The 69,960-nt window shown below is 43.0% G+C and overlaps 5 protein-coding genes across 9 annotated transcripts; 1 reads left to right on the top strand and 4 right to left on the bottom strand.

Annotated features, from left to right (window-relative positions):
- Positions 1 to 2,632: 2,632 nt before the first annotated feature.
- On the bottom strand, positions 2,633 to 19,214 carry TBX19 (T-box transcription factor 19). Of its 2 annotated transcripts, none has more exons than XM_064143987.1 (8): positions 18,974 to 19,214; positions 12,401 to 12,665; positions 10,352 to 10,486; positions 9,484 to 9,545; positions 7,494 to 7,555; positions 6,524 to 6,712; positions 4,987 to 5,119; positions 2,633 to 4,225 (listed from the first exon to the last, which is right to left on the bottom strand). In XM_064143987.1, exons 1-8 carry the CDS (start codon positions 19,168 to 19,170, stop codon positions 3,991 to 3,993), a joined length of 1,278 nt encoding a protein of 425 aa, XP_064000057.1. In that variant the 5' UTR covers positions 19,171 to 19,214; the 3' UTR covers positions 2,633 to 3,990. The 2 variants fall into 2 exon arrangements, with proteins under 2 accessions (XP_064000057.1, XP_064000058.1); XM_064143988.1 differs by having other exon boundaries at positions 6,524 to 6,709.
- A 10,447-nt stretch (positions 19,215 to 29,661) lies between these two features.
- SFT2D2 (SFT2 domain containing 2) lies at positions 29,662 to 41,383 on the bottom strand. Its single transcript, XM_064143223.1, has 8 exons — positions 40,924 to 41,383; positions 40,095 to 40,181; positions 39,355 to 39,440; positions 38,253 to 38,334; positions 35,622 to 35,657; positions 35,453 to 35,511; positions 34,706 to 34,735; positions 29,662 to 34,056 (listed from the first exon to the last, which is right to left on the bottom strand). The coding sequence occupies exons 1-8, from the start codon at positions 40,984 to 40,986 to the stop codon at positions 34,017 to 34,019; spliced, it is 483 nt and encodes a 160-aa protein (XP_063999293.1). The 5' UTR covers positions 40,987 to 41,383; the 3' UTR covers positions 29,662 to 34,016.
- A 1,409-nt stretch (positions 41,384 to 42,792) lies between these two features.
- TIPRL (TOR signaling pathway regulator) lies at positions 42,793 to 56,628 on the bottom strand. Its single transcript, XM_064143222.1, has 7 exons — positions 56,370 to 56,628; positions 53,127 to 53,306; positions 51,473 to 51,572; positions 50,124 to 50,255; positions 48,652 to 48,747; positions 47,900 to 47,962; positions 42,793 to 45,738 (listed from the first exon to the last, which is right to left on the bottom strand). Exons 1-7 carry the CDS (start codon positions 56,468 to 56,470, stop codon positions 45,589 to 45,591), a joined length of 822 nt encoding a protein of 273 aa, XP_063999292.1. The 5' UTR covers positions 56,471 to 56,628; the 3' UTR covers positions 42,793 to 45,588.
- Positions 56,629 to 57,767: 1,139 nt separating this feature from the next.
- GPR161 (G protein-coupled receptor 161) lies at positions 57,768 to 69,175 on the top strand. Of its 4 annotated transcripts, none has more exons than XM_064143219.1 (8): positions 57,768 to 57,973; positions 58,772 to 58,861; positions 59,762 to 59,874; positions 59,972 to 60,383; positions 60,911 to 61,635; positions 63,158 to 63,262; positions 66,597 to 66,728; positions 68,630 to 69,175. In XM_064143219.1, exons 4-8 carry the CDS (start codon positions 60,016 to 60,018, stop codon positions 68,875 to 68,877), a joined length of 1,578 nt encoding a protein of 525 aa, XP_063999289.1. In that variant the 5' UTR covers positions 57,768 to 57,973; positions 58,772 to 58,861; positions 59,762 to 59,874; positions 59,972 to 60,015; the 3' UTR covers positions 68,878 to 69,175. The 4 variants fall into 4 exon arrangements, with proteins under 4 accessions (XP_063999289.1, XP_063999288.1, XP_063999291.1 ...); XM_064143218.1 differs by lacking the exon at positions 57,768 to 57,973 and adding an exon at positions 58,119 to 58,218; XM_064143221.1 differs by lacking the exons at positions 57,768 to 57,973; positions 59,762 to 59,874 and adding an exon at positions 58,119 to 58,218.
- On the bottom strand, positions 57,797 to 58,117 carry LOC135175608 (uncharacterized). The gene has a single exon (XM_064143940.1). It carries the CDS (start codon positions 58,115 to 58,117, stop codon positions 57,797 to 57,799), a length of 321 nt encoding a protein of 106 aa, XP_064000010.1.
- Positions 69,176 to 69,960: the final 785 nt, after the last annotated feature.

The raw sequence follows: 69,960 nt of genomic DNA, 5'->3' as shown, positions 1-69,960 counted from the left end.
TGCGTCTGGTGAGAGGTGAGGGCTGTAACAACCTGTCTTGGAAGGAGACCAAACTAGGATGGAGCAAAGCGCAAGAGGTTTGACTCCTTGGGACGGGGCCACCTAGGCAGCTGCACGCCACACACAGGTCAACAGGCAGCAGCCAACAGTGCAGGCTTAACATGGTTACCTAGGGATCTGTGGGCCACCCTCTGAAGGAAATACTTCTCCACAGTCATAGCCACAGGCACCTGGGAGAACACCTGCCCCAGTGCCAGGAAAATAAACCCCGAGGGAAGTGCCCAAGACAAAAGGCATCCACCCCAGACATGGGCTTGGGGCCCAGTGCCTGGGTAGCATGCTGACCCTGAAGACCTCAAAGGAGTGCTTTCAGTCTTGTTCAGGTATTTTGTTCCCACAAAATGAAGAAGTGGCTTTGTCAAAATAAATGTGTGTGTGTGTGTGTGTGTGTGTGTGTGTGTGCTTTCTTTTCTTGCTGCAACTTCAGGTACTGCTTATAGCAATCCATGAAATATTGCCTGAAATTATTGTACTGATTTTAGTGGCAAGCAGAAGTCTGATGGAGAACAAGTGTACTGTAGGTTCAAAACCAAAGTACCAAAATGTCAAGGTAGTGAGCATCCTTGAGGTATTTTTCTCTCTTCATGTTATTCATCCATGACCACATAGGATCATAGGATCACAGGATGTTAGAGGTTGGAAGGGACCCAAAGAGATCATCGAGTCCAACTCCCCTGCCAAAGTAGGACAATACTATCTAACACAGATCACAGAGGAACACATCCAGACAGGCCTTGAAAGTCTCCAGAGAAGGAGACTGCTAAAGGACTGCACATCTCCCAGCAAAACCCAATGGATCTTTGGCTGCTATACCCTGCTTTGCAGCATGCAGCCCCTTTAAAGCACAAATCACCTGCTGGCAGCCAAAATCTACTGCTTACCTTGGCAACTGTGCTTAAGTGTTTATATTGTTATGGGTTTTCACTGACCTTAATTTGTGTGGAAGAAACTGCAACCACTTGAAGCCAGCAGCAGCAAAGACTCAATTTGTTTCAAAGATCTCAGAAAATTTTTGCCTCATGTGATATGATTTGTGGCTGCTTTTACAGTCCTAAGAAAGAAAAAATACTTTGCCTGGTCATTTTGATCTCTTTTTTTTTTTCTTCTTTTTTTTTGATCCTTTCAACCTTCTGGTCCTATCATGAAAGCTAATTGTATTTCCTCCTAGATAGTTTATTTGTGAAATAAAAACACAGCTTATGTAACACCTAATCGCCCTTCTGTTAGTGGAATGCAGCATGTAGGAAAACTAAGAAATGATCCAACTCGTTAACCACTAAGGAAGCGTCGGTACATACAGAAGTCACCACTTGCCTGTTTCTTAGCTGTCTGATAGGATTCAGCATGTGGTGTGCCTGTGGGGAGCTGAACAGCCAGAAGAGGGTAGTATGAGTTAGTTAATAAACCTCGTCTGTAAAGCAGAGCTTTACATATCTGCCTGCAAGGCAGAGAAACAGAACGTTGAGAAACTCCTCCCCGAGCTTTTGAGAGAATGTAGAAAGGCAGATTTACAGTCAGAACTGACAACGATTCGATTGCTATCAGGCCACAGTGGTTTTTACACTCTATTAGCTCCTCTCTGACCAATGCCTCTATTAATAAAATGCACTTTCTGAGCAAACTCATTGCTTTGTTTTTAGGCGACAGCAGGACAAGTCAGTGCCACTGAGTGTATCTTAGCACAGTGTCTTGCCTGCAGCAAATCTGGAAGGCCAGATAGGGAAAGTCATGAAAATTCGTAACAGCAAGAGCACTTTAAAGGGATGGTTCAGGGCCAAGGTAGTAGAATATGAAACAGGAGCTTGCTGAGTTCACCAGACATGCACATTTGATGGTCTGAATGAAAATGTTCTTCTTGCTGCTTCCCCTAATATCTACCCATAACAAAATTTTGCTCCCAGACTTTGTATGCAATAGATAAGCATTCACAGAAGGCATGTCACTGTATCTGAAAGAAGCAGAAACACCTCTGTACAGACACCTGTTCACAGGAGGTATGTTCTTCCACACCTATATGCTGAGAAATTCCTCTCTGAGGGATATCTATCCAGCCTCTATCAATGCTCATTACTGTAAAGAGAAATTAATTGCTGCTGGTACTCAATTATAGAGACATGCCTACACGAGTTAGCTTGCAATGTCTAGTTTACCCCTACAAGAGATCAGCTGCTAGCACTCTTCTCTGAGAAGGTGACAGAGATTGTCTGAGGAGGCAGAGGAAGCAGCAGGTGTGTGAAGACAAGGAAGACTGAGGGACAACTGTTATTAACTACAACACGCTAGTGGTTAGGTTCAGGCCTCCCCTATGCTAGATGCTGTACACTCACAGAAGATAGAAAAAGCTGAAGCCTGAAAAAGGCAGTTGAAAGAGACAAAAGGTAATTGGGGAACCGTGTACAAAGACGTGCAATGCCATGCTGAAGAGCAGACAGCCAGTCACTAGGCAAGGAACAGAAAATTCTGTCAGACCTGCTTTAAACTGTGCAGAGCCTGTTTAGGTGAACAAGACTGTATGCATGTTGACACCTTGGAAAGGCAGTGAGGACATAATACATTGTGTATTCGTGTTTTATTTGTATCCTGTACCTGAAACAAAGTGCAAATGCAAGCTGAGTATTTTTTCTGCCGTTCTTTCCCCTCCACTCTTTCAAAATTAGCACATACTAAAAACATTGGAACTTTTCATTTCAAAGACTGTCACACCAGACTATAAACGCTAAACGAGATGCCCTTCACCTTGCTGCCACAATGGAGCCACTTTCTCAGCTTGTGTACACCCAGTACCCCTACAGCACACAAATAGAAAACAGGAGCTGGAGGAGACAGAGTATCGCATCCAAGTGGCATTAAGGTGCTAATGAAGGCACCTGCAGGGCTTGTTTTAAGTACTATGAACACATTCATGTGACAGACTCAGAAAGTCTTCAAAGCAGCACTGTCCCTTCAAATTACCAGCTGTGAACTTGCTCACAATTTCCCCTGATCTCTGCTTCTAGTTACAGAAAGGACTTCTAAAATGACGTGCAATATCCAACTGCCATGTCTGCTTCACCCAGTCTCATGTCTCTAACCATTTTTTATGTGATAAATCATCCAAACTAACTACAAAGATTCACTCTGAAAACAATTCTGACACATAAGTGTTACAGTAACAAGCAGTTCCCACATTTTTTGTCTTTGCGTTATGCATTTTAGCTTCTCTGGCACACAGGAGGTACATGAAGGGAAGTGATGTTTGATGAAGTTGGTTTTCTGCATACACATCCCTGCTCTAAGCTGCAATTCTTTCCCCCTGCACTCACCATTGGTGAGGTCACACTTTGAGTACTGTGTTCAGTTTTGGGCCCCTCATTACAAGAAGGACATTGAGATGCTGGAGTGTGCCCAGAGAACAACAACTAAGCTGGTGAAGGGCCTTGAATGCAAGTCTTATGAGGAACATGTGAGGGAACTGGGGATGTTTAGTCTTCAGAAGAGGAGGCTGATGGGAGACCTTATTTCCCTCTACAACTACCTCAAAGGAGACTGGAGCAAGGTGAGTGTCAGTCTCTTCTCACATGCAACAAGGGACAGGACAAGAGGAAATGGCCTCAAGTTGTGCCAAGGGAGGTTCAGGTTGGATGTTAGGAAAAATTTCTTCACAGAAAGGATTATCAAGCATTAGAACAGGCTGCCCAGGGAGGTTGTGGAATCACCATCCCTGGAGAGATTTGAAAGATGTCTGGATGTGGTGCTGAGGGACACAGTTTACTAATGATAGTGGCTTAACATTAATGATGGAATTGTGAGCTCTAGGTGAGTGGTTGGACTTAATGATCTCAGGAGTCTCTTCCAACCTCAATGGTTCTATGGTTCTGACTCTAGGGAACTGTTTTCCAACAACAGTGTCCGTCTTGTTTGGCTAAGCTTCCCTCCCGAGCAGCCTGTCCATTAAAAGGAGTGTGAAGATGTCCACGCAGAATCAGCTAGTCTGCCTAGAGCGGCTTCCCCTTGTGTTTCCATGCTGCTGGACACCATTCCCTGACGAGGCATTTGGACTGATGATGCAGTGGGCAAGGGCACATTACCCCTTAGAAACATGCTTGAAGTGCTGCTGTTCACCTCGCTTCCTGGGTTGGCAACATTGACGGCACTGTTGCTCACTGTCCACAGGCAAGGGTAGTGGCTGGGGAAAAAAAGCAGCACACATTGAATGTCACATTTCAAAGCATCTTCCCCAGCACAAGACTCACCACAGTAAAGCTGAGTGTGTTACCTGCTAAAAATTGAGTTACTAAACTAGTTCAGCTTTGCAGATATTAACCCATCAGAATTGGTGACCTTGTCAAGAGGCACGGACAGCCATGTGCAAAAACATGCAAGATTTCAAGAGTTAAAGATCTTTTTCTTTGTGAACACTTAAGAATTTTAAGGAATTGCAGCTAATTTTAGTGGAACCTAAATTAATGAAGAAATGTGTGCCTTTATTTTAGGAAAAGAAGGGGAAATAGTAATGAATCAACTCTCTAGGTTCAAATTCCAGCCATACCTAGAATTGTTTACTACTCTACTAACAATATCTTTGTAACTGAGCATGAATTAGATTGTTACATCCCTGTGCAGGAGAAGTATCCTCATTTTGTGAGAAGTATCTAGAGAAAAAATAATGTGGCTTTAAATTGCTCACAGATTGTAGATACTAGAGTTTTATGTGGCTGTTCCAAGATCCTGGTTTTCAGCAGTGCAGGGGGGAAACAAAGCTCACATCGATTTCAGAGCAGGAGGTAAGTAGCCTATTGGAACGATCTGCCCAGGAATCTCAATTTGAGCACTTAGGACCTGTTTCAAATCCTGGGCACCAGTTAAAGCTTGGAAGAAAGTGTGAATCACACTAAGGCAGTCCTACAAGCCTTACTCCTAACACTAGCAGTTTTCCCATAACCTTACCTGGGTCCAGGGCTGGCAGATCCCTTGGTGTGTGGCACTGAGAGCAAATTAGCATGTGGAGAGGAAGGCAAAGTCCAGCTGTCATGTCCTGAGAATACCTGAAGATTATTGCTGGAGCTTTCCAACAAATTAACTTTGTGGGGAGGGGTGGAAGAAGAAAGAAAAAAGCAACAAACAAATCCTCAGACAGTGTTGCAGAGATATTGTCCTAAGGCAGCAGAACACCAGTAGGCCTGAAGAAGCAATCTGATCAGGAGGTTCCTAATCATTGGTAAAAGGACAACATTCAAGTGGTTTAAGAGGGTAACAAGGTGCAATTGCAATTCCAGGTGTGATCTCTGAGAAGATACAGCACGGTACACAGAGGCTATGCGTTTTGCAAGTCTGACTAATAGTCCTTTTGTTAATGACAATTGCCATAAGGCTGGCAATGTTTTGATACAGATTTCCTTATAACCTGAGCTGAAATATTGCTGTTGAACAGGATGCTTTGCTGACTTATAATTAGCGAGCAGATTATCCTTATTCTTGTTTCTGGCCCATTTCTTCTGGTCAAGGCAGAGTCAATTTCTGGCACTCTGCACCCAGATCTAGAGGGTAAAAGGGACTCAGAAGACATTCTGGCAATGCCATATATCCTAAGGGCTGCTTTGAATAGGGAGGTGATTGTCCCCTTGTACTCAGCTTTGGTGAAGCCACATCGACTCCTGTGTTCAGTTTTGGGCACTGCAATACAAAAGAGACGTGGAGGTGCTGGAGTGCATCCAGTGGAGGGCAACAAAGCTGGTGAAGGGCCTAGAGAATAAATCTTATGAGGAGTGACTGAGGGAGCTGGAGCTGTTCAGTTTGAAAAAGAGGAGGCTGAAAGGAGACCTCATTGCTATCTACAACTACCTGGAAGGCTGTTGTGGAGAGGTTGGTGCTGGTCTCTTCTCACAGGTAATTTGAGACAGAACAAGGGGGAATGGCCTCAAGCTGACACTGGGTAGGTTTAGACTGGATATTAGGGAAAAGTTTTTCACAGAGAGAGTGGTCAGGCACTGGAATGGGCCGCCCAGGGAGGTGGTGGAGTCACCAACCCTGGATGTGTTTAAGGGTTATTTGAATGTGATGCTTGGGGATATGGTTTAAGGTGAACCTTGTAGAGTAGGGTTATAGGTTGGACTTGATGATCCTGAGGGTCTTTTCCAACATGAATTTTTCTATGATTCTGTGACTCAAGGGTGCATCACCACACAACATTAAAGGAAGGCTTGCAATGCTCTTCTTGTATAATTTGGAGCTGTATTTTAAGCAAGATTATTCATTCTCATTTATAATCAATAGTTGCAGTGCACCCATCTCTTTGTACTTCTTGTTTTGATGCCTTAAACATATGCTGTGCACACAGAGTTTAGTGCAGATTGTTACAGAGAGTTATCATGCCATTTCCTAGCCTCAGCTCTTGCTTGTTCTAATGCTCCTGCTAACCTTTAGCAAAAGTCAGGCAGACAGATGGTGTCTGCTTCATGGAAGCAAAGCAGCATTACAGCTGTACCTGTAGGTGAATGATTTCTCTGCACGTAGGAAGGTGGGTAGGGAGCAGCTCGATGCCCTCGCAGCGCTGAGTATCGCTCGCAGCTATGAGGAGTGTGTGGAGCTGGCAGAGGCAAAGGTCCAGCATACTGATAATTAGAGCTTCCAGATGTGCACATGGTATCTGGGTTGGAAATCAACCAGCCACCTACTTGGAGGGGAAAGAGAGAAGAAAACTACTATTGCATGAAACACAGGAGTACAATAAGGAAAGTAACCAGTCTTCTTGCAGAACCAGCTGTGCCTCAGAAACACTCAGCAGATTCCAAGATACTGGTTTCTGCAACAACCGAAAGACACACAAAAAAACCAACCCACCCCTAAAAAACAAGCAAGCAAACCCCACCAACCTTAAAAAAACCAAGACCTGAAAACAACTAACAGAAAAAGTCACAAATATAAAAGAACAAATGGAAGAAAACCTGACTATCATTAAAACAATAATTATCATTAAAATAACCATCAAACCCATGTAGCACCAGATCTGACAGCGCTAGGTAACACTCGGAGTCGATCTTTTAAAGGTCTTTTCCAATCAGAATGATTCTGTGATTCCCAATCCCTGATCCTCCCATTTTTTTCTACCTGTTCACCAATAAAAGGTCATTTTATAGGTTACAAAAACATTCACATTTAAAATATAGGAAAAGAAAGGGGGGAGAAAGCCCTAAAAACATCACATGCCACCTTGATTCTAGATTCCTTTTAATACTGAAAAAGGGGATCCCTCTGCAGAAACAGTAGCAGAAACTGTTGCTATTTCCTACTGAGAAGTTTCTTCAATCCTTTTTATTTTTTTTTAAGAGTTCCTTTTCCCTGAACACAGTTCAGGGCTCAATGAATGACTGACGTCAATCAGTTAAACAGGTCCCATGTTCTTAGCACCTATCACATCACGCAAAACTTCCAGCCAATGTGAATAAAAACCTTACAGTGAGAATATGTCATATGTTGACCTTCAGAGACTGTTTCTGGAGCATCCTTGGGATGATTTCTGAAAAGCAAAATACTTAGTGACAGAACTTCTCATTGAGAAATTACAGAAGAAAGTTAAAGGAGAACTATTTACTCTTAAAGGGGGGGAAAGTAAGCTAAAAATGAGGGAACTCCTTCCTTTACCATTTGTTAGGCCGAAGAATTTTCTGCAGTCTGCCATAATGGAAACAGAAACTTAGACTCCTACACTCATGTCAAATCTGAGGGGTGAACCCAGAATTCTAAATCGACCTGTGGGCACTGTTCCTGCTTGCACCAGCAACCCTCAGACTGGACACCCACTCAAAACAAGCAGGGGTCTGCTCAACTGCTCAGCCAGGCAAGCCAAAGGAGGCATTTCCCCACCATAGCTAGGAATCCTGACACTGAGACACAACAGTTTCTTAAGTGGTGAAAGGAATGGAACAAAATACAGATCCACCTGTAGGCATGTAGGACACTTGACATGTTAGAAAACATAGCAGGTCCAAACAAAATTTCCTAGCAAATGTGGCCTGGAATGCATCATTTGGATGCCTCACTGCATTAGCATGGATGATGGAAGTACAACTTTGAAAGACAAACCACAATTTGTTTCTGATGGAAGCATCTCCACCTTATATATTTAGCACCTACAGGTTCCTTCTAATAAACATGTCATAGATAATCAGACAGATTAAATAACAGCAGTGCAGTTACATTACAGTGACAGTGCAATTTCACTTTAGTTATGCTTTTTCAACATCCACAGTTAACTTTTATTCTCCCTAAGATATCAACTGGGTTGGAGGGCAGAAGGGCTCTGCAGCGGGACCTTGACCGCCTGGGCAGATGGGCAGAGTCCAATGGGATGGGGTTCAATAGCTCCAAGTGCAGGGTGCTGCACTTTGGCCACAACAACCCCATGCAGAGATACAGGCTGGGGTCGGAGTGGCTGGAGAGCAGCCAGACAGAGAGGGATCTGGGGGTGCTGATTGATACCCGCCTGAACATGAGCCAGCAGTGTGCCCAGGTGGCCAAGAGAGCCAGTGGCATCCTGGCCTGCATCAGGAATGGCGTGGTCAGCAGGAGCAGGGAGATCATTCTGCCCCTGTTCTCTGCACTGGTTAGACCACACCTTGAGTACTGTGTTCAGTTCTGGGCCCCCCAGTTTAGGAAGCACACTGAGATGCTTGAGCGTGTCCAGAGAAGGGCGACGAGGCTGGTGAGAGGCCTTTAGCACAGCCCTATGAGGAGAGGCTGAGGGAGCTGGGATTGTTTAGCCTGGAGAAGAGGAGGCTCAGGGGTGACCTTATTGCTGTCTACAACTACCTGAAGGGTGGTTGTGGCCAGGAGGAGGTTGCTCTCTTCTCTCAGGTGGCCAGCACCAGAACAAGAGGACACAGCCTCAGGCTGCGCCAGGGGAAATTTAGGCTTGAGGTGAGGAGAAAGTTCTTCACTGAGAGAGTCATTGGACACTGGAATGGGCTGCCCGGGGAGGTGGTGGAGTCGCCATCCCTGGAGCTGTTCAAGGCAGGATTGGACGTGGCACTTGGTGCCATGGTCTAGCCTTGAGCTCTGTGGTAAAGGGTTGGACTTGATGATCTATGAGGTCTCTTCCAACCTTGGTGATACTGTGATACCGTGATACTGTAACTTATGGGATTCACCATAAGTACCATGTAGTGAACATAAAGGGCATATAACTTCACTGGGGAAGTTCACATCATATCATTTCAGGCTTCTTGTGTAGACAGTGCTAATCCTAAAATTTCCAAGAGGATGTTCATCCACTTCAGACTTTATTGTAATAATTACCTAAAAAGTCTCCTCACTAATACCAGTGGAGTGATTCTGGAACCCATCAGAAACAAGACTGAGTTATATTATTTATCTTTCACATTGTGATGCCACAGTTTTAATTGTCAGTGTATCAAAACACTCCTGGAGAAAAAAAAAATAACTCACCTTTCTTTTGCATCCAGGAAGGCTTTTGCAAAGGGATTATACTTGATTTTGAGAGCTGTTATCTTGAGTTTGCAGAAAATAAGGCATGTTAGTGAAGGCCATTTGGAATAGAAACTCGATGAAACATCTTCCAGAGTAATCTGAATGGAACTGGCTTGGTTAGTCTAGCAAAATATATCCCCATACATGATGTTTTCAGGGTTGGTTAGGAGAGAGCTTTGCTCATTGCAGAGTGCTGTGTACTGCTCAGTGCTACAAGCAGAATACCAGTTGCCTAATGTAATAATCCAGTCTAGCAAATCCTGGGAGATAATGGACCTTTTCATAAGAATTTTGACACTGAACTTCCACCAGTTATGAATCAAATCTGCAGCAACACTAGCTAAGGGGACGTGGCACATGAGTTAGCAAATGTCACAATCCAAAGCATCCCTCAATAACAGTTTTGGGGTTGGGAAGAAATTTTCTCTTGGAATGTTGTGCTGCTCTCCAATTGTATGTATCATAAGGAACAGGTAGATGTAGAGTTATCACTCTAACTGTCAGTCATCCCTGAAGAAAGAAGTTGGACTTGACTGTAGAGAGTTTTTTAGTTAGAAAGGAATCAGGATGTCAGGACAGATGGACCAGTCTGGAATAGCCATGGCAGGATATTAAGCTACACTTGGCTTAGTACTGCAGCCAGACACTACATTAGACAGTGTTCTACTGCAGAAAGAAAACAGAGCATTAAACTGGATGGAGCATTACACTATGCAGGACCCACGTGGAAACAACGTTCAGTCTGTCCATGCTAACCTTGCAGCTAATAAGCTTTTAATATATCTCATCAATGATGACCAAGAACATCAATGTGGAATGCACTTACCTCTTCATTTTGATAGGCAGTCACAGCTATGAACTGTGTCTCAGGGAAGGAGCAGTTCATTACCATCCTGTGGGGACCTCCTACACGAACTATGTGTACCTGAGGCTCATATTTATGGAGGGAGTTCAACATTATCTGCAGAATGCAAAACAGAGAGACAGGTACCAATGCCAACCTGGTATCTCACAGCTGCTCTCTCACTTTGGCTCTATAACAGAGCAGATGTCACTGATGAACCCTCACCAGTCAGTGATTTCTGAGAGCAGGGCAGCTGCCTTCCTCTGTTCTTATGAACCACAAAGCCAAAAAAAAAAAAAAAAAAAAAAAAGAGAGACTCCACTAGACCTGGATTTAAAGCTTTTGTTACAGCATCAGTGAATATTTGAGTCAGCAGCTACCACATTCACACCATTACATTTCCACTGCAGTAATGGCTGTTGAAACAGCGAAGGGGCTCCTGTCCTGCTTCCCCTAGCTGAAAGATTCAGAATCATCCTCACAGAAATTAGGGCTAGGAGGAAGCTGAAGCTGTCAGTCATCTTTCTTGACAAAGTGAAGTGTATCTAAACAAGGCTTGGCAGATGTCTCTAATCTGGCATTAAAAGCTGTGAATAGCATTGATTCCACAATGCGCCTGCTTAAAGTTGGTTTTATTGCTTAATTCTCTCTACTGCCAGAAAAAGGTAATTACTTTTTTTTCAAAAAACTCACCAAAAACCAATACTTTGGCAAGTGCTGTGTGCTTGCCTATGTGTATATACATATATATGGAAGAATGCCACCAGTACCATAAAGCTCTTCTAGTCAGCTATTACTTTCTAATAACACCACAGAAAAGGAAGCTGAAACACAGAATTGGGATGTGGTTTACCTTATGACTACTGTCAAGATTTCAAAAGAAATCAAGGAGACCTTCAGTTGTTCATTATTTAGTGACTTCTGTTTTGTCTCTGTTTCTCATCTATCTTTTCCTCCTTTGCTTTCCACTTTTCCCCTCTCCACCACGTGTGTGTGTGTATATATATATATATATATATGTATGTATGTATTATGTTCCCTGTTTTTTCCCAAGTTCTCTTCAACCCTCCAAATTGATTTCCTGTAGATTTTTTACCCCCATGCACACTTATCTGTGGTCGTGGGTGCAAGACAAGATTCTGCAAATTCAAATCCCATTCTATGCTCCACTGTTAATCTTTTGTGGTGGCTTCAGGTGTGACTTAAGAAAAATCAGATCATCTTTATGTTCTCCAGTCTGCAATAAAAACTGAGATGATTTCCTACCTAGAGTGCTAGGCTGATGGAGGTACCTCACAAGCCTAATGAGAATAACAAATAGTGAATGTATAATATTTACATGAAAGAAATTGATTCTGGGCTGACAAGCATCATCCAATGTAGGAGTTTTGTACAAAACAAGCAACTGAACAGAAGGTCTTCTGCAACATTTTACCTTTAGATGCATCATCAAAAATAGAAGACAAAACAAAACTAATTTTCCTGTTTGCATTTCTAAGGGGTTCAAAGAGAAAGTCACTTATTTCTGGTACATGTGGTTTCTTTCCAAAGGCCAAAGCTGATTCAATAGAATATTGATAATTATCATGATGCAGAAGCAGACATAGTAATTATTTCATTTAGGAGCAGCCTTTTATTCTGCTATCTGACTCCTGCCAACATTCCACTTACACCAAACAGCATGGGGGAACACAACAAAAACCTAATACCCATGACCATTTTTTCCCCCTTCTCTGAAGTCCTATGTAAAAATCCCCAGCACACAAGACCAACTCTGAAAAGCCCCCTGATGATTAAGTAAACCACAGCACTCTGTCTCTCTTAACATCAAGAAGTCCATTAAAATCTGAAAGCGCCAATTAAGGCCTGTTTATTCCTGTTTACATTTGGCCTCCAGAGAATAATTGGCATCTGTGGGTGAAGAGGCCTGAAAGGGCCTCTATAATTACATAAATGCACCCTTGATATTTCTTGATTGGTAGGTGCTTGCAATTGAAGCCAAGAGGTGTATGGGGAAACATCAGACCATACCTGCCCACTCCCATTGAGCTTGTTGGTAAGTTTGACTTTGCTGAAGGAAATGGCAGCTTTCATCCAGTGGGCCCCGAAGTTGGGAGAGTCTGGGTGGATGTACACACAGCTGTGGTTTGGTGGCTCTGGTTTCCCAGCTGGCACCCATTCTCCGTTGACATACTTCCAGCGGTGGCCATCGGTCGGGGCAAAGTCCAGCAGGAAGGAATACATGGCGTTTGGGTCCAAGCCGGACACGCTGATCTTCAAAACAGGGAACATCCTCCTGGCCAGGAAACAAAACCAGGGAGACACCACTGGAAGCTGGTTTTGAAATACCCCTCCTCAGCATTTTATGAGCTCACAGATCAGGTCAAGGTAAAAACCATCCTCCACCCATTCCTCCATCTAGCTGGAGAGCTCTCTTAAAGCTTCATCCATTTTGCTTTTATTTTATTTCAGTCATTTGGGAAAACAAACAAACAAACCAACCAACCATGATATCTCTAAAGCAGAGCATGAAGGTCTTGATTATACCAAGAGTTAGGAACTGTGTATAGCATCAGCAGAAATCATAGAATATGGGCATGCTAAATACATCCTTACATAGAATCATAGAATCAACCAGGTTGGAAGATACCTCCAAGATCATCCAGTCCAACCTATCACCCAGCCCTGTCCAATCAACTAGACCATGGCACTATGACAATAAACAAGACAGAGTTGGAAATGCCTGAGAAGGTGGAGCTGAAGCACAGATCCATTGCATTAACTGTAGAATTCTATTATCAAGTCCGCTCCAGCGCTCCACCTGTGACTGTTCTATGATCCTATGACTCTAAGTGCATTTCTTTGGTGCTGAAATTCCCCTGACACATGCTCCTGTAGTTTGTCCAGTGACCAAATCCCACTTTGTCTGACTGTGGATATATTTTCTGACGTCATCTTGCAGTCTCCACCAATTAGGACATAATTCCAGGCAGGTACCCACCAGATTCCAGTTAGATTTATTGACTACATTACTCTACACAACAAGTTTTTCTCCCTTCTTTTGAAGGGATGGTCATATTCCATAATCTTTGTGAGCAAAGTCAATTACTTCTTTCTCACATTTCCTGTGGTTCTTGTGTTCATCCCAAGTATCTTCCACTTGCATAACAGTTTCCAAGTAGTGCTATTCTGAAAGCCCTCACAAGTCTGCTATACGTTCCTTGTCTAAAAACCCTTCTTGATGGTATCAGGGTTGTGTCAGGCTAGTCTGGCATTACCTTATTTTAATTAAATGCCTTTTAATTTCATTTTCCATTGTCTTCCATATTTTTCATTACTCTTTCATTCAAAAATACATCCTGAATTCTTAGTTCAGGATATATCTAAATGTCTGTTGTTCCCTGTCTTAAGGGCAAGTATTCACATACTGACCCATTAGTACATAAATCTCCAGTTTGAGAATTCTGGTTAAACTCCTTGCTGTTAGACTTTGCACTTGCCAGTTTTTCCAACAGTTTGGTCCTATCCTTCCATATTCTCTGACCTCAGCAGTTTGATCAAGTTCTTCTGCTGTTAGTTGCACCTTAGATCCAATGTTGTCCTTCGCTAAGCTCTAAATAGTCACAGACTCACAGATCACATTGATTTGGAAGGGAATCTCAAAGGTCATTTTGTCCAACTCCTACTAGATCAGCCTGCCCAGGGCCACATCAAATTTGATCTTGAATGTCTCCAAGGATGAGGCTGCAAACACATCTATCATTCAGCCTTCTATCATCTTCCAAGTGCATTTAAAACTGAAATTCTGCCTCTGTTGAGTTTTGGGAGAATGCTCCTTTTGTGCCTAGGAGTCCCATGCCAGCTTTTCTCAATCCCCTTGTCATTTTTTTCCTTTTGTAAAGGAGCTTTGCAGCAGCCCACAGCTACCCTTTCAGCAGTTTTCTGACTCTCCCAGTACCTGGGAACCATTACACAGCTTTGATTTGGCATCTTAGTGCTTGAAAGTCTAGAATTAGTTGGGCTCCAGCTGAAGCCATACTCCAGTGACATCCAGTTGCAGACTGGAAAGAAAGGATTTGAGAAATTTGAGATTTTTTTTCATCTAGTATAAGTACTTGGTGATAGATTGAACCATGATTTTTCAAACTAATTAGAAACTCAGCCATATATTTATATGCTACATTTAATGTGTCTTTCTGATCAGGATGCACCAGCTATCAAACTGGGATATGATAAAAAGCGTAGATGGGTTGTGCCCTGCACTTCCCAAAATCCCTGAAGTCAAAGTAACACACTTAGCTGAAATTGAATTGGAAAGAAAAATTCATCCACATGAAAACTTGATCTCACTGAATTTCTCAGAACTATTTCTACTACATACAGATGAATTCCTCTGCCCTCAGACTTTTCTCCCGTTCTACTTGCAGGGCTTGAATTTATCCCCAAAACACCTGTAGACTAATGACAGAATCATGGTTATTAAGGTTGCAAAAGACCTTCAAAATCATCAAGCCCAACCATAATCCAACTACCATGACCACTAAACTATGTCCACATCTACACCCTTCTTGAACACCTTTAGAGATGGTGACTCCACCACCTCCCTGGGCAGCCTGCTCCAAGAGTGCCTGAACACTCTTTCAGGAAAGAAAGTTTTGCTAATATTCAGTCTAAACCTCCCCTGAAGAGAATACATCACAAACACTCCTGTGTCATAGAGATCATAGCACTTCCCTGTGTTAATCTGCTTCACATACATTCAATCCTCACCTTGCTTGGATGAGAATACCTTCACTGTACAGATTTTAATGACAGAAAACTTAATATATCACTTGTTCTTCTGATTAAATGGTTTTACTGTTAAGATCACATTTTCCAGCCTTTTAGCAGGGCAAATGATGATCTCTTCAAGGCTGTTTTAGTCAGAACGTTTCGGTGATCAGGTAGGTCACATGTGACCTCCATTTCTGCAGTAGCAAAGCACTTCAGCCTCTTCAATTTATTTAGAGCAGATCTGCTACCAATTACTCCACAGTACAGAACTTGAGTGGGAAGATGTTTGCTATCAAACTTGAATGTGTAGTAACGAGTAAAGATGCTTTAGCACTTCAGCCTGCAAAGGACTTCTCTCCTCCTAGTCACATTAACCTGCATTAATGCATTGTGGACTCTCTCAAATGCAGAGAGGAACAGTGGCAGCTTCCTGCCTCCCAAAGTCCAAATTGTTAAGACAGTGCATAGCTACTGCAGTACAAACACTGAGATGGAAAACCTGCTCAGGCAGGAAACAGTGTTTGACATTGAAATTCCACCTGAATACAGTATAGTGTGAATGAGAGACCGATTCCCACCATATCAACTGGGATGTATTTTGTATACATTGGGATTTTTGTATACATTGAGATGTATTTTGTGATACGGCATGTGGTTTGCATTGACTGATGTCTACCCTGTTCTGAAAAGAAGTGTGACCAGCAGGACAAAGGAGGTGATTCCTCCACCCTCTACTCTGCTCTTGTAAGACCCCACCTGGAGTACTGTGTCCAGTTCTGGAGTCTCCAACAAAAGAAGGACATTAAACTATTGGTACAGGTCAAAGGAGATCTGTAAGATGATTAGAAGGTTGAAGCACTTCTCCTATGTGGACGGGCTATGAGAGTTGGGTCTGTTCAGCCTGGAGAAGAGAAGGCTCCAGAGTGACCTTATAGCAGCCTTCTAGTACCTGAAAAGGGTCTATAGGAAAGCTGGAAAAGGACTTTTTACAAGGATTTGTTGTGATAACAAGAGGGAATGGATTGAAGTTTGAGGAGGGTAGATTTAGATTGGGTGTTAGGCAGAAATTCTTTACAGTGAGGGTAGTGAGGAACTGGAACAGGTTGTCCAGGGAGATTGTGGATGCCCCCTCCCTGGAGGAGTTCAAGGCCAGGCTGGATGAGGCTTTCAGCAGTGTGGTCTAGCAGAAGGTTTCATGCCCATGGCAGACAGCTTGGAATAAGATGATCTTCAACATCACTTCCAACCCAAACCATTCCATGAGTCTATGAACACATCTATCTTCCCTGTGTACTTAGGCATATTGCTCCAGAAGGCGATTGTTGTAATGAAGTGCAACACAGCAAGGGAGATGTATCTGTGTATTAACAGTGAAGTTAGTTCATCTAATTATGACATTTTGGACTCTGGGTACCAATTGAAGATAACTGAGTCACAGCAGATAGAATTCTGCATGCTAGAATTTGACACTTGAGAAGCACTAACCAATCAGCCTTTCATTCTCTGTAGTTCTCTTGTATAAGGTTCTGATTGAATTTCTGAATCTTGCTGAACAGATTGTCAGCACAAACTGTCTCAGTTTCCACATGCAGAAGTTCAGACTGGCTCTTCTTCTCTGTCATAGAATACAGCTTTCAAAAGCATTCACACACCTTTCAGAAAGAATGACTTTAGTTCTAATTATTTAAACAGCAGCAGTATTAGATTAATATTCATTTTTATTCTATTGAGAATCCTTCTGCCCATAATTACTAAACAATTCAACCCAGAGAAAACATCAGCAAGGAAAGGAAACTTTCAAGTTTGTCTCCTTTTGAATAGCATGGAACTGTTCAGAGACATTTGCTGCAGGCCACTGCCTGCATTTCCTTCTTTTGGTGTGCCGATGTGTTTGTTACGGAATACACTTTGAGAAATGCAAGACATCCTCCTTCATAGTTCCTGATGCTACAGTGAGTTTTTGAAAGGATTTAGGGAGCTGTGTGTCATACTTTCATACTTTTTGTATTTTGAGATTGCTGTAGCTTGATCATAATTAAGATATTCCTGCCCCTGTTGAAATGTATGGAGTGCTCACTGGCTCTAGGAAAAACAGGATCAAGCTGATAAGGAGTGCTCTAAGTTAGAATAAACAAAAACAAGGCATCTTACAGAATGAAATGAAGAGTAACTGGACATATTCCAGTTATGAAAGACACCCTTAGCATCATAAAAAGACTTTTATCTGTGCACTCACCTAGACCTTTTAGAGAGGTTATTACCATGTGGTCAAGATCTATATTAGCTGAAAGAAACTGTAATGTGCAACTCTTTTTATGAATTTAATTAATTTGAGGCAAACCTGTTTCACCTCATTTTTGGTCACACTGCTAAGGAGTCCATTTAATCTACCATACACTAAATGAAAAATCCACTCAGAAGTTTGCTGTAGCCTAAGAGCAGTTTTAAAAGCAATTTAAATGAAGCAAAAGCAGCTTCTCAGTGTGCAGAGAACCTCAGCAGAAGATTTCTATCTCTGCAGGTTATTGGGAGGAATCAGAAAGGCAATTCCAACAAGAGCTGAAATTTGGGGAAGGCAGCTGTTCTCTTACCAAGAAAAGCTTGCTGAGCCAACATAATAGATTGTCTCTTGTACCAGCTTTCACCTCTGTCCCTTGTCAAGATACAGTCCCCGATACTATCACCCACAAATTTTGCTAAATCAAAGTTTGCAAAATTCATAAAAGTCACACTGCATGAGCAAATCTTCATCTCCATCTCTTAATTTCTCACTTCTCTGTGGATCTCCTGAGAGCTCGTGTTACAGAAATGCGTGCAAATTCAGGGGGATTTGTAGGGCATGGGGGGTGTGAGAGAGGGGTGGTGATAGTACATAAAATAAAAACCTTAGTGCCACTATACCAGCGAACCTGATTCCAGCACCTGCCTCTCTTTCATTAACTACAGCCTGCTGTCAGCCCAGTTCAGACTGGAACCTCTGTGGAAAGCTTTCTCCAAGCCAGTGTCTGATTCAGATTTAGTATCCTCCTGTGCAGGTTTTGCACTCTTTCCCCACACTTTTCTGTGTTCTCCAAATAGTGAGATATGTGATCCTTTTACATCACAATATTTTGTCTTTCTAAAACTGTGTGTGTTAATCAGTATTCTGCACTCGTTTCCTAGGGCATCAACAACAACTACAGAGCAGTACCACTGTGGGACCACACAATATGGGCTGCACACACATGCCACAAATGATAGTTTTATTGTACCTCTTTCTGGTACAGACTATTTGAACAAACTGTTAGTACTCAAGGACAGAAAGACAGGAACTGCAGCTGGGGATAAGAACACCAGTCTGCTTCTGTACAGTAATTTGAGGTGTACAGGTAAAGACTTTGCTAAAAAAGGCTGATGATTATTAGTTCAAGAAGTCCTGCAAAAGGATTTGAGATCTATTTCCCTTGCAAAAGTTCCCTTTTCATGCAACCATAAGTCAGTGAATGTATTTTTCCAGCGTGTTTCACAAACAGGAATAAAGGAAGGCTCTAGACAGCCTGATCTAGTGTAAAGTGTCCCTGCCCATGGCAGGGGGGTTAGAATTAGATGATCTTTGTGGTCTCTTCCAACCTTGACTGATTCTATGATTCTTTGATTCTATGATTCAGCAGTGACCAAAAAGAAGCAGGGACATCCCTTTCTAGTGTCAGAGGACTGCAAGTCTGTAGGCACAAAACTATGACAGTGCTCATTGCAGGTCTTTCAAGTCTGAATACACATTTTATTATTAAACCACTTAACTCCCCTAAGTTGTCATCTCACTTACCCCACAGTGCTGAGCAGATCACTCACCTGCCATTCTTGGTCACAATCATCTCATTAGTGACTTCCCTGAATCTCTGCCAGAGCGTCGCATCCTCTAGGACAACCTGGAGCTGCTTCTCCGTGGGGTCGCCTTTGTCTCTGCCAGCCCGGAGTTCGCTCTCCACCACGCTGAGCAGCCTGGAGACTGTGCAGTCACTGGGTTTTTTGCAGCCCAGGTCTGCCATGATGACTTGACAGCCAGAAACTTCAGGTAGCTGTTGAAAGACAAAAAATAAGGAGCTAAATAAAAAAATCAAGTCGGTTCCTTGGGCACCTTCTGACAGATGTGCTCTCCTCACTCTTGCTACTGCCTGTGTCTCTCCTCTGGAAGTCCCAATGGGCAGTGACACCAGCATGGGGAGGTTTACGCACACACTCAACACAAAAAGAGGACTATCTTCTAATTACCTGTCAGACGGTCAGGTGGGTGGCAGGCTGATGACTCAATTGGCTGCCTTGAAAGAAGAGTCCTCCATCCAAATTAGCATGCTTTTATCTTTTTTTTTCAACCTGAAGTGGGTCTAATTGTTCTGCTTGAGAACCAGGTTTCCATTAATGAAAATTGTTTCATTTCCAGACTGAAACAATGCATGGAAATTGCGTTCATGCTGATGCAGACTCTAACTGAAGGAGCTCCTAACAGTCAAGACAGTTACAAAGAGAAGGTAGTCTTAAAATGTTTCCACCAGGCATGTTGGATAAACACATTAACCCCGTTGCCCTATGTTCCTAAATCAAAATGTAATAGAAAGAGACCTTTCTGCACTGAGGTTTCAATGCAGAAGGAGAAGGTAGCACCCCTACACTCCACCATTGATGCCTGCTGTGTCTTTTCCTTAGTCTCACTGTCAGCACAAAGGGGCTGAACTTTCCTCTGGCTGCATTCCCAGGGATAACACTCAGGCACCTGGTTCTGAGCATTAACTGGCTGACACTGCTGACCTTCTTAAAGTCCACATCACACAAAAGTTTTCTCACAAACCTTAAAGTAGGCATTCCCTCTTGGCTCAGGCTGAGACCTTCTCTGACAAGCCTACTCCAACTGCACATAACTCACAAAAATGCTGCCATTTTATCAAGAAGTCCAACAACTGGAGTGCTGGGGCGAGGGCAGAGGAGGGCAACAAAGCTAATGAAGGGCCTGGAAAATAAGTCTTCTGAGTGACTGAAGGAGCTGAGGCTGTTTAGTTTGAAGAAGAGGAGGCTGAAGGGAGACCTCATTGCTGTCTACAGCTACCTGAAAGGATGTTGAGAGCCTGCTGCTGGTCTCTTCTCACAGGTAAATAGTGATAGAACAAGAGGGAATGGCCTCAAGCTGCAACTGAGTAGGTTGAGACTGGAGATTAGGAAACATTTTTTCACAGAAAGAGTGGTCAGGCACTGGAATGGGCTGCCCAGGATAGTGGTAGAGTCACCAACCCTGGATGAGTTTAAAAGTTGTTGGGATGTGGTACTTGAGGATATGGTTTAAAGGTGAACTTGGTAGAGTAGGGATATCAGTTGGACTTGATGATTCTGGGAGTCTTTTCCAAGGGGAATGTTTCTGTGGTTCTGTGAACTTCAACACTCAGCCAAGCGTAGGAGTTCCATGGACATTAGAGTGCCTAATTTCTCCTGATCATAGAATCATAGAATCAACCAGGTTGGAAGAGACCTCCAAGATCATCCAGTCCAACCTATCACCTAGCCCTATCCAGTCAACTAGACCATGGCACTAAGTGCCTCATCCAGGCTTTTCTTGAAGACCCCCAGGGACGGTGCCTCCACCACCTCCCTGGGCAGCCCATTCCAATGGGAAATCACTCTCTCTGTGAAGAACTTCTTCCTAATATCCAGCCTATACCTACCCTGGCACAACTTGAGACTGTGTCCCCTTGTTCTATTGCTGGTGTACCTAGTCCTGATAAAATCTCTGAAACTTCTGGTCTATTGGGCATGACATAGCCAACAGCTTGACTATGAAGACATACTGTTGAAAATAATTTTACAGAAAAGCAGTTTGTGGCTACTTACTGAGAACTTGCATTTGCTTATTTCAATAGCCTCTGTTGAACTCTTGTGCTTCTGCCTCTTTCTGAAAGATGAAATGACTTGGTGGATCATCGATGTGATTTACAAAGACAAGAAAGAGTCTGGCAAACTCTGTAAGACAGGATTTAAACTAAATTTGGACAAGGCTCAGCAGACCCTGCAGTTAAAAACTGGGAGATACCACCTACCTAAGAAGCAAGAGCCAGAGCTTCTTCAACTTGTGTTGCATGGCACCTTGTTTGGCAACCAGTCCTACCAATCCCTTAAGTCCTACATGCAGTAGGGCTGTAAGTCCTCGAAGCTGCACAGCTGCAGGTCTGCAGCAAAGTGATGTTCAGCAGAATCATAGAATCATAGAATCAACCAGGTTGGAAGAGACCTCCAAGATCATCCAGTCCAACCTAGCACCCAGCCCTATCCAGTCAACTAGATCATGGCACTAAGTGTCTCATCCAGTCTTTTCTTGAGAACCCTCAATTCCCAGTAATCTCAGTACCATTGGAAGGTGCAAGCCAAGCAGGTCTAGGGGTAATTCCAAAATGCCACTTTCAAACTTCACACTCTAACACATCTTCCCTCTCTTATCAGCCTTTACATCCTTTTAATTGTCAACTCATAATGAAATTACCTCCATGAGCCTGGTGAGTTACCCTAGAAGGTGTCAAACAGCAACTTCTGGTTAATATCCAGCCCATTTTCCCTTTCAAATGACTGAAGAATGTACTTCAAAATCTAGAGGGTGTCTAGGTACTTGGAAGCCTGCCACTTTGCATTTGGAAGAACAATTGCATCTCAGGTAGTACGTTTGTGTAATATGGAATATGTTTGCATTCTCCTTTTCTAATGCTGAAAGAGGAGAGAAGCCACAACTGTAGTTTTCCCTTGCAGGCAATCTAATGACATAGCAAATGCACAGGAAACTGTGCCAGTTCTTAGTTTCATTATATTACAAATGTAAATAAACACAGACATTAGAGCTGGAGGAAGCATTTTCTATTTCAATTCCATGACTTCAGTTTTTCAGACAACTCTAAGCCACATACGCCTGTGTTATCTTGGGTGTTTTGGTGTGGGTTTTTTTAGTGGAAGTTCTATTTCCACATGGTTTTGTTTTTTTAAGAACCAGCTGCTCAGAAATCAGGAGATTCAAAGTTGAGGCAAATGCAGGCAACAGCTCACAGAAGTAATAACATTTCAGTAATTGTACACAGTTGCACCTATAGAGAAATAACAAAGGAAGCAGCTTGAGCTTCAGAAGTACGAACTGCTCATCTCTGACACAGGGCTTCAAGTGGTGTGATAGTAGAGTCTCCAAAATATCCTATCAAATCTTCTTTCTCAAGATGCTTAGATCTTAAAGGAAATCAGAAGTGTGTACAACATGGCAATAGTTCAGACTGGAGGAAAGGTTTCAAAATGCAGAAGAAGGGAGGCTGTCTCACCAGTAGACACTGGTGAATTGCTGAAGGGCACGCTCAGCAAAAATGAATTTGAAATGGAGGCAGCCACAAAGCAAAGAAAGAGAGGTCCTGTCCTAAGGGCATTTCTTGCCCAAGCCACTCCAGGGACACAGGTAGAAAGGAGGAAGAATATATGGAAGGGATAACAGACCCATTCCAGTAATAGGCAAGGAAGCAAGTTTTTCACCAAGACTGGATGTTTTACAGCTAGTGTGCGTAAGGGAGAAACATAAAGGGATCTGCTTTGGAGTACCATGATAAAATTTTCATCCTGCTGATAATGAAATGCACTTTCAGACACTAAAAGTAACTTACACTTGGGCACTTATGGTTATTACTCACACAATGTGCCTGATGCTTGAAAGTCTTGTCTCCCAGAGGGGAAAAAAAACCCACCCACAAATCTAGTCTCTTAAAATACATTTCATACAGTTTGAATTTGAATTTTATAGCTGTATTGCCATAGCTCAGGATGACTGCAACCACATCTAAAATGAGAGCAGTTACTTGTGGCTGGCTAGTAGGAATAGCCCAACTGCTATCACCAGCGTGGGGAAGGGTGTTTCAGCTGTCAGATTTCAGACTACAAGCAACTGGTGGTGTGCATAGCAATATATGCAGGAGGCACAGCTCACCACTGACACATCTTTCCAACCTAGAAGAACTAGCCAAATAAACAACAGGCTTGTATGTGTACAAGCCATCAGCTGAATGTGCTTGGGCCTGAGATTTTACATGTCCAGACCCAAACAAATCACATCCCATGCATCAGGCTTTAGCACATTGTACACTGTGTTTGCTTCACGCAGCTGTCATGGGAGAGGGCTGCAGAGGAAACCAAACAGACAGATTCATAGTCAAAGTTGTTTGCTTGCTGTTAACTTTTCATTTTAACAAGTGTTAAGGGCAGAAATCTTTACTTTGGATATTTATCTTGCTTTAGGAGAAGAGACATCCTCTTATGTCCCTCTGTAGACCTAACTTTGAATACTTCCAAAGCATCCTTTCTCTCTCCTACTTTCTTGCAAGATTATTTTTTCCCAGTTTACAGATACTGAAAGTGAGGCACAAACAGATTAATGTCAGTGAATGTAAGTATTGCCAAGGCACAGAAAATAACCCATTCTCAGGCATCAGGGGCATTATTTCTCTTCCAACCTGGTTGATTCTATGATTTCTTGGGCTGGAGGTTGAATCTCCCTGAAGAAGAAGAGGCAGCTGCACTCTTAGAGAGTAACACAGATAAGAAGAGCCCTGGCAATTACTGCCACCGCAAGTGGGACAGAGCAGGGCCAAAGGACAGAAGTCTAATACCCTTCTTCCACTTGTTTAATTGAACAAGCAAATCAGTAGGGGCATTGGCAGGAGCAGAAGTGTCCTACAACCCCTGCAATGCTGTACACATTCCCTGAAACCCAGTCTGGAAAGCAGGGCACTACCAAGCTCTAATTTAATCCCATTGCTCCTCGTCCCATCACTGCAGGCCTTTGTACACAGTCCCTTCCTCTCTAGGCCTTGTAGGCCTTCTTCAGGTGTTGGAAGGCTGCTGTTAGGTCTCCCCAGAGCCTTCTCTACTCCAGGATGAACAACCCCAGTTCCCTCAGCCTGTCCTTGCAGGAAAGCTGGCAGCTCATGGTTTGGACAGATTCACTCTGTGCTGGATGGCAGAGCCCAGAGAGTGGTGGTGAATGGTGCCACATCCAGTTGGCAGCTGTCACTGGTGGTGTGCCCCAAGGATCAGTGCTGGGCCCAGTCCTGTTCAATATCTTTATTGATGATCTGGATGAGGGGATTGAGTCCAGCATCAGTAAGTTTGCAGATGACACCAAGCTAGGAGCAGGAGTTGATCTGTTGGAGGGTAGGAGAGCCCTGCAGAGGGACCTGGACAGGCTGGATGGGTGGGCAGAGGCCAATGGGATGAGATTTAACAAGGCCAAGTGCAGGGTTCTGCACTTTGGCCACAACAACCCCAAGCAGCACTACAGGCTGGGGACTGAGTGGGTGAGAGCAGCCAGGAGGAAAGGGACCTGGGGGTACTGATAGATAGTAAGCTGAAGATGAGCCAGCAGTGTGCCCAGGTGGCCAAGAGAGCCAATGGCATCCTGGCCTGCATCAGGAACAGTGTGGCCAGTAGGACAAGGGAGGTTATTCTGCCCCTGTACTCAGCACTGGTCAGGCCACACCTTGAGTGCTGTGTCCAGTTCTGGGCCCCTCAATTCAAGAGAGATGTTGAGGTGCTGGAACATGTCCAGAGAAGGGCAACAAAGCTGGTGAAAGGCCTGGAGCACAAACCCTATGAGGAGAGGCTGAGGGAGCTGCAGAAGAGGAGGCTCAGGGGTGACCTCATTGCTGTCTACAACTACCTGAAGGGAGGCTGTAGCTAGGTGGGGGTTGGGCTCTTCTGCCAGGCAACCAGCAACAGAACAAGGGGACACAGTCTCAAGTTGTGCTGGGGGAGGTCTAGGCTGGATGTTAGGAGGAAGTTCTTCCCAGAGAGAGTGATTGGCATTGGAATGGGCTGCCCAGGGAGGTGCTGGAGTCACTGTCCCTGAAGGTGTTCAAGAAAAGCCTGGATGAGGCACTTAGTGCCATGGTCTAGTTGACTGGATGGGGCTGGGTGATAGGTTGGACTGGATGATCTTGGAGGTCTCTTCCAACCTGGTTGATTCTATGATTCTATGATACTTCAGCCCTCTGATCATTTTCGTGGCCCTCCTCTGGGCCTGCTCCATCAGGTTCATGTCCTTCTTGTGCTGAGGGCACCAGAGCTGGCCACAGTACCCCAGGTGAGGGCTCACCACAGCAGGGGGAAGTGGCAGGATCGCCTCTCTCGATCCTGCAGAACTGACTGGAGTTTATTCATCGAGCTACTGCAGAAAAGGCAAAATGGTATTTTCCACTTTTTAATTAAACTTGTTCTAAAACCACCCTAGCCACCAGCTGGTGAGGTACAGCAGAAAGATTAAAAGAGAAAAAATGGGAAAAAAAGAGGGCAAAGAAAGAAAAAAGGTAATTAAAGAGGCCTTCTTTGCCTTGACATTGGATAGCTGGGTTTGGCCTTTAGGTGCCTCTTTCCAAATAAAAGGCAGCCCCTTGGTGATCAGATGAAATCACAGAGGACAAGACTCACTCTTTCCACCTCCAAAGCTTCCACTAAACCATTCAAACAAGTAACCTCCCTCTGAACATTCAGTCCCAACAACAGAGGGAAATGTAACCTCTATCACCATGAGACTCCCAGGAAATCGACACCTATCAACTACCAGAGAATAATTAAGAGAGGATAAAAAGACAGCTGCCTTCCCTCTGTTTTTTAATCACAGATCCATCCCCTCAAGAGATTGCTAGGTCAGAAGAGACTTAGAAAAGATTAGCCTTTTCATTAGTGTCAGGGGGGCGAGGGGAGAGTTGCAATCACTTACACCAGGTATGTTTTTGTCAGCAAGGCAAGCAGCTAGGTAGTGCCTCCTTGCCTGCTGTTATAATTGAGATTATAACTGAGATAAAGTCTGAGCCCAGAAAGCAAAGGAGGCTTTCCAGAGCAAAATACACAAGAAGAAATGTAAAACAATCTTGATGCAGTTAGGTTGGCAATAAATTTAAGTTAGTCTGTTTCAAATCATACTTTTCCCTAACTTGTTTCTCTGCTTGAATATCTTCAGAGCTGTCTCCAGGCACAGCAAAGCACCTAGAGCAAGAACTTAACATCCACATTGTTAAGATCAGAAAATAATAAAGGCTTTAAAAGAGTATTAATGAGCTTTCAAATTCCATTTACAACATCTCATTAAAAAAAACAATAGGTTTGGTGTTTATATTATCACAGTATCACAGTATCACCAAGGTTGGAAGAGACCTCATAGATCATCAAGCCCAACCCTTTACCACAGAGCTCAAGGCTAGACCATGGCACCAAGTGCCACATCCAACCCTGCCTTGAACAGCTCCAGGGACAGAGTGTGGAAACTAAACATGCACTTTTGACTTGGATGTGTAAGTCAAAGCTTTTTGGTTTTGATTTTGGGTGGTTTTGGTGTTGGGTTTTTTTTTTTGGTTAATGAAAAGAGTTAACAAGTTGCTCAACTGAAACATTTGATTCAAAGTAATGAGCTTGACGTCCTGTTAGACACAACTAGAAAACAGAGGAGTGCCTACCCATGATAAAATAGTTTCACTCCACGCATTTGGAATTGACAGCTGCACAGAACTGTGGTAAAATCACGACTGCCAGCTGATACTTTCAGTATACCATTTTTCCACTCCACCAGTGTTACTCTACAATTGCTTCTCCAGAGATTTTAAAGCACAGACTCACAGGAATAACCTCTCTCAAAGAGGCCACAAGGGAACCCAAGAAAAACTTAAAAGGGTTTAAAATGGGCTAACTTAAAATATCAGTCCCAAAGATTGGCAGCTTAGATATACTAATCTCTAATTAGTCAGCTTAGTTCAGAACAATGACAAAATGGAGGATTTTGTTCCCTTTAAGTCTCTCCAGCTCTTCATATCTGAGCAGTTATAAGCCTGTACCTCCACTCACACTGTAATCAAAACTGAGCTCAATTGCAAAGTTTCAAGTAAGAGAAGGAAATAAGCATCCACCTCAAACTTTGGACTTCTTGCATCCATGAAACACCCTCTCTTGCAAATCAGACATTGTAGAAGGAGAAGGGAAAGAGGCAGACATGATGAGTATAGCAGCCTTACAACTTTTGTCACAGAAGTTGGATGTGGTCCTGATGGCTCTGCCCCTGATGCTGTAGAACAACTGAGAAACCCTTTCAGAGTATTTCTAAGGAGCAAAGTCACCCATGGAATATGCTTTCCCAAGAGGGCCACTGATCATTCATTGTTTACAGAATTCAAATGAAGACTGGATTTTATTCATATTTTGTTAAGCACTCAGATATTATGACCTCAGCATGAGAGCAACGTGGCAAAGTTCAACAGATAGGTGTTATGCAGGAGTTTCAACTAGGCAAGCAAAATAGCTCTGAGCTACTAAACATGGAAAGGATTAACTACCCTTTTTAAACTTTGATTCATAGCTGACTTCATATCAAGTAAATAAGCCAAGCTCTCCTGACAGTCCTTTGGAAGCTCTAACCCTTAAATAAAAGATAAAATGCAAACCTCTAGGCTTCTATGTTGCAGGAAGATAGGTGGCTGCTTTGGAGTTTCCTGTAGGACAGAAATTTCAGTCTAGTCAGCTTTGAGACAGAGCTTGTTTAGAAGAATAAAACAAGTAACAAAAAATTGTTATAACAGACTCTCACAGCACAAAAATCTCACCCTTTAAAAAAAAGTACCTGCTTTGGTTTGTTCTGCCAGTCAGAAGAAAGTTTAATTCATAGTACATAGAATCGACCAGGTTGGAAGAGACCTCCAAGATCATCTAATCCAACCTAGCACCCAGCCCTATCCAGTCAACTAGACCATGGCACTAAGTGCCTCAGCCAGGCTTTGCTTGAACACCTCCAGGACGGTGACTCCACCACCTCCCTGGGCAGCCCATTCCAATGCCAATCACTCTCTCTAGGAAGAACTTCTTCCTAACATCCAGCCTAGACCTCCCCTGGCACAACTTGAAACTGTACAGCCCTGTTACACTGCCAACGAATATTAAAACCACAGCCAAGTGTTTGGATGCATGTTAGGCACAAACTCAAGGGGATGTGCTTTCTCAAAGTTCTGAAAGTAAAAAATCCCAAACTTATTGCCTTTAACTACTTTTAACATGCATTCATTAAGCCAGCAGCGTCCTCAGGTGGCCAAGAAGGCCAAAAGCATTCTGGCATGGATCAAGAATAGCATGGTCACCAGGAGTTAGGGAAGTGGTTGAGCACTGTATTCAGCTTTAGGCCCCTCACACCAAGAAGCACATTAAGGCACTAAATTGTATCCAGAGACAGGTACCAAAGCTGGTGAAGGGTCCAGAGAACAAATCTTTAGAGGGGCAGCTGAGGGAATTGGGGTTGTTTACTCTGGAGAAGAAGAGGCTGCAAGATCTCATTGCTATCTACAACTACCTGTAAAGAGGTTGGAATGAGGTGGGGGTTGGTCTCTTCTCCCTGTTATCAGGTGATAGAAAAGAGGAAATGGCCTGAAATTGCATCAGAGGAGGTTTAAAATGGGTTTTAAGAAAAAAAAATCCTTGCAAGGGTAGTCAGGCACTGGAACAGGCTGCCCAGGGAGGTCATGGGGTAACTGTTCCTGATGATGTTCAAGAAATGCATGGAGATTGCATTTCAGGATGTGGTTAATAGACATGATGGTCTTAGGTTGACAGTTGGATTCTGTGATCAAAACAATTCTATGATTCTCTAAATCACTGTCTTTTTATTTACACTACACATTGATGTACACTCCATTTATTCCATAAGGAGTCAGACTCAGGATGCTGCTGACTTTGATATTTGATGAAAGAACAGCACTATGAATTATTTGCTCTGTAGCTTGGTCTAAGCCAGTAGCTCACTGGCACATCTAAATGGACTCCTAAGGTAAGTAAGTAGTAAAAAATATCATCCCCACCCTAACAACTCTAGTTTTACCAGCAGCTGTCTAGGCACATGAGGACAGGCTACAAGAATTGGGGCTTTTCAGTCTGGAGAAGCAAAGGCTTTGAGGAGAAAGTGTAGTGGCCTTCCAGTATCTGAAGGGGGCCTACAAGAAAGCTGGGGAGGGACTATTTACAAGGTCTTGCAACGACAGGATGAAGAGGAATGGGATTAAACTGGCAGAGGGGAGATTTAAACTAGATGTTAGGAAGGAGTTCTTTACAGTGAGGGTGGTGGAACACTCGAACAGGTTGCCCAGGGAGGTTGTAGATAGTCCCTCCTTGGAGCTGTTCAAGGCCAGGTTGGATGAGGCCTTGAGTGACCTCATCTAGTGGGAGGTGTTCCTGCCTATGGCAGGGGGCTAGAACTAGATGATCTTAGAGGTCCCCTCCAAACTAAACCATTCTAGGATTCTATGTAGCTATGGCAAAAAGAATCTGGCAGAGCTGGATATATTGCGAGTGAAGCAGCTGCACAACAGTGGTGACACAAACTTCTCTCAGCAGTAACTGCTGTGTGCACAGCAAAAGAAGGGAGCACAGAAACAAACCAAGAAACCAACATGCAGCAATTACATCATCTGGAGAATCAGCATTATTAAAGATCATATTAACCATAACAGTAATTCACTTAATGCAATGATAATTTTATTGAAGGAAAAACACTCCCAGCATTTATGAATAAAGACTTTGCTTCATTACAGACAAAATATTACGGTAGGAAAAAAGATGTTTACCAAAGTAGAAATCAAGCAGTTTAAACACATAGAAAAGGCACAAGAGCAAACAGAACCAGTAAAGAATTTCCAAGAGTTTGGGTTTTATTTTACAAAACAATTCCAGAGCTGTTAAAAAAAAATGTTAGCACATTACAGTGAGGCACATGGTTTTAAGAAAAATAGACCATTTCTGTGCTCTGTCCTCCACGGTCAGCATTTGATATGGCTGTAAACATCAGTATTTAAGGCTTAAACATCCTCCTCCTCAGTTCTGAGAGTGTAAAACAGCAACGATGATCTTACTTTCAACAACATGATTAAGTACCAAAACTAAGCAATAACCATTTGTTGCCAGAAACTCTTTCAATCTCTTAGCACACAGGAGAATGAGATGAGATTCAAGAGCCCACACTGCTCCAGAAGGCAGCTCTAGAAGGACAGGATTTTCAGATTGCATGTCAGCAACGTGCTGCTACAAGCCTTCAAATGCACTGTGCACCAGCTGTGATACACTCACAGGTTACAACCAATTCACACCTCTCATTCTGCACCCAGATGGAAGTCACACATAGCAGAGTCTCTCCCTTTCCCCAGACTTGCATAGTAAAGTACTCACACATGAAGCCTAAGACTTTTTGTTTTTTAAAGAAACAGAATACCCATGATTTCTCAAATTTCAACTTGATGCCTGAATTTGTTCCTTGTTTTTTTTTTGTAGTAGCTCACGAACAATCTTATTACTGTAAATACTAAACAAGATGAAATTGCTGTAGAACCATCTCAGATAGTACCAGTACTCACAATGAAATTCATCACATTAACCACGGCAAAACTTCTGAAGTAATGGAGGGGGGAAATCCACATTTTAATGTATACAATCATTGTTCTCTGGAAACAGCTGGCTATCAGACTCCCCAATTCCATTTCTACCATATCCAGAAAGTTGGCTAATCCCAGATATGCACATTTCACATTAGAGCTGTATGCTAAGGCTGCTTGGTTAAGGTTATGTTATCAATGTACTGGAAAATGTAAAACAAGTGGCTAGGCAACTTGACCAATATCAAAAGTAGTCAAAAACCGTCTTGAAGAACATCAAATTCTACAGGGATGGCCATCCACTATCATTCAAGATTCTTAAGGAAAGTCAGCCTTAAGTGCTGTAGACAACTCAGCAAGGAAGGAGCTTTGTTATTTATAACACAAATGTTTGCAGTAGAGTGAATATAAACATTCCTGCCTTCAAGGACATTCAAAGAGAAAGCTAGAGAAGGCTTCAGAAATGCCACCTGCATAGCAGATAACCAAAGATGATGGTATCAAAATTTAACACAAAGTTGTTTTAATGGTAAAAAGGTATAACCTAATTCATATTGAAACTGGTCAAGAAGGAATATTCATACAGTAGTTTAATTTCTGATGATGTAAAAACTTATAAAGTAAAAAGCAGAAAAATCTTTTGCTGCCAAACTTGGCAATAACCTGAACACAAATACTTAGAAATGAGCAAGAATCTGAAGAGTTTTGTTCTGATAGAGTAACTTCAAATCAAAACTGCTTGTAGAGGAAGCAACAAACCCTGAGTATGCTTCCTGTATTGGCAAGAATATGGCAAGTCTCTTCTACTGCCTGACCTCCACAGAAAGAGAAAACACCAAAAGGCACTCTAGTGATCCTTATATTTTTGCCATCTCTCCTTGGGTTCCCTTTCTTTAAAGTTACAGTTGCTTAGCCTCCTGTGCTGTCAGACATTTGTTCTGCTTTCTTACTGGAAAAAAAGGCTGTGGAGCTGAATTACAGCATCAGTTCAAGTTTACCTGATATGTATGGGTTGCTTCCTAAATTTCCTACCTGTAAGTGGTCGTGCTCACAAGAGTCAACTAAAAGGGTCCAGCTAGTGAATATGCAACTTGAAAAGTTGGTATGCAGCATATCCAATTCCAGTGTTCTTCTAGAGGAACTGCTAGAGAGTCAGGGTGCCAGAATCCTGCACAATTGAATCAGGGAGTAAGCAAAAGGCTTTTACTTCTCCTAATGTGAAGTATTCAAGGAAAGAACCCCAAAAGTCAAATTTCATTATGTTGACTACTAATAAGCCTGGAACAATGGTCAGAGTTAACATAACTTTCCTGGACAGTAGAAGGAGAAACATGCTGTACTAGCAGCATTGTCCAGGGACAGCCAGAAAATACTGGAACGTAAAAGGCATCAGGGTTGCACTTCAGCTGCCCTTATACAAGGGAATTCTGTAAACATTATGAAAGACCTAGTAAGAGACTAATATGGATCCTTTGACAGATGTAAATTAGATTATGAACCTACTCCCTGATAAGATACACATCAGTTTAGATACTTGCCTTAGATCAGTCAGGGAAGAGAGGTATCAGTATTGTTTAATTCACACTCTCCCTTTGGCATTCAACTAATTCTTCCTTCAACAAAAGTAATGCTCAACCTAATTATTTCAACACTAACCTCCAAATCCTGAGCAGTGGGGAGCACTAAGACATAGCACTCAAACATCATCTTGTGTAACTGATTCGTCCCAGTAACAGTGGCATTTTCCATTCAACTGCCTTTGTAACAGTAACTCTACACAGCTGGAACGCAGAGAGAGCCTGGTAAAAGTGGCTTTTCACACTACCCTCAAAGGAGAGTATTTTTGAAGAGGATCCTACCAGCAAGATGGTACTGTGCTTTATAAATTATTAGAAGGACACTTAGGCTTAAGATTTTTGAATTAACTCAATTTCTAATAACCTTCTGGAAGCCACAGAATTATTTGGCTTTATTATTGCCAAACAGATCTAGGCTTTCCCTACATTACAATATTTGTAGTACAAGTTGGGTATATGCCTGCCATACAAACACAATGCTGTTAAATGACTAAACTCTTGGTAGAGGGAGGAAGAGAGGCTTCAGCTCTAAGTCCACTGGATAATAGACACTGACTCCAGCAAGACAGTTTGGCAATGGGAAAGGTGAAAATTAAACAGTATCCTGCACAGCAGAAGCAGGAATCTGTGCTCAGCTATTAAACAATGACCACTGCAATGTTGTGGGAGTAAATGATTATACATAGCCCAGAAGAGACTGTAGAGTGGCCTTGGAATTTGGAAACTGACTGCTCAGCATTTGTTCGAAGCTAGCAACTAGATTGCTACATGCTTTCTTTGCTAAAGAAGACAAGAGAACGCTTACTTTCTCCTTAAAGCTGATGAAGTTCACTAGCTCAAGAACTTCAAGAGAAATTAGTGATCCCACTTACAAAAAAAAAAAAAAAGAAAAGAAAAGAAAAAAAAAGGAGGTTTAATTTATTTACAAGTTCAGAAGAAAGTCTTCTCCCTGGCCCAGACTGCTTAAACAATAGCCTGCTTTCAGCTTATCAACACTTTGTCCCTCGAGTAAGAACATAAATAAATTCTCTCTGCTTACTTATGCCCTCAGCTTCACACTGCTCCTATGCTACAGCTAGGGGAGAAAAGAGGCACCTTGCTTCATGTGAACACTTCCACTTTCCTACCATGTATGTACTGCCACTAGGCAAAGACTTATTCAAGTTCCCGGCAACTGAATGATTGTGTTAACCTTATTTTGTCAAGTGCTTTTCCCAGAGGAGCAGGTTTTTGCAGATGAAAATGTCTCTTTTGCTTATTTTAAAAGAAACACCATCAATCTAAACTGAAAACTATAAACTTCAATAAAGATGTAAACATTTCACACTTAACTCCAAAACAGGGGTTTTTCATTTAACTCTTTTAGAAGGAAAAGAAAGAATATAAACATTCCCTTATCTAAGGCAAACAGTGCAAAGATTAAGTAACATAAGGCTATTTTAAAGACACCAACAAGTTGTCAGGAAGAAATCAGCCAGCAACTGACTTCTTTTTCCAGAAAAAGAAATCCTGGCATGGTCCCATCAGTCGAGGTCTCCGTTTTACAGATTTCTTGTATTGCTTTGTAACTTTTGCAAAACCAAACAAACAGGTGATTTTACACAAGAATTATCCTAACGGATGCTGGATCCCTGTCTACTTAATTCTTCAGACAGACTGAACTTCATTTCATCACAAGCACCCTTTCCTACAGACACCATTGCTTACGCAACCGAGCAATTGCATACACTGGATTTAACACAAGGGGCTTCTAGCAACAAGCTGAAAGGCACGTGTTTAAGACAGAATCAGGAGAACACATACACAGTGATCATTACACAGTTCTACTGAACTTCCAGGAACTTTGTGAAGCATACAGTATTCCTGTTAGGTCAGACAAACAGAAACACATTTCTTCACAGCATCCCTAGAGGCAGGAGAAAGAAAAAAAGAAAACAAAATGAGTCACCTCGGTCATGCTGCTTGATGAGACTCATTCCATGTTGCTGTCAGACTGACAATGAGGACTTTCAAGATCAGATGTATATTAATACATGTGCTGCCACAATTTGCACAGCTAGATGAATGTATTAGAGTCAAGTGGTCTTCTCAATGCCCACCTGGCCTAAGCGCAATGGACATGATCCCTCTAAGCCTGTTCTGAGGTGAGGAACTGAAGGAGGATGGGAGTGATGGAGCAAGATAGGCAACTGTGCGTGCTCAAACACAGAGCAGTGCTCATGGGGGAGAACAGGAAAAAAAGTACACAGGAGAACACTCTTGTCAAGTAGCATTTGGGGTCAATACTTAGGCATTCCAAAAGGAAATCTTGAGGAGTCTAGTGTGTGGTCAGCATGCATACCTATTTTTATAGGAAGCCCCCTCTGTTACAACTGTCTTCTCCCACCAGAGAAGACACTTAGCTTCATTTTCAGGTTGAACTGCATGTATTTCCTCCCCCTAAACACCAGCATGGAAAAACTTCTAAAGCCATACATTACAACACTTCTAGAAACTAATCTTCTCTATCCTTAAACTTCAAGATGCCAAAAAAGTGAAGGAATAAGGAAGCTTACCTTGCATATGGTATAAAGGAAATGCTGTACCTGAGAAAAAAAGATTTTAAAAAGTTATTCCTCACGTCTGATTTTATTAGACTCACAAACAAGTAGAGCCTCTTTGATGCTTTCAATGGGTAACTGTAACATAAACAACCAAAATGAAGCTCTGAGTTTGTGATCAACAGGAATCAGTACCCTCACAAATAATTTTAGCCCAGTCAGGCTGTGAAGCACATTGGTAAAATCAGGAAGCGTATTGTGGAAGCATTTTAAGTGATCCTCCTGCTTGAACCCAATATTCTTCAAGCAGGTTAAGTTTTGGGTAGATGTCTGCATCAGTTTCTGTACTACTCTGACATGACACACAGCCTATGTTAACTGAAAGAACAATTTCATTGGCATTTATGGGTCGTTTAACAAGACATACTCAGAAGAGCGTGAATGAGGTAATACCAAATAGGAAGCAGTAAATACAGGGGAAAAAAAGTAGGTTTTACTTCAGGTTCATAGAATTAAGCATGTTCAAAGGAATTTCCTCCAGAAATAGAGTGCTGAGTTCCATCTCCAAAGCTTCTGAGATGGTGTGAAAGATCAAGAATCGGAAGTCAGGTCCTCAGTGATGCACTGCTTTGCATCTTGTGGAACCATAAAGTAAAATACTTTGCTTCCCTCTAACTCAGGCAAAGTCAAAATCCACTCACAACTCAGCTATTGACATTAGATACAATAGCTGCTTGACTGTGTGGGGAAGAAATTACTTACCATGCCAAGGCAAAAAACTGCATGATGCAGAAAAGGAGGGCAAGTCCTTGCTTATGCCACTGAAGGAGGAAAGGGGAGGGAGGGGAAACACAGCAGGTGAGACAACAGTGTAAGAATCTTATTTTTAAAACATACTCGAGCTACATACACATATAGAACTCATACTCACCCAGAAAGCTGAACACAGTGTTAGTATGAGACACAGCTAGAAGAAAACAATTTCTATTAAACATAGAAACAACTCCAGTTTTTACAGATATTGCAACATCAAAGTGGGTTCCCTCACAGAGACAGAAACAGATTACATAATGTCATAGTTTCACCCTATTCAGTGTAACAGTTCCCTCCTTTTTCAAATTGCTCTTGCTATTACATTACTGACATGCATTAAAGTAATGAGCCTGCTATCTCCAGAAAATCACGGATCATTAAGGTTGGAAAAGACCTCTAAGATGACGAAGTCCAACCTTCTACCCAAAACCTCCATATCCTGAAGTTCCACGTCTACTTACCTTTTGAACACCTCCAGGGATGGTGAGTCCACTGACTCCCAGGGCAGCTTGTTCCATTGTCCCACCACTCTTTTAGTAAATTCATATCCAATCTAAACCTCCTCTGATGCAGCTTCAGGCCATTACCTCTTGTGCTATCTTTAGTTATTTGGGAGAAGAGGCCAACACTGATCCTTTCAGGAAGTTGTAGAGAGCAGTAAGATTTCTAAGCCTCCTCTTCTTCAGGCTAAACAATCCCAGCTCTTTCTGCATCTCCTCATAAGACATGCTCTTCAAACTCCTCATCAGCTTCACTGCCCTTCTCTGTACCCACTTCAGTACCTCTTTCTTATACTGCAAATCAAATTGATTTTATGGCTGCAAAAACATCAAGAGGAAGAGGTTCCTACAGTTCTTCTGCAACGTCAGCAGGCTCCAACTTCATTCCACACACTTCCTGGTGTCACAAGTTGGCACCACACTCCATTGTTGTGTGTAGGTAAGCCTTTTCCATTACAACTCTAGTTTTCCTGCATCTCTACATGCCACACTTACTGTTGACTCTCAAGGTTACTGTGGGACTGATGTTGTGTCGCTACTTAACTCTTACCAACTAAAGCTACAATATACTTTCAAGCACTTTCAGTTATCACTTACTAGCTCTCACGTTTAATAGCAAGTCCAGCACAGTCATCCAAACAGGGACTTCTTTCAGAGTCACACAGAGTTAGTCTTGAGGGACAGTCAGCCATTCTGGATCACTTTTTCTGTTTTAACTTCAGTTTTAACAGAAGCTTCCTTTTAGCGCAAGTTTTCATTTTCACTTTAAGACGCAGCAGCTCATTTAGCCAGGGCAGATGCTGACATTTATTCTTCCTCCATCAACATCTACCAGCCTCTTTACACACAGATACCATGTGCTACTACAGATTAGATGATGCATTTTTCTGCTTGAGTGAAAGAGTTCTGCATACTCAAGACAGTAACACGTGGATTGCCAAAGAAACAATACACTTGCCTCAACCATGATTATTAGCTATAGTTCTTTCATTAGTTTTAAAGGTGGTAATTTGTATATTGGCATCAACACCACATCATACATTTAATAACTGAGTTCATTCCAGTGAACAACATTTCAAACACTCTCCTGACTCCAGGCATCCTAAGTACATACAAAACAAACACACCACGCAGTAGGCTTCCTGCCTGCTGTTGATCTGGAATCATACACAGTCAATTTCTCAAGCTCCATAAGTTGCCTGCAGCCTCTGTGGATGTTTAAAGAGGAAGAACTGATGCCAACTGAATGCTCTGAAGACGTTCCCACTGAAATGAGGGCAGTTTCATACACGTTAGGTTTTTTTACTGTACGGGTGACAGAGCACTGGAACAGGCTGCCCAGAGACGTTGTGGAGTTACCTTCTCCAGAGAGCATCAAAACCTGCCTGGACATGGTCCTATGTGACCTGCCCTAAGTAGTCTGCTTTGCATGGTGGGTGGACTCAATGGTCTCAGGAGGCCTCTTCCAACCCCTACCATTCTATGATTCTGTTAAATCACCTTCCAAATTTTAAATTATCCAAGAGAAAAGGGGAAAGTAAGAGACACATGCACTTTAAAAAGCATCAGCAATTGTCACACATACACCCTCAGTAGACAGTTGGCCACAATTCCCATCTTCTGAAGATAAAAATAATTCCAAGGGCTGACTGCAGCTGAACACTGCATTTGCAGTTTCATTGTCACACAAGTCTCAAAACCTGAAACAATCAGCTACCTGAGAGGATTTCTGTATTTTTAATGCAAGATGACCAAGGCATAGGGATTTCTCTGTCGTCAGGAAATGATGATTTTATCAAGGTAGAAATACCTACAGAGCTCTTTAAAGCAAGTCAGACAGAATAAAAAAATACAGAATTATGCAAAATAAGATACCAAACAAGTTCTATAGCACAACCTTTTAAAGACTAGTTTCCCATCTTTCTTCTTTTACTCAAGATGAATGTTTGATGTTGTGACCTCAACACACCAAAAAGGCAGGCACGTGCACGGTTCACACAGGCTAACCACAGACCTTTAGTGCTCATTCAGTGTAACAACCTGGCTTCAGCTCAATCTCTCATAATGAGAAGGTGGTATTCTGGTGCTACATATACTTTTCCACAATAGCAGATGTGCAAGATAGTTGATGGAATAAAACCAACACACACAAACCAAGGAGCAACCCACCAGCATATATGAAAGGACTTAATAAAACTGAAATAGTTTACAGGTCAGCATAAGTTAAAACAGATTCCTTTGATACTTACTAGCATAACAGTGGTAGCAATTAAACGTGTGGGCTCAAACATCCTCTTCAGTTGTTTCATTGGTCCCATTAGAAAAAGAGTGCTGTGAAAAACAAAACAAAATTAATACAGCAGTAGAAAGGCAGAAGAGAAACTAGGCAAGATTCTTACTTAAGAAGAGTTCTTTTATTAAACTGTCTGCTGTACATAGCGTTTTGGTAATCATTGCTGCCTAACAAAAGAAATAGGATATACAATAAGACAAAATCCATCTCTGCTTTTTTTTAAGGTATTTATTTGATTATTTTATTCATGTTTGATCAGTAATAATTAACCTAAGCAGAGCAGAACTATCTAGCTATCTGCATACGACAAGGTCTGCTCCAATTAGATCACTCTTGACAGATGCTTTCTCAACCTGCTCTGCAGTAACACCAGGGCTCTGCACGGATTGCAAGGGTAATCCAGCTCAATTCCTCTACATAAAGGAATAGTTTCAGACTCTGATAGCTTACCAGATATGCAGCCCTCATGTAAAGCCCTAGTGATTGATACTGCACAAATTATACAGGGTGAAAGATTTATATAAGCTCACAGTTCTGCCTTATCAGTATACTGCCACATGAATATATTATGCCAATTTAACTTTTAGTGCTTTCTACCACCTTGTTGAGTTTCCTCAATCACAGAAGGCTGAGTTTGTCACAAAGTCAGCAAGGTTATGCCTCAGGAACCTAAAGGGCCAGGAAGGCTTATTTAACAGACAGACTGTCCCAAATATATTCACCAAAACATACATCAGCAAATGTTGAATGGCAAAGAATTATTGTTTTTATCTTGAGGGGGAAAAAGTACCAGCAAAAGCAAAGCAACTCTGCTCAAATCATGAGTTTGATTCTTCTTTACTGATGACTTACTTTTACCTCAATTGCACTGCTAATAACGATAATCAGATAAGCATTTTCTTTACCATTTCAAGGCACTGCTGGGGAAATGCTGCACTTTAAAATTCAGCAACACAAGAATGGTCTTTGTCAGCAAATCTTGACACACAAATGCAGCAACTATCATTCTGCTTGAGCTTCTCATCTTTATTATTGAACTCATAGATAAATATTTTTACCTCCCAATCGATGCAATATTCCCCAGGGTATAGAACACCGCGAAGAGTGTCAGCCCTTTCCTTGGTACCCACAGCAGACAGCTACCCTAAAAAGGAACATTTACCAAGAAGAAAGGAAAATTATAAATTAATATTGGTTTTAAATTGCAAAAGAAGTATATCCAAAAAGCGTCACAACACAAAAGAAGCCTTAGGAAAACCCTGAAACGCAAACTGCAGAATCAGACATATACAAAAGTTAATTGCATTCTCATTAAGACTTGGTGCACTAGACCTAGCTGGAATTGAGTGAGATGTCTCCCCAGAGACTCAAATAAATAAATACAAAAACACAGAATTGCCTGTTTGGAAAAGACCTTTAGATCATGGGGTCCAACCATAACCTAACATCTCCCTGTACACAACACTTGGACCACGTCTCTAAGCTCCTCATCCAAACACCTCCAGGGATAATGTCTCCACCACCTCCCTGTGCAGCCTGTTCCAGTGCCCAATGACTCTTTTAATGAAGAATTTTTTCCTAATACCCAAGGAAAATCTCCACTGGTTCAACTTGAGACCATTTATTCTTGTTTATCGGTTGTTACCTGGGAGGAGAGGCCAGTCCCCACCTCACTACAATCTCCTTTCAGGTAGTTGTAGAGAGTGGCAAGAGCACACAGCAAAGACACAACTATTTGGGCTCCTGAAACTCAAGTATCAGGGAGATCTGGCAAAAAAAAAGGGGGGGGGGGGCTTACCAAGACAGAGAACAAGCATCCTATTGCAAAACATGCAATGAAGCCTTTCAATCTGGTGCCCCAACTTAACGAAGTTGCTTCAATAACCTAGAAACGAGGGAAAAAATAAAGAGTGCAAGTTACTAGGTACCGATACAACCTCGGTAAACTTCCTCCGAGATGTTGAACTGTGCCGTCCTAGCTCAAAGGGAGCCTCGGCTTCTAAGCTCCCCCTCGGTCGCCCATGGGAAGGAAGCGCAGCCCTGTCGGGAGTGAGCCGGGCAGTGCCCGAGGACGGAGCGCTGCCGCCCGCCCACACCGGCGCCGGGAACGTTTTCCCTTTCGATATTCCACCGGCTCCCCAAGCATCTGGCCGAGAAGGGCGGCTATCTGTGCAGCCGGCTTGGTTCTCTGCCTACAACAAGTACGGGCAGGGGTAGATTCCTGTTTCCCCGCCTTATTTCAGAACTCTCTACTACGAGTCTGCATGTATCCAGCCGGCTCACTTGGGAGACGGAGTCATCCCCTCGCACAAAGCCCAGCAGCCAGAGCCCCGTTCCCAGGCAGCGCAACCCCTACTCCCGGAGCGAAACACAAGCATTCCTGGGTGCAAAACGGAAGGTTCAGAGACCGGCTCCGCCCTGACGGAGCCAGAGGCTCAACACCGGGCGGAGGCGGCACAGGCCGGTCCCGCCGACAACGGACCTTCGCCGCGGGACGGCCCCGGCTCTCCCTCCCTGCGTGCCTGACTCCCGCCGCCCGGGCCCCGGCGCGCAGCTCCCCTCACACACACACACACACACAGACACCCGCCCGACGGGCAGGCAGGTGCCGGAGAGCGGAGCGTTACCTCGGACAGGCCGCTTGGCTCCTCCGTGTCCTGGCCACTCAGCACCCGCTTGAGCTTGTCCATGCCTGCCTCGGCCGCAGCAGCCCTGCCCCACGCACAGCCGGACCGTCTTCCCCCTCCTCAGGCGCTCCCAGCTCCACCAAGCGCCGCGCCGCCGTAGACACCTGCTCTAGCCCGGTAAGGGAAGGGCGGCGGCGCAGAGGCTGCCGGGGGATGTAGTTCGCCGGGCTGGCCAAGCCCGCACCCGGCCGTGAGGGGCAGGCGCCTCCGGGTCTCTGCGAGCGGCGAAGGACCGGAGAGTCCTCCTCCACTTGCTGAGGCGGTGCCCCGCCGTCACGGGGGTCGGCCGAGAAGCACCGAGGGTCCGCAAATGGTGTCAGCTGGTACTGTGCGCCCTTCCCGGACACTTCAGCCCTCCTGTGACAGCTCTGCAGGGGCGGGTGCACTAACCTCAGCCTGCGAACCTTCCTGGTCAGGGAGATGAAGAGCGAGCAGCCTAGCACCGAATCCCAGGTTCATGTGGCAGACACACTATCTTCGCAGCAATTTATGCGTTTGATCTGGGTCGCTTATAAAGACAGCAGATGCTCCACTCTCCCTAGGAGTCAGGCGTTCCTTACTCTTCTAAACTGGCTCAATGCTTCCAAGACTTAATGTCATGGAAAAGAATCATAGAATGCATTGTGTTGGAAGGGACCCTCAGAGGTTATCCTGTCCAACTGCCCAGCAATGAGGAGGGACATCGAATCAAGAGAATTGTCAGAGTTGGATGGGACTGCAATGATCACCTAGTACCAACCTTCCTGCCATAAGGAGGAACACCTCACGGTAAATCAGGTTGCTTAGAGCCTCATCCAGCGTGGCCTTAAAAACTTCTAGGGATGGAACTTCCACCACCTCCCTGGGCAACCTGTTCCAGTATCTCACCATCCTTATAGTGAAGAACTTTTTCCTAACATCCAGTCTGAATCTACCCTCCTCTAGTTTGGATCCATTCCTAGTCCTATCACTACCTGACACCTTAAAATGTCCCTCAACAACTTTCTTGTAGGCACCCTTCAGATACTGGAAGGCCACAATAAGGTCTCCTTGGACTTTTCTCCAGACTGAACCCCAAATCTCTCAGCCTGTTCTCATAGGAGAGCCACTCCAGCTCTCCAATCATCCTCGTGGCCCTTCCCTGGACCACTGAGGTCTCACAAGTGGTGTAGAGGTGGAAGAATCACCTCCTTTGACCTGCTGGACACACTTATCTTGATGCAGCCCAGGATATGGCTGCCTTTCTGGGCTGCAAGTGTGCACTGGCAGCTCATACCGAGCTTAACATCTACCAGCACCCAAGTCCTTTTCTTCAGGGCTGCTCTCAAGCCAGTCACTGCCCAGCCTCTATCAGTGCCTGGGATTGCTCCAAGCCAGATGCAGGACCTGTACTTGGTTGTCAAACCTCATGAGATTGACGTCTAACTAGATCAGGTTGCTCAGGTCTCCGTCAAGTTTGACCTTTAATGCCTGCAGGAATGGAGCCTCCACCTCCTCTGCAGGAACCATGTTCCAGTATTTCACTACTCTCGTTATGAAGACTTCCTCATAATGTCCAGCCTAAATCTATGCTGCTCTAGTTTAAAACTATTGCCTGAGATAATAGAGTCCATGTCCACCATGAGTCTTACTTCTTGTATCCCAACTCCTCCCTCTACTTTCAAATCAGTTACTTGACAATAGTGAAGCTAACAGACATAGTAATAGATACTTCATTTTGTTACCACTACTGCAGCTCTTCCGTTGTTGTGATAGAGTCTCACCTTATTTTCATAACCAGCTGGGGGATCTGATGACAGGCAAAGGAACACGGACACATCTTAACCAGTGTGCAGAACTCAGCATCACAAATAGTTATTTCAGTTTATTTTCCTCAGATAAAAACAACTATAAAATGTTTGGTACATTTTATTTAGTGAGACACAGGAAAGAATATAAAGTGTCACATGTTAAACATCTGGAGAATCACCTCACCCCCTCCCCCTAAAATGATGTATGCAAAGCAGTACTCTTCTGTGGAAGATCTGAACTAGAGAGATTGTGGTACACCAGTTTATACTGCTGCTTCTGAATAATCTGTGTGGCTGAAGAGTCACACAAAGCTTCAAGTTTTACTTTGTAGTAACTGTGAATTTCTAAACATGTTCTTGTGATTTCCCCAACACGTGTTCCACTTAAATACACAGCACCCAAAATAGATAATCTATATCACAGCTCTATATAGTCAAGATTCAAGTCCATTCAAGACAACTGTATCAACAGGTATGTATGATGGATATGATAAAAATACACAGGATAAGCTAAACATGCAGAACACCCTGCTCAATGGTAGGTGTTGATTCTGTGGGTCCATTCCCGCTATACTTTAGCCCAGTGGAGCTCGATGTTAGTTAGCATCACTGGCCAAACCCAAATAACAATTTTAATTAATGAATGCAGATATAGTTTCCTTCAAGTTAGTGCTACATCACCTCTCCTCTTACTGCTAGCTTTAAATTATGTTTTTAGAAACCTTTAAGACATGTAAACCAATATATGCTTACAGTAAAAGAAGTGCCATGATTTACTTCTACCACCTTTCACCTCCATTTGTTGTTTCCTTCATTTTCATTCTCTCCCCACATCTCTCTGTCACTGGAGTGGACGTAAATAATCTTCTATTACCAAATTAATTTAGATCACTTCTATGCTGCATTCATTTGCAGCCCCTTCTTTATCCTGACATTAAAATCTTTAGGAAAGAAATGCAAGAAAATGAAAGCAGCCAGCAGAATTTAGGACTGAAATCATGAATACAGAGGACCTGGCCTCGGTTTTGAAGTGCACATAAATTCACTCACCTGGATCATGTCTAGCTGATAATTTCTTTCAGAAAGTGTCTAATTTCAGTTCTCTTCACTCATTTTTACTTGTGGATCAGAAGACTTTCTGCACTACTCCTTTCAAAGGATTCCAAAGATAAGGCTAAAGGTGTATTCAGGAAAAATTCATATTCTAATCCTAACTTTTTACAAAGCAATCCTCACAGACCCTCAGTGAGGTAGGCACATATCAACTCTCATTTTTACATATAGGGCACAGAGAATGGGTGTAAATCAGTGACAGTGGGGAAACTGCAGTTAGTTCCTGCCTTTCAACTTTTTCCATCAATTCACTAGTCCAGATTGGCACAAATAAAAGTGAAACAAAATGAGTTGTTTGTTTTTATTAAGAAAACACTTAGATGGCAGTAGACTAAAAGCTTCATGTTCTTCTTTAAGTGAAAACAGGTTCTCAAAAGACCTGGTTAAATACCAGGTTTTGAGGTGGGTTGTTTCTATTCAGCCATGCAGTGTAGAACATGAAGAATTTAAAACAAGAGCCCAAATATATCAGAATACGTACATATTTGTATTTGCCACCACCTTAAACCACAAGGCCTTCTTTCTGCTAGAGTCACTTGCTTCTTGCACTTCACTCATTGTGAAGACAAGTCTGTTTAGCTCCCTCATTCTTAAGCCAAGCCTTCAACATAACTGAGGATTTCCAAAAGCAGTATGAGTATTTAAAGTTTGATTTACAAAGTGTTGAGTTAAAACCGTAACTGTACATCTGGATCATACTTCTATTAATATCAGAACTTACAGAATTTTAAAGATAAGCCAAAATGATTTATCTGGAATACATCTTCATGTCTTTTTAAGGCTGTATGTTTCTCAAATTGCAAATACCATATCCTTTAGGGATTACAGACTAAACACCCCTCTCTTTCTCAGCCCTAACCCCCTCTGCAGTGTAGCAGTTTGAGTGTCAGGGCTGTATAATCATCTAACCATCATAAGCAGGCACCATTTAGTATACTAATACACTATATGACTGCAGCAGCAGACTCCAAGTAACAGTCTCCAGAACTGTCTAGAGAAATTTGGCTGACATGAAATTAAACTAGCATTTGACTTACCAATATGTACCTCTGTTAACCTCCAGCTTTTCTCCTGCTTTGGAGTTAATGCCTCACAAACAAGGTAGTTTTACCTTTATGTAGTGTTAAACCACATTTTTGTTTTTCTCCTTAAACCTACCTTCAGATTAAATGAATATTCTTAAATTAGAGTCTGGATCATATACTCCAAAAAGTAGCTTTGTAAGCTATTGGCTTGCAGTAGGGGAAGCCAAGCAAAATGCTTAGTTTGGGAATGACAGCTCAAAATAGATGCAGAGATTTTTTTTTTTAACTGTGGATGATTTCTCAAGAAAATCTGAAGCAGCAGTAACAAAGTCTTCACAGAAGTGTTTGTGGTGGAGCATCTAGATCATACTCCTGCCTAACCAGTGAACTAAGCAGAACCCAGACTCTTAATCATGAGAGTCTTTCTCTAAAGCCATTGAAAACTGTAACTCGCCATCAATCTACCATTAACTCTGGTACAGGATTAAAAAAACCAAAACAATCAAACAAACAAAATAACCTCAACAACAACAACAAAAACCCCAGATCATTAGCAAAACTTGCTTGAAATGTTTTCTCTCAGGGCTACAGAAAAAATAGCCAAATTTTTATTCCACTGATAGTGAAACTGCCCCCCATGGCAATGGTTACATGATCACGTTATCTCCAGCCAAGTTCCAGTCCGTATCAAGTCATATTTAGTTAGACTTAACACATGTGTCTTCCAGTGGTGCTTCTGGTTTAGGCTGCAGCATTTCTGGGAATTCTAGTTTTTCACAGATTGTCTCCTTTATGGGCAAATACTGAGAGATCTCATTAGGCTCCGTGAACAGGGAAGGTGGAACGTGCTAAGAAGCAAAAAAACTTAAATTAAGTGAGTGAGTGAAAGGAAGGAAAAACAACAACAAGAAAACAAGGCATTCAGAATCCAACCTATTACAGTCAATTAATCTAGAATTTACCTGATTTAAGCACCTGAAGTGATTATTCACATCTGTCTTATCACTTCAAATGTACATACAGTCTTTTTACTCCTTGTGTGTAAAAAAACAAGCTAAGGAAAGGTATTTTTTTTTTTTAAGCAGCAGATAAGAATGCAAGAAAGGCAGAGATATTCATGAACAGCTACGACTGAAAAACAAGGGGAAAAAAAGAGTAGTATTTATCATTTGAATCTAACAAACAGTCTTGTTGAGATTCAACTTCTAGATGAGAGCAGGATAGCCCACAATGCATCCTATGCTTAATGTTTTCTAGCCATGGCAATATGCTCTTTGTAGTAGCTCGGATTTAGCTATTGATAACTGAAATACCTCAACATACATCTTAGTTTTATGAAACCCACACATTTAGCCTGGAGAAGAGGAGGCTCAGGGGTGACCTTATTGCTGTCTACAACTACCTGAGGGGTGGTTGTGGCCAGGAGAAGGTTGCTCTCTTCTCTCAGATGGCCAGCGCCAGAACAAGAGGACACAGCCTCAGGCTGCGCCAGGGGAAATTTAGGCTGGAGGTGAGGAGAAAGTTCTTCACTGAGAGAGTCACTGGACACTGGAATGGGCTGCCCGGGGAGGTGGTGGAGTCGCCGTCCCTGGGGCACTTCAAGGCAAGGTTGGACGTGGCACTTGGTGCCATGGTCTAGCCTTGAGCTCTGTGGTAAAGGGTTGGACTTGATGATCTATGAGGTCTCTTCCAACCCTGATGATACTGTGATATTTATATGAAGTATTAAAGCTCATTGGATTTTAATTTCATATTTGAAGAAATTAGATAGTTTAAGTTAGTTAATCAGTATTTTTTTTCTGGAGATTCCTGTAGACAGCTTAATTTCACCACAATTATTTGGTGACAAAAAAAAATGTAATACCTATACAAAGCAAACCACCTTCAAACTTTCTAACAACATTCTTTAAGAAATTAATCCAGAACTATTCCTATCCAACTGGCATTTTGGATACCACTAACACAGAAGGAATCATACTTCCGTTTCAGTTATTTCAAACCTAAGTGAAGCAGCAATCAGTTCTGCTTTACGGCTGCAAGCTGATCTAGGGAACTGAAAAGCCATAGAATCACTAAGGTTGGAAAAGACCTTTAAGACCACTGCATTCACCCATTATTTAACTGTACAAAGTCTGGTGCTAAATCATGTCCTTCAGCACATTTCTGTCTTTTTAACTCTCCCAGGGATTGGGATTCAGCCACCTCCCTGGGCAGCCTGTTCATTATGCCTTTCCTCTCTAAAACAAGAGGCAGTAAAAATTATTTAACAGCATTAACTGATAATTTCTAAACATGAAGTGAATTAAAACCTAGATCACAGATGTGTACTTCAAAACTCAAAAAGCTCACATCTGGATTTAGTCCTGCCTATAGGGGTTACATATTGTTTAGGAATTATACAGTTTCCCTTGATCCAAAAAGCAAAGCATTTTGCAAAAACATTCCCTCAGAAGGTTAGTAACACATTAGCCACTTTTTACAGGTGGAGAAAAAAACAAGGGAGAAGGAAATTAGCAAGAATACCCAAGATGAGGTGCTGGTTCAAGAATCAAAATCAGCAAGTGCAACTCCAAATGCACCACAAGTTATTCTGAACCACTACTACAGCTTTATGGTGGGCTATTCACTTGAGAAAAACTGAATGAGTCTATTACCAAGCAGATCTTAACCCCTAATACTACTTGCAAGCATACAACAAGCCTGGAAGTGGCTGGTTGGCACATGGACTATACCTCATTTTGTGGATGAACAAAAAAGGAATGATGAAAAAATTAAATATTTTTTTTAATCTTGTTAACTCTAAGTAGAAAAAGTAACATAATTCTGTAACTTCTTATATGATCTGACCATTTACAAATGCAAACCTGCCCTGAAATCGCAAAAATAAATGCTACATAAGCAGAAAACATTTTTCCTCTGTATCAATTCCAACCCCAGCAAAGAATGACACACAGCAGTTTCTATGCTGACCATAAAACAATCTTAAAAAGCAGACAGAAAATACAATACCTTCAAACTTGATATTTTGCTTTCTCTGGATGTGTATTCTCGCAGCATGTAGGCTTTGTCAGCCTAATGGGAAAAATAAAGAGTCAAAAGTAAGAAATTATCATCTAGTATCAGTGCACAATGAGCATTTTAAATACACTGAATTTAATAAGCATTTGAATTTGGTTGACCAGCGATTTTCACCTGGGAGCAGAAATGTATGTTCAAATTCACAAAGCAGAAAGATGTTTAACAGTGGTCTCCTTCCCAAGAATCACCTGAGTACATGTATGAAAAAAAAGTAGTTCTCTGAATCTTTACTCAGAATTCCTACAGTGTGAATACACCTAGACAGCATAAGCAAACTGCAACTCCTAGAACTCAGTGTAGTGTGGATGCTTATTTGTACAGTAAAGCTTGCAGTCATGTAATAGACAAGCCAAAAGAACTTTACTTAGAGCCAAGGATAAGAACAGAATCACACTATTTATGGTTCCCTATTTTTCCTCTTGTACTTCTTCTCAAAAATATTTAAATGACTACTTCACATGAGAGGTGGCCTACTCTGCTCATACAATACCTACCCCATGGCACCCAGCACTTGGCTGCACTTTCAGCATCACCACAATAAAATACATTTGAAAGCTCAGTTCAGGTAACCTCTATGCCCCCAGATATGAGCAGTGAATTACAAGAATGAGAGTGGATCTTCTCTGAAAGTAACATGGCAAAGGAACATCTATAAAACATTCTAATGGTAAATAAAAGTTTACCTCATGGTGAAGCCTTGTGTCATTCATCCTGATAAGTACGCCATCAACTCGCAAGAAGAACCTCAACAGCACAAAAAAGCTGGAAGGCATAACTCTCTGCAAAAATAAAGATGTTCCATTCAGCATTACTTTAAGCATGTACTTATCTACATTCAACATTTACAACAAAGGACAGTATGAGGGAACTTCCAGTAATAAAGTCAACATTTGGGCTGTTGATAGACTACAGCTATCAGTGAACAGCAAGGCAGGCAGTGTCTCAAAAGATGCTTAGTCAGGATACAGATGAGGGAAAAACTGTTCCTCAAAGCAATTGACAGAAAGATTTCAAGACAACTTAGTTGCCAGGCACATTGTATTTCTGAGAGAGAGGATAAAACACCTTACATTTTAAACTTCTGTCCTGATTTTGTTGGCACAGAATCCTAGGCCAGCCATGGGCTTGCAGGCCATTAGCACTTTCCAGTCAGCCAGAGAAGCTGCTATCCCAGCTGGTATCCCAGACCATAACCATCACATTCAGCATAAAAGGGAAGTTTGCTGGTGACTAGAAGGCCTCCTACTTGGGCTCTTCCTCTGCCTGCTTTTCCCCATCACTGGAGGTGCTCATTTGCCATTCTTCTGAAGGAACTGCTTTCCTATTTATTGTGAACCTTGTGTATTTATTGGGCAGAGTACAATTTTATACACTTCATACTGGCACTGGTATAAGTTTGAACGTTTCATTAAATCTGTTTTCATTTCAACACACAGATCACACCTGGAATACTGTGTCAAATTTTGGGCACCCCAGTTCAAGAGAGACAGGAAGCCATTGGATAGAGTCCAACAGAGCCATGAGGATGACCAGGGGACTTGAGCATCTCCTCTACAGAGTGAGAGTGAGAGACCTGGGGCTGTTAAGTCTTGAGAAGACTAAGAAGGGATCTCATCAATGTCTATAAATATCCAAAGGGTGAGTGTCAAGTAGATGAGGCGAATCTCTTTTCTGTGGTGCACAGTGATAAGACAAGGAGCAACTGGTCCAAACTTGAACACAGAAGATTTCACCTCAACACAAGGAGAAATGTCTTTACAGCGAGGGTGACTGAGGACTGGAACAGGCTTCTGAGAGAGGCTGTGCAGTCTCCTTCTGTGGAGACTTTCAAAACCCACCTGGATGCATTTCTATGTGGACTACCCTAGGTGATGCTACTTTGGCAGGGAGGGTTGGACTTAATGATCTCTAGAGCTCCCTTCCAATCTCTAATCTTCCGGGATTCTGTGATCTCCTCTCTTTTTACCCCATCCCTTTTCTCTGATGGAGAGGGGTCAGCAGGTGATAGAACAGCTGCCATAGTTTAGCTCTAGATACATGCTAAACGTAGCAAACTTTAAATTCCAGAAGGAGCACACTGCAAAAAGTGACTGTGTTTTGCATACATCAGCCAATTGAGTCATCAAACATCTTGTATACATCTCTCACTACTCACTATTTTTACACTCAAACTTGATACTCCATGATCATGAAGTTCATCTTCAAATAGAAGTACTTCTTCAAAAAACATAATTTGTTCCCTGGCTTTCAATTTCTCTGTATTTATGTGTTCTGTAGTAGGGACAACCTAAAAAGAAAAAAGATTGACAACAGTTAGTATATTAATTTGTTGCCAAGCTGCATAAACTTCACCCTGACTTTTAAACCCCAGAATTGATAGTTTTAGAAAGGAAAAAGTTTTCAGGGCACTAAGCTGAAAATATCCCAGATTCTTAAGAAAAAAAAAAACTAAACCCAAACTTTCCAGAGGAATATCAATCAAAGTAAAAAGCAACAGCTAAGAGTGGAAAAATCTGAATAGACTTCCCTCTGGGTACAGGCTCAGTAGCATTTCCAGCTGCAAACAATTCTACTGACTTTCTGTATTTCAAAACATTTGAAGATGCCTCATGTGTAACACACAAACAAGAAGTTTTGGGTTATAAACAGGATTCTATGCATTTAGTATCTCTAGCCCAGTACAGCCCTGAACAGGATTCTAATAAATTGCTTTCACAGAAATCATGTACATGTATGATTTCCATCTTCTGGTGTCCATAGACACTCAGGTACTTCTGCTGCTTATAGACTATGGGAAAATAAGATATTGTTTATTTCTGTACTGCACTTTTAATTCCAGAAGAACTCCAGTGATCTACAGCTAACACAATCCTAGTGAGTTAATACAGACTGTCTGCTTAGTAGCAGGCAATCCACATGCAGTGAAGAAAAGCTGGGAACTTCAGTCTTATTTTAATGAAATAAACAAAAGGGAGGGCCTGTAAGTGTAATTATGAATCATAGAATGGTTTGGTCAGAAGAGAGCTTAAAGATCATCTAGTTCCAGCCCCCCTGACGTGGGCAGGAAGACCTTCCCCTAGACCATGTTGCTCAAGAAGTGAACATTGCAGAAAAATGAGTAGCCAGATCTATACACCCCCTTAGTCAAACAGGCAAATGACAGAGTAAAGGTACTAGAGAATTACACAGATTATAGTTCTGTGACAGCTCAGTGCTTCAGAGAGACACCCAGCAAGTGCTGAAGGTTCCCATGTGCTTTAGTTTCCAAGAAAGTCCTCGCTAAGAGACACAATGATACCTTTTTACATAACTCTAAAATGCTTTAAAGACTTCACTCTATTTATTAAAGTAACACGATTTGCTGAGAGACTTGAAACACCCAAACTAGAAAACATGTAAGATTTCATAGAAGCCTCTTCAAAGGTAAATGATGGCTTTTAAAAAGCGGCTTGTGTTTGACTGAAAGAATATGCAAGCAGCATTCAACGAGGAGAAAAGAGTTACCCTTAACGTTGCAGTATCTCCCAGCAAAGTTCCTTTGTAATCTGTCGTGTAAGTCCAGTCATATGGCCTGACAACCTCCTTACTGTGTTCAGTCTCACTCCTGGAGAAGTTGAAGGAAAAACAGCATGCTTTGTAGCACATTCTTTTAAAATCACAGCTTCACTTATGTATTACAGTTCCCACATTCTGTCTGTGTTGCAGTGATGACACCGAGACTTCACCATACAACGTCGCTTCCTCCACATCTGTTTCTATAATAAATTAGTGTATTTGGTTTGGCTGAGCTGGAGTTAATTCTCCCCAGAACATGTTTTGCAGAGCTGCAGCTGGGTGTTGATAACACCCCAGTGTTTCGGCTGCTGCTAAGCCAAACATCGAGGCCATGCTTTTCCAATGTTCCTCTGCCCCAAGAGCATGCTAAAGGATAGGCAGGATCTTAGGAGAAGACACAGCCAGGCCAGCTGACCCAAACTGACCAAATAAGTATTCCATTCCATATAATGCCAGCTCAGATATAGAAGCTAAGTGAAAGAAGGAAGTGTGGGGACATTCATTGATGGCATCTGTTCTCTGGAGCAACCGCTATGCATATTAGAGCCTTGCTTCCTGGGAGTGACCCAACATCACCTGCTGATGGGAAGCAGGGAACAACATCTTTCTTTGCTTTTGCTTCCATGTGCAACCTTTGCTTTGGCTTTGCATCTTAGCAAATTGTTTCCTTCTGACTCCTGTACTTTTCTTATAGTTTCCCTCTCCCCTGTCCATTTAAGAAGGGGAGTGATAGAGCAGCTTTGGTGGGCATCTGGCCTCCAGCCAGGGCCAAACCACCACAATACAAAACTGTTACTAGAATTCCTCTGCTAACACTCTCTCTGTCCTAAGAGTCAAAATAAAGATTTTACTTCCATAGTGTTGAAAACTTTCTATCTCATGGTAATTTTTTTAAGGAAGCAAATAGCAATCTGCTGGTAACATACATCATGCATTAATGTTGCTACTTGCCTTAGTTTTCACAACAGCTTTGATTTCACTTTGTGTTTTATCTCTAGATGTTCTGCAACTACTTAGGTAAACGCTAAGCACTATAAATAGTTCTCATGCATGACAATTGTTCAGCTATATTCCTCAGGCTACAAGTTTGAACACTTTGAAATGCCACAAAACACAATCTTGCAATGCTTGAGGCTCTATGAGTTTGAATAAACAGAAACAGCATCATGCCACATTAAACTTGGTTATTTTAAGAAAGGTAAGAGACAACTGAAAAACATAGCAGATTCACTTTAACAGGTGAGGTGATCACAGGAAAGAAAAGCTAAGTGACTTCTGTGATCACACACAGTATGTAGGGTAGAACCAAATGCAACATCACAGAATCACAAAATCGTAGAGGTTGGAAGAGACCTCTAGAGATTGAGTCCAACCTCCCTGTCAAGGCAGGTTCACCCACAGAAGGTCACACATGAACACATACAGGTAGGTTTTGAACATCTCCAAAAATGGAGACTCCACTGCCTCTCTGGGCAGCCTGTTCCAGTGCTGTCACCCTTAAATACGCTCTGTAAGAGCTCAGTATGTTCTTTCCTTAGCCTCTCTATGACAGTTTCATACACAACACACCAGTACTTGCCCACTTGGTGATAAAATACTGTACCTGCTCTCTTGCCACTCCTCTGCACAAGCCACTTTGATCATACCTTGACAATTATTGACACATTTTAAAGCATCTGTTGCATTGAACTCAATTCCAAAACCACGATCATGCTGTATTCTCAGGATATTGTCTCCAAACATCATCTCTGGCAGGGAGGGCATGTGCAATTCATCAGCCAATCTGCACAGAAAAATGGAAGTCCCATGAAGAGAGGTCAGCTACAGTTCAGTGAAAGCAGTCCTTGTATTGGAATACATATGTAGACCATGGTAATTTAGAAAGCCAGTCCTCAATATGTTCTGCAAAGGTTTTATTGCTTTCTCAGTTTGTTTGAGACAAATTGAACACTTATTGATCCAAAATGACTTTTCCACCACTGATGTATTCCTAAAGCATTCCTTCTCCATCAGGTTTGAACAGAAGTCCCATACATGAGGACTCAAATATCTGGTAAGCATGAATTAGCAGCTTTCAAGCTATGGTAGCAAATCCCTGTGCATTACGTGTGTCCAAAAGCAAGTTTGGAGAACGAGCGCTCACTGAAAGCAAGTTTAAATTCACTACACAGTAGCCCATATGTTCAAAAAAGGGACTGCAAACAATCCTGGCAGAGTATGTGAAATGTGCAGAAGACACTACTGTGCTCTACTACTTTCTCCAAGCTAACAGAGAGTAAGTAGCAGTATTTGTACCTTTAAGTATGAAGGCCACAGACTCGACTGAACAAAATACCACATGAACTAAGTCAGTATGATCCTTGCAAGAAATCTCACCCATCCTATCTCTTATTTTACATCAACCTCTACACCAGTTTATATGTGTATATACACACATACAGACTCCCTATTTAAGTAACAGAACCACATATTACACCACTTTACATACATACTGACCTTAGTTTCCAAAAGGCTTCAAGTATTCTTTTCCTCTCTACCACTATCCACTTTACTTATCAAGATAAAAAAGAAATACACAACACCTGGAGAGAAGAAGACTGTAGGAAACACACTAATTATAAGGGGAATGCGATCATGGCAGCTTTCACATGGATAATGAGGCATTCCTGCATCAAAGTGGTTATTTCTGCATCCTCACATGCAAAATAACATGCTAACTGAAGTCAAACACAAGTATTGAATAGAGCTGGAGAATAAGATCATCTGTCTTTGCCAAAGAAGGCAGAACAGTATCATGAACTTTTCCATTTCAGGAAGTGTGGGCCTGCTGACTCGAAAAGACCAATTCCAGTTCATTGCTATGACATATTTGATCCTTCACCTTTCCACTGAGATCACTGAAGGATATTTTGTGCTATGTCTGCCAGAAACAAAGCTCCTGCAGATATTACTGACATTTCCCAAGCAATAAAAAAGGCAAAATGTCAAGAGAAGTACATTAAAAAAGGAAGCTGACTGAAACACTACAGCTGGGTGGATAGTTCTTGACTTGTGCGATTTGAAGTGCAGAAATTGTATGGGGGGTTTCATGCTGTAGGTACCAAGACCTATAGGTAAATGGCTAATTTTGAGCTTCCCTACCCTGCAAAATCTTCAGTGTTCTTTCAGTCTCGTGTTGTGGCTCCTGCAACTTTACTTTTCAGGCTTTTAAAACTGTGTCTCTCAAAAACATCTAAACAGATAGAAGTACTTTCTGAAAATTACAGAGGCAACTATTTTAAAGCAGCTACAGTTAAAGAACTTGAATAGATCAGAAGATGAGTAGAGCACGTAGTTTGATTTCTAGACTGGCAGTTCACATCTATCTTCACAGATAACGAAGAGAGTTAGCATCCTGCTGACCTTAACAGTGAAGTCCTTCATTTTTAAGAGATAGCACCCTACAAAATAAGTCCTACAGAATACATATAGAAATTAGATACTGTAATAGTCCTCCTTCCCTGCAAAACACTGTTACAGGATATTGTCTGACCTTAACAATGAAGTCCTTCATTTTTAAGAGATAGCACCCTACAAAATAAGTCCTACAGAATACATACAGAAATTAGATACTCTAATAGTCCTCCTTCCCTGCAAAACACTGTTACAACTTACCTGGATCTTGAATCCTCATTTTATTAAAATCACTAAATCACATGAGTCAAATTTTCTTATCTCTAACTGCAAAAGCTACAAGACTGTTAGTCTAAAGCCATTAGAGAAGATTATTTCAGGCATTGAATATAGGATGAATGTGGGAAAAGGAACACAATTTCAACCTGATTTAAGTCAGATATCCAGTTAAAAAAATAAACCCAATATAATGGTGTCAAATTTTTTTTTACACAGTTCACTATAACATGGGAATTTACCAAGAAAATTGCCCTCAGTAAAGTCAAAAGCACTATGAACGAAGATATACTTAATGAGACAAACAAGGTTTCCATGTATGCATTCCAGAAACTGACAGCAGGAAATATCTGTCAAGTTCAGCTGCCACTAAAGTATCACAGTATCACCAAGGTTGGAAGAGACCTCATAGATCATCAAGTCCAACCCTTTACCACAGAGCTCAAGGCTAGACCATGGCACCAAGTGCCACGTCCAACCTTGCCTTGAAGTGCCCCAGGGACGACGACTCCACCACCTCCCCGGGCAGCCCATTCCAGTAGCCAATGACTGTCTCAGTGAAGAACTTCACCTAAACTGCCACCCACAGATCAGCTGTTCAGCTCCACGTTTGTAAATCTGACTGAAGCACTTGATGCTGGCACAGGAGCATTTTCTCCAACAGTTTGACAAGCAGCAGAAATCACTGTTACAAGAAAGCAAATCATTTTAATGAAAGTCATTACTTGGAAATGGCTTACAAAGGTGTGTGAAGTATGTTTCAAAGAACCTTAAATCGCCATTAGAAAGTAATTAAGAAAAACTGGCTGCTAATCAACAGGCTTCAGCCCACAAAGACACAAATCCCCACAACCGTTAGCAATCGCTTTTAAAAAGGTATTCTGGAAGCTTCAAGCCAAGTGTCAAGCTTAACCTCGAAGAGAGAACAAAACCTTCTGCAAGCCACTAAACCAAACAGCGTCTTTCTCGCCCACAACAGGTTATTGATTTCTTGTGCAAAGCAACAAGACATCCCAAAGCCCTCGCTGTCAAGGAGTGAGGTCCGGCCTCGTCGAGGCTCCTCCCCACGCCTCAGCCCTACAGCTCACCGGGGAGGGAGAGCAACAGACGTACCAACGTGTACCCCCCCACCACCCACCAGGCAGCCCCCCAGGCAGTCCCAAGCCCCATGCCCCACCTCTCGGCCTGCGCTGACTTCATAATGTGCGTCCGGGCGGCGCTCAGCTTCCACGGCCCGAAGGTGAAGTCGCGCCGGCTGCTCTGGAAAACGGGGTGCATAGCGGAGGCGAGGAGCAAAGCCCCCCGAGAATACAAAAGGGACCAAAAAGAGCGGCAGTGGCCAGGCCCACTCCACCGCAGCCGGCAGCACAGAAGAGCCGCAAAATCACCTCCGGCAGCGCCACCGACGCACACTTCTGCTTCCGGAGGCAGCCACCGTGCGCGCAGCACGGAAGCTAACGGCGACGGGAAGTGATGTGGTGGGTGTAGGCAGTGAGGGCGGGAGCGCAGCCGTCGGGGCTGTGGCCGCGGTGTGGCTTGGCGGGATCGCTGCTAGCAGTCCCTGCGCTGCCGTGCTGCGGTCGTGGGTAGAGCGAGTAGCCGGGCGTAAAGTAGCAGCGAACTCACCTGGGCCCCTGTACCAGAGGAACCGGCCTGCAGCGGCCGAAGGAGCTGATGCAAAGCGTGTCTATGGCTGGCTGTCGCTTATGTTTCCAGCTGCAGTTCTGAAGGTAGTTCGCCGAGCCCAGCCCAAGAGCGGCAGGGCAGCTGTGGTCCTGCCACAGCGGACAGGCGCAGAGCTCGCTGAGCTGGACGATTGTGCACCATCGCAGGGCTCCTGCGGCGGTGCCGCTGGCAAATGGATAACGGCAGTTACCGAAGCTCTTTAGCCCCGATGCATCATCGCCAAAGGTAGCGATTCATCAAGCGCTACCTGGCTGCTTTGGGTTCCAGCATAAGGGACGTGGTTTTGCTGTTTTATGTACTGTACGTGTGGAATTTCATACACTGCATATTCACTTTAATGCCATTCAGATAATTCTTTACATTAAAAATGCAGGCACAGTAAACAATACTGTAGAAAAGTGTCGGTAGTACGGGTTGAGAATGACAATTCACTATTCCAGCACTGGTGGCTGGTTACTGGTGTTGCTTTCCTGCATCCCCTAAAGGACACACGAGCTCCCTGGGAACTTGGCACAGGGGCACAACACGTGGGTTCAGCTCCTTGTGTTGGACAGGCTACAGCACCGGAGCAGACACTGACCCCAGGAATGTGATGACTGAGTCATAAGGAACTCAAATCTCTTCCAAATCGGAGAGCAACCAAAAAGCAACACCCAAGTCAGAGCGGTCCTCTGCCCCATAAGTTCCATGTCAGGATATGGGGAAGCTGGAGGTTGGGGATGTGCATGGCATCTGATTATCCTTCACCCTTCATACTGTGCCCACCTGTGCTTTGCTTCAGGAAGGGTGGAAGAATCCTTCCCAAAATTCTCTGTTGCTTATAATTTTAGGAGAGTAATTAGGATCTGCCCCGTTGTGATGTGATTTGCACTGTGTGCAGTGCCAGTTCACTGGCATTATCTACGGGATTTCCCTCTTTCAATTGGATTCCTGCGTTTCCATCGATGCAGAGCTGTGAGGAGCCCTGCGGTTGTAGAGGAACGGTGTCTGTGCTTGGGGGCTGGCCCGCGGTGTAGCTGCAGTGCCCCACCGCAGCCGGGTCACGGTGGGACTCCCTTCGGGGACTGAATGGAGAGGCACTACGCACGGAACGGGGTGTGCTGGAGGGTTCTGCACCCCATTCGCCTCATGGGAGCCCGCCCGCGGAGAAAATGGCGTGTGGGGAGGCCGACAAGGGGGCGCGGCGGGATGAGCCGGTGGGGCGGGACGGGACGGGACGGCGGGAGGGGGCATGGCCATGGCGGGCGAGGGTCGGGCCACGGCTCAGCGACACTGTATTGGCGGCAGTGGCTCTAGGGGGTTTGGGGTGCTGTAACCCGAAACCTCTTGCAGCGGCGACGGTGAGTACGGTGGCAACCGTGGCGGCGGACAGGTGGGAACGGTGGCGGGACCCGCTCGCTGCTGGCGGGACCGGGAAGGGTGAGGGATGACTGGGAAGCGAGAGGCGCTGCCCCTGCCCTTTGTTCGTTGCTGGAGAAAGCGTGGGGGCAAAATGGCGACCCCCTCCCTGCCCAGCGCATCTTCATCTCGCCGGCTTTGTGAGCGTGTGTCGGCATGCCTGGCCGGACGGAGCGGGGATGCTCCCCAAGCCCCGGGTGGGACGCCTGCCCCCGAGGCCGCCTCCTTCCCGCGGTCCGCAGCGGGGCCGTTAGGGGATGGGGCACAGCAGATGGCCCGGGGCCGTTTCCACGGTGCAGAAAGGCCGCGCCCCTCGGGGGTAACCAGCCGCCCAGAGCCTGCAGCAGCCCAGAAGCACCGGCGGCGCTCACGGCGGCGGGGCGGGCGGCCTCAGGGGGAAATTTCAGGCGAATCACTTGCGAACAGTCGGCGGGCAGTTTCGTAGAAGGGAGACAAGTTGCAAAGCATGGCCGAATAACGTCTCTACGCTCTTAGGCAGGCACAGATGAAAATGGAAACAACGCAGCTCTCCAGCCAGACATCGCTGCCCGAGGCCCCAGCAGCCGTGCAGACCGAGGCGTTTCTGTGAGTAACTGGAGGCCGTTGGGAAGGGATGGGTGGGCACAGCCACAATTACCTGAGATAACTTTTTCCGAGTCCCTAACTTCCAAGAAATACAAATGTCAACTTCGTATTAATCGATCTCATTTTGGTTTGCATGTTTGCATTTTTGGTGGTGCTGTTCCTGCAGTCTGCTGATCTGCAGATGGGTAGAGGATTGAATGAAGTAGATAGGAGTGCTTCCTAGAAACAGCAGGGAAAAGCCTGCTTAGGAATTTAGAGAAATGCTGAGGCTTCACAAAACGAAGTTAAGGGTGTGATGCTAACACTGAAAAATCAAAGATGAGTGGTTCTCAAACCAGTGGGATGGATGATAACGCGAAGTCATGGGTTAAAGATGCTCAAACATTTCTGTAAGGTGGACCCAAGCTTAATGCAAGGAACTGTCTTTCATACCTCTTGTACAATGAACCAGTTTCCCATGCCTTTTGGTATTGACAGAAAAGTAGAAGCACCACTGCAGCTAAAGTGATTGTGAACATGGAGAAGTAATGTTAGGAGAGTATGCACAATGATCCTTAAGTCTTTCAATGTTACTGAGAAACTATTGAGAGCGACTCAGCAGGGTATGACCAGCCAGGCATCCACAGACTGCCATCAGGTGCTGCATGGGCAGAACACAAGGTAATGATGAGGATAAACAAGCTGATTTTTTTAAAATTACCTTTTTATTTTTTTTCCAAGTGAGAGAAACAAAGGCTGACAATGACATTCTTCTTGTCTCTTCACAGCGTAAGTGAAGGGAAGGAGATGCACAGTTGATAAGTATGACTTATAAACAAGCAAAATCCTTAGAAAACTTCTGAAGTAAAATGTGCTAATTTTCTTCCTTGTTTCCCCCTCCCACCTCTTTTTGTCTTTTAGACAGTTTCTTCCCAGTTCTAGGCCTGGCTGTGTCACTGACAACTTTGATATATCCATAGGCAATATCCTGCCCTATCACTTCCCCATCTAAAATGCTTTCCTGCATCCTACAGGTAAATTTTAACTAATGCAGGCAAAAGGTCCTGAAATATTTGGAGTGAGTTTGAAGAAATGTTGCCTGAATGTTTCTGAATGTTGTTCTGCTTCCAGCTGCTCAGCATGTCTTGGCTGCTCCAGCTCTGCACGCTCTGACCATGAGCAGCAATTCCTCTCTCAGCAACGTGAAGGGCCTGAGGAACCTCACCACTCAGGAAGACGGGGCGGTCAGAGTCACCGAGTCCATTGCTATAATAGTCATTGCTATCTTCATCTGCTTGGGCAACCTGGTGATTGTCGTCACCCTCTATCGGAAGTCTTACCTTCTCACCTTGAGCAACAAGTTTGTGTTCAGCCTGACCCTCTCCAACTTTCTACTGTCTGTATTGGTGCTGCCTTTTGTTGTCACCAGCTCCATCAGGCGGGAATGGATCTTCGGAGTGGTCTGGTGCAATTTCTCAGCCCTGCTGTACATGCTGATCAGCTCAGCCAGCATGCTTACTCTTGGACTCATAGCTATAGACCGGTAAGAAAGGCTTTCCTAATGGATCGTTGCTTAGGTGTTACACAGAGTGACTTGTTGCCTGCTCATAGAGTTGACTTCTGTATATGCAGCCATTGAGCCCCTCTAGAGTTGAGAAGCATTGCAGTGGATAATGCTATGTTCTGTTGTAGTAGTTTTTTTTTCCCTTGAGCCCTCTGTGAAATGCTGATAAAGAAAAAAAAAATACTATCAGTAATGCATGCATCTAGAATTTTGTGAAGCTGTCAGTGGTATAATAACATCCTACTTGAGAGAGAAATAACTTAAAATTCCAGATTATACCCTAAGCGTGCACTCACATGTAGGGGCAGATTTAATAGTTGTGTTGAGTCTTCAGCCAACTTCTACAGTCCTGCCTTCAGTGATACATGCAAGTGATTATTTTTCTAAACAGGTCCCTGAGCCCACTTCAAGGTTTGGAGAAAAGCAAACTAGGTTTCAAGGTCATTAGAATATGTTATTTTTTACTGTCTTCAGTGCTCTTGACTCTTTCTCTTCTTGTCCATCAGGTACTATGCTGTCCTGTACCCAATGGTTTACCCCATGAAGATAACAGGCAACAGAGCAGTGGTAGCTCTTGTATATGTGTGGCTGCATTCCCTTATTGGCTGCCTCCCTCCTCTTTTCGGCTGGTCATCTTTGGAGTTTGACCAATTCAAGTGGATGTGTGTGGCAGCCTGGCATAAAGAGGTTGGCTACACTGCCTTCTGGCAGATCTGGTGCGCGTTGCTGCCTTTCGTGGTCATGATGATCTGCTATGGATTCATATTCCGTGTGGCGAGGATTAAGGCCCGCAAAATCCACTGTGGTAGCGTGGTCATTGTGGAGGATGATTCCCAGAGGAACGGGAGGAAGAACTCCAGCACCTCCACATCCTCTTCTGGCAGCCGAAGGAATGCTTTCCAAGGGGTTGTCTACTCAGCTAACCAGTGCAAGGCTTTCATAACCATTTTGGTTGTCATCGGTGCCTTTGTGATTACATGGGGACCTTACATGGTAGTAATTACATCAGAGGCCCTTTGGGGAAAAAACAGTATTTCCCCTGCCTTGGAGACATTAGCTACGTGGTTGTCCTTCTCCAGTGCCATTTGCCATCCCCTAATTTATGGACTGTGGAACAAGACGGTGCGCAAGGAACTACTAGGAATGTGTTTTGGGGATCGGTACTACCGTGAGTCCTTTGTGCAGCGGCATCGGACATCAAGGCTATTCAGCATTTCCAATAGGATCACAGGTAAGACACATGGCCACAAAACACTCTGCCTTCATACCAGTGAGAGCAAGGCTTAATGTGTGCTTGGTATGTTTCAGAGCTCTGACTGCTTCAATGGCTTTGAATTCTCAAAGTTGAATGTTCCTGGAGGTTTCATCTGGTTTTTGTTCTGGTTATCATAGATGCTTGAAAGGAGGACATTTTTTTGGTGGGAGTTAGCCTCTTTCTCCCACTGTAGTAAATTTTTTTCTGCCAGACAAGACATACTCATGTGGTTAGTAAAAATTACTTAGCTTTTTCTTTCTCAGCAATTTCCTTTTATAAGCCTATTGTTTTGAGTTACCCAGATTTGAGCACTACCTATAGAATGTTTTGCAGCACTTGTTCTTTGGTTCCTGGCTTTGTGCTCTTTGAGCTCTTTGAGCTTCACTGAAGTTAACATCAGTGTTACTATTCCTGTAAATTGAGTTTTTAGGCTCAGTGGTTGTAAAGAAATAGCTTATTCTTTTACAAAGTTTTACTTAGTTTAGATAACCAACAGCTTCCCAGGCTGCAGGCTGAGAGCTTCAGTTTGCCTCTGAGTTTGGTTGGTGGTTTGGTTTCTTTTTAAGTAGCAATGCAATAAAATTCTGATTTTTCATGGTTTCAGAAGCTTTCAAAAATGGCACACCTTCATGGGGTCCCTTGGGACATTTCTTGCAGAGGCAGGAAGGAAGAAAGAAGATCTAAACTGCAGAAGGAAACAGAGAGCATCAAGGCATCTGTTATCTTTTACTCAAGCTGGGATCATTGGGAGAGACTCCCATCTAAATGAAAGAGTTCTACAGCTGTAGCCACATCACAAGCAGCAGGAATTCTCTTAGCACTCCTCCCTTTGGCAAATCTGTATTCAGGAGATGCTGTGGATACTCTGGGATCTGACGTGGGAGGGAAAAGTCAGGAAATTTACCTTTCCCAGGGATAAGAAGCTGACAGCTTCAAGTTTAACAGATATATTAGCTGGAGGCTGATAGGGAAGGAAAAAAAGTAACCCAGCCAAACCCACAACAGAATCTTGAATGGGATCCAAAGACCTAGAATACTAGAATCCCTTCCCTTTTGTTTTAGGGATTTGAAAGAAGCCAGGCATCTTGGTGCCTCAGCCTTGCTCATGAGCTTCCTGGCACTTGAGTTTCTTTCTAGTCACAGCTGGTGGTGCCTGCTAGGTTATTCTCTGTCTAGAAGGTGTCTGGCAAATACCCCATCTGTCTGCATGTGCTCTGTGTTCAGCCTCTGGGGGTGATAAAACATATGCAGTTGCAAAAAGAGTGGGAGGGAGGTAGTGTGGGTAGAAAGGAAATTTGCCACATGGAAAGACTTCAAGGATACCTGAAAGCTGCTGACTGGATTTCTTAGATGAGAAGTCCAGGTGTTGTGCACTCTGCATCAGCATGATAACATTTATATGTAGAATAAAGACAATAGTGTGAGTATTACTGAAAGAGGTTTTTACTATTGCAGGCCTCTTAAACTTTCATTGTGTAACAAGAAAACTGTCTTGCAGATTTGGGGCTATCTCCTCATCTCACTGCCCTCATGGCAGGTGGTCGGCCATTAGGAAACAGCAGCAGCACAGGAGACACAGGCTTCAGCTGCTCACAGGATTCAGGTAAGCAGAACTCTTCTGCTCTCTTTTCTTGGGCAGAAGATTGCACTTGAGCTTGGCAGAACTCTCTGGGATAGTCTGTATTTACACACAGATGACATGAAGCATTTGTTCCAGCTGTTACAAAAAACTGCTGCATTTGCTTTTTTTCTTCCTTTGCACTCCTATTTACTTGGAAAGCACTGTTTGCTCCAAGGAATGATGACTCTCCCTGAACGATGTGTCCTGAGAGCAGGACTTGATGCTTTTGTGATCATCTTGTTCAGTTATTGTAATTCTTCAGAGACTTTCCCTATGTCCACAAGGAACAGAACAACCAAGTGCTGTGGAGAATGTACTTCTGTTTCCTTGTTTTATTTAAGAGACCTTGTCTTGTTCATCCTGCAGTATAAACACAAACGCCGAGGAAAATTTCAGCTACTTAAGACTGTGTCACTGCTTAAGGCTTCTCAACTGAATAAAGGGAAAAATACTTCTGCCAGTAACTTTCTGTCCAGATCTACAGCTAGAGTTTTCTGGCAGTGAATCCAGCTACCACTCCTTTACCGCACTAGTTATTTTAAAGAGTATTTCTGCTCTGGAGACACCAGAGGGTGGTATTCTAACATTTGCTTGGTGTTAGAGACTTGTTTCTTCTATAAAGGAGATCTGTGGAACTGGGGTTTGTTTTGGTAGGTGTTTCACGCTGGTGGTTTTATGCCTGTTGTGGGTATTCTGCAGCTGTATGCGACAGAGTAGAATAGAATCACAGAATGCACTGGATTGGTAGGAACCCTTGAAGGTCAGCGTGTCCAACCACCTTGCAGTCAGCAGGGCCATCCCCAACTAGATCAGGTTGCTCAGGGCCTCATCAAGGTGGACTTCGAATGTCTCCAGGGATGGGGCCTCCACTGTCTCTCTGAGCAACCTGCTTCAGTATTTCACTACATTCATCATGAAGAACTTCCTCCTAATGTCCAACTTAAATTTACCCTGCTCTTGTTTAAAATCATTTCCTCTTGTCCTATAACCACAGGCCTTTATAAACAGTCTCTCCTCAGCCTTCCTGTAGGCCCCCTTCAGATACTGAAATGCTGCTCTAAGGTGTCCCTGAAGCCTTCTCTTCCCCAGGCTGAACACGCCCAACTCTCTCAGCCTGTCTCCATAGGAGTGGTGCTCCAGCCCTCTGATCATCTTTGTGGCCCTCTTCTGGACCCACTTCAGCAGGTCCATGTCCTTCCTGTGTTAAGGACCTCGGAGCTGGACACAATACTCCAGGTGAGGTCTCACCAGAGCAGAGTAAAGTGGCAGGAATCGCCTCTCTCGACCTGACCTGCTGGCCAGACTTCTTTTGATGCAGCCCAGGATGTGATTGCCCTTCTAGGCTGTGTGCACGTTGCTGACTCATTTTCAGTTTCTCATCCACCAGTGCCCCCGAGTCCTTTCCTGCAGGACTGCTCTCAATCTCATCATGCCCCAGCCTGTGTAAGCTTGACAAACCTGACCCAGTTAGGAGGATGTTGTGTTAACCATCTTTTGAGGAACAGTACTGAGCAGTTTAAACAAGTTAAACTGCATGCACACTGAATACTGCTGGAAGTGTGACTGTTATGGAGGGGGTACAGTCCATAGCCTGGGAGTGATACACTGTGAAATGCTGTTCCTACTGGATGCCTTTGTTCTGAGGAACTAGAGGGCAGAAAGAAGTCTTGGTCCCTCTTCAGTGCCGATGCCATACATGATCCTGTGGCCTCAGAAGCAGTTGCGTCTTTATCTGCCCTGGTAAACAAAAGCTGGGATTTTTGTGTTGTGAAACACATGAAAGATAACATAGTAGAAGTGGAAAAAAATCCAAGGGATGCTAGCTGCACATGAAATATGACATGAGAGACCTGAGTCCTAAGTGCTAGAAATAATGTCTTAAGATCAATTACTCTAATGATGAAGCTCCACCCTTCAAGAATAAGATGATCATCTCTTCACTAGCCTCATTTGAAAAAGTACACCAAAATTCTGCTCCATTTTGCAGACAGCCTCAGACCCAGGTGATCCACAGAACAGCACAGAAAATCAGTAGGGCTTTTTTTGGACCATTCTTTGGTCCTCATTCTCTTTTGTGTGTGCTGGAGGGAGCTGTATGACATAACATGGAAGTATCACCCTTAAAAGTTTTATCTCTTTCATAGAATCATAGAATGATGTGGCCTGGAAGTGACCTCCAAAAGATGATCCAGTCCAGGGACATCCTCAACTAGACCAGGTTGCCCAGAGCCCTTTGGTATATCACAATGAATTGTCAGCAAACACTAGACTGTGGAGGAGTATGTTGTATAGAGGTGCATCCTCAGTGATGTCTTCTGCAAAATGGATGCTGCAAAAAGAACAGATTTGGGAATCAAAAGCAGTCAAGTGGGTGAAGGAGATTGTGACATCACTGTTTGGAGGAGTTAATGAAACCTGTGCAGGCTGTTTGTTCTAGGCTTGTTGTCATGTTGCAGGAGTAAATGGACCAGTAGTAGTGGCACGTATTGAGTGTCTGCATGCCGCATCTTCCAGCAGCAGCTTTCCTGAGGTCTGCTGGCTCCGCACTGTTCCAGCGTCTCCCTAAAAATGCTTGCTACACTTCTCCCTTACGCAGCAGAGCCAGCATTGCAAAGGAGATTTAGGCTGCATGCAGTCTTGCCCTGTGTGTGATGGCATTGCAGAGATACAAGGATGAATTTTCTCATGCTTGTAAACTCTCCATTTCACGTTGGAAATGTGCAAAGCAAATGCAGGGAGGTGAAATGAAAGACTCCTAAACTGGAAAAAAAGACTCCTCAAGCAGAAGTAATTTCCTAACCAGTGTATTCCTTAGAATGTACTTCAAGAAAGTCAAAATAGGTTGTTGGAGACAAACTAAATGGAACAGAAAAATTCTCTATTCCAGAGTTCCACCCAGGTCTGATTACAAGCACAGCATTTGGCAACTATAGTCCTTGTCTATCAGGTAGCCATTTTTAACCTCTTCTATTCATCAGGAAAGAGGGGAAGTTGCCCTCAATTTCACCCTTTATTTACTGAAAGTAAGGCTTCTTCTTTGACTGGTGTCTCATTGACATTACAAGCTCTGCAGCTGGGCATTTCAGAGCTGTTTGAAATTTTAGATGGGCAATGAGATAAAAAATAGAAATTTTTTCAATGAAAACTGATGGCATTCTTTTTCTGGACAGCTTAATTCAAGCTGAAATTGGTTCACAAAAGCTGAGCTCAAACATCTTTTAGAGGAACTGCTATTGACTAAAAAGTTTTTACCATCACTTAGATAATCTTTCTTAGTGCTACCCTGTTTTAGTTGAGAACTCTTGCTTTGTTTCAGGAACAGATACAATGCTGCTTGAAGATTATAGCTCAGATGGCACTCATGTCCCACACTGCATCTGTCCTCCTCGGAGGAGGAGTTCAGTGACATTTGAAGACGAAGTAGAGCAAATTAAAGGTGGGATTAAGGGTAAGTATGGAAATGCTCAGAACCAGCTAATTGCCTGCTTAGAACGCCTCCCAGAACCTTCATAATTGCCTTAAAACATAGATGATGACTCTTCACAGACATGACTATTCATGCAGGTACAACAGATCAGGTCTTTCTTCCAGTCTCAAGTAGTAACAGACAAGAATGAGAGTTAAAATCTTGTGATTCCCTGTGTACACATCATTTAGGTTTTTCAGCAGTATTCTCTCTTCAGCACCACTCCTCTGGTGGCTGTTGTGGTCTGTTTTAAATTTCTCAGGGAACACTTTTCCAGCCCCCATACTTTGATTCCTTTATCCCAGGCTTTCTCGTTTCCTGCCTTCTCTCAGCTTTGTCATTCACAGACTTGAAATTTTTCCATTTACAGTTTTTAATGGTCTGAATAGACTTTCAATCTGTTTTACTTTTTAAATTTAACTTCTACTTACTTTACTGTTTCTCAACAGATATGGGTGAAAAATAAATGCACTTTTTATTGTCAACTCACTTGATGAGGTGCCAGCAAAGTGTTGCTGGCTCATCGGTAAAATATGGCATAGTTTAATTGCAGCTGATATGGACTAGAAAACTTGATAGTAACAGTTGAATTTACTAAACAAATGGTTGTGGACAGTACAAAAATGGAACAGACTGCCCTTAAAAATCAAGTGATAATAAAACCTGACCCATTTTTATGATTCTGAAATAACAAGAAGACTCTTCCTGTGGAATTTTCTCTTCAAACATCTTGGCAAAATTCACTTTTGCCCTTATCCCAGCATGAGTTGATTATTTCCTTGGACAAATATATTACCAGACATTTCCCATTATCTTTCTGAGAGCAGGCATCTTACTTTTCATGCAGTTTAGTGAAAGAGGCGTATCTTAGTGCAAAAGTTCCCCACAGGTGTAGCAGTTCTCCCTGGTATGTCTCAGGGTTTTCAGAACTTCTTGAGACTTTAAATTATTTCATCAGCTTCACTGAAGAATTGAGGACAAACATCTGTGTCGCACAACATGTTGGTGGGTAGAGAGGTAGATAGATTCTAAAAGCAACTGTGTCAACACTGGAGATTATGTGTATCCAAAGTAATAGAAAGAAGTCTGCAGCTACAGTCTTCAACCTTTCCTAGCATGGAGAGTTCTACATCTTTCCCTGGGAAGTGGAGTTAAGTCTCATAATGTGGCTGGAAGAAATTTAAGCCTAAGGTCAGCAGACTGATGATTTTAGTTACTGTTAGAACCTCTTGAAAACTGGAGACAATCCATAAACACAGTGCCTGGCATTTGGGCTTAAAGTGTAGTATAAATAGCTCTTAAATGTTATTGTTCATGTCAGCGAAGTGTGAGACCTTAGTCCAAGTGCAGTGAGAATCCCTGTAAGGCTGTAAATTGTTCTTACGGAAGAAAAAGTACAAACTGAGGGGTTTGTTCCTGTCTTCTGTGTGGACTCTTGTCTGATGCCAAACAATTACAGTAGTCCCTAGTGCTGGGCTCCAGGTAGTAAGCAGAACTCAAGGTGTCAAATTCAGCTGGGTACAAATTCAGACCAATGGGTTCCTGCACGCACTTGAGATTTAGAAAACCATTCAGCATACACTTATTTTAAAGTTAAATATGTTTAAACACTTGACTTCACCAGGACTTTTTGGTTTTGTTTTTTTTTTAAGTTGAATTGGAGGTAGATCTTTATCTGCTTAACCTGTCAAGATGGCCTGAAGCTTCCTATTTATAGAATGGTTTAGGACCTCTAGGTACTTCAGGGTAATTATTTTGCAGAAAGCATAACCATTCCTTCACAAAAAATTCAACATTAGTCTTCAAGTATTTGTGCAGGCATGCTCATCAACTTAATTTTCTGATAATGTTGCACCTTTTTTTGTGTGTTGTTCTTGCCTTAGAAGCCGCAAAGAATTCTGTTTTTCATGTAAAAGCCGAAGTCCATAAATCTCTGGACAGTTATGCATCCAGTTTAGCAAGAGCTATTGAAGCCGATGTGAAAATCAGCTTGTTTGGAAAAGATGCTTTACCAGGAGCTCTGTTCCCTGTGAGAACTTTGCCAGGAAGCACTATGAACCCACGTCGGGGTGTCAGGCCCCATGCCAGCCAAAGACTTCACTTGCAGAGCATCGATGAAGGGAATGTTTGACCAGGAGCACTGAAGTAAGAGAACAGAATGAAACCACTAAACAGGACCTACTACAGCTGTTAGTTTTTCAGCAGAAGCAGGGTTCCCTGTCAGGATGTTTTCAGTGGTTTTTTTCCAGCACTTGAAAAACAGCTGAATTCTGATACTTGTTTACTGTTTAGGGGTGCTATTGACTCTTCTGTGCCGTGTCTTAAATCTATCACACAATGCATAAGAATGCAGAGTTTCATTTCTTCCACCAGATCAGTAGTCTGTTGAATTTTAAGTCCATTATTGGCCAAAGCCAATACAGGATGAGAAGGAGAAATACATGCAGTGTTTAATTATTGTGATTCTTTTCTGACCACCAGGATAATCAGATTAGAACTGGAATGCTCTGATAGGAGCTCATTCTTTGGACACTCCATACAGCCTTACATAGACTCCCAAATGAGGAGCACGGACTTGGAATCATAGAATAATTTTAGTTGGAAGAGTCTTTAAAATCATCTACTCCAAATCATCAAACTCAGACCACCATGGACATTAAATCAGGTCCCAAAGTGCCATGTCCACACATTTCTCAAACGCTTCCAGGGACTTGACCCCACCACCTCCCTGGACAACCTATTCCAGTGCCTGGCTTCACTGAGGGCAAAACCTGAACTTTTCATACAGATTATGGGCCTGCTTAGATATTTCTGGCTCATCAGGTATCATAGTATTAGATCTGAGAATGGACTATGAATTGCTTCTGTTATGAGCTGCCACCTTCTCTAGATTTAATGAGTGGAAGCAGATCTGTGCTGGAAATTCGATAAAAATGGTATTTGAGATAATCATCAGTGCTGAGTTTTTGGTTTCTCCGAGAACTTCAGTTTACTTCACAGCTTTGTTTTTACTAAAAAGGCACTCTATGGTAAGTTTGACAAAATATAAATGAGGTATTACCATTTCATATCCAAGAGACCATCTTTTCTAGAGAGAAAAGTTCTATATGTTTGTATGGGTTTTTCTATTCATGAGGGAATGTAGTGTTTAAGCTATAGTTACCTCAGTGCATGTATTTCTTGGAGTATTAATTCCTTAGTCTCTGAAATAAGG

This window comes from Pogoniulus pusillus, chromosome 5, assembly GCF_015220805.1.
Source record: "Pogoniulus pusillus isolate bPogPus1 chromosome 5, bPogPus1.pri, whole genome shotgun sequence".
In the NCBI taxonomy this organism is placed as follows: Eukaryota; Metazoa; Chordata; class Aves; order Piciformes; family Lybiidae; genus Pogoniulus; species Pogoniulus pusillus.
This window is presented reverse-complemented; position numbering and strand designations above follow the sequence as displayed.

Coding starts and splice junctions, on each gene's coding strand:
- TIPRL (XM_064143222.1), bottom strand. CDS start 56,470: ATGCACCCCGTTTTCCAGAGCAGCCGGCGCGACTTCACCTTCGGGCCG. Junction 51,573..53,126: donor GAGGAGTGGCAAGAGAGCAG/GTACAGTATTTT, acceptor CAACTTCTCCAG/GAGTGAGACTGAACACAGTA. Junction 48,748..50,123: donor CAAGTTTGAGTGTAAAAATA/GTGAGTAGTGAG, acceptor TTATTTTTGCAG/AGAGTTATGCCTTCCAGCTT.
- SFT2D2 (XM_064143223.1), bottom strand. CDS start 40,986: ATGGACAAGCTCAAGCGGGTGCTGAGTGGCCAGGACACGGAGGAGCCA. Junction 35,512..35,621: donor CACTGTGTTCAGCTTTCTGG/GTGAGTATGAGT, acceptor TTCCTCCTTCAG/TGGCATAAGCAAGGACTTGC. Junction 34,736..35,452: donor CAGTTTTTTGCCTTGGCATG/GTAAGTAATTTC, acceptor TTTTTTTCTCAG/GTACAGCATTTCCTTTATAC.
- TBX19 (XM_064143987.1), bottom strand. CDS start 19,170: ATGGCAGACCTGGGCTGCAAAAAACCCAGTGACTGCACAGTCTCCAGG. Junction 7,556..9,483: donor TTCCTGGATGCAAAAGAAAG/GTGAGTTATTTT, acceptor TTTGCTTTTCAG/AAATCATCCCAAGGATGCTC. Junction 6,713..7,493: donor ACATATGACATATTCTCACT/GTAAGGTTTTTA, acceptor TTCCCCTCCAAG/TAGGTGGCTGGTTGATTTCC.
- LOC135175608 (XM_064143940.1), bottom strand. CDS start 58,117: ATGGCCATGCCCCCTCCCGCCGTCCCGTCCCGTCCCGCCCCACCGGCT.
- GPR161 (XM_064143219.1), top strand. CDS start 60,016: ATGAGCAGCAATTCCTCTCTCAGCAACGTGAAGGGCCTGAGGAACCTC. Junction 63,263..66,596: donor CAGCTGCTCACAGGATTCAG/GTAAGCAGAACT, acceptor GCTTTGTTTCAG/GAACAGATACAATGCTGCTT. Junction 66,729..68,629: donor AATTAAAGGTGGGATTAAGG/GTAAGTATGGAA, acceptor TTCTTGCCTTAG/AAGCCGCAAAGAATTCTGTT.